Raw genomic sequence first — 72,089 nt, 5'->3', positions numbered from 1 at the left:
ATATCAAATTTTAAATTTTCTTAATTTTCTTGAATAAAAAGCTTTAACATTAAAGTTACTTTAAGCATACGAGCAAGTACGTGCGACCCCAGTCGTGCATTTAATTTATGGAAAGATATTGAATATAAGTTGGAATTTCATACTAAAACAACATTTCAAAGAGAAAAATTTCACACTGAATGTGTTTTTTTTTTTGAAAATAGTTGCAATAATGAAGTTGAATAATGATTTATAATTTTTTTTTTATAATTTTTTTTTTCATTTTTTTATAAAACGTCAAATTATCTTAATTAAAATCATCAGCGAGAGAAATAAAATAAAAATCCCTTAATTTTTGTCATTCTCTGAAATTTAAATAAAATAAAATATTCATTTTCAGGAAGACTTCCAATCCTCATTAAAAAAAAAAAAACATAAAAGTGAAAAACCAAAAAAAAAAAAAAAAAAGAAAAACCAAAAACACTAAGATTGAAATTGTAATGAGAATTCATAATGAAAATGAGCCAAGTTATAGGTTGACAGCGGTTTTATGTTGTAACTGACGTTGACGGCTCTGGCTGCTGACCACCTCAAACTCTTGTTAATATAATATAATAAAAGGTTTTCATTATAAAGCCCTAACATGAATATTATATAAAAATATAAGTGTGTTTGTATGTAGGTATATAATGTGAAAGAATAAAGCTAGTAAGCGGAAGTAAATAGCAGCGGGCGGGTGACTTTCAAAAAAATATACCTATATATAAAAAAAAAACATTATTTTAAACAGAACAGAAATTCTTTTTAAAAACGAGTAGTCACACGCACGCAACCATTGCAAAGATTAATTTTTTTTAGGCCTAAACGACTTTTGTGTAAGAAAAATTGAAAAAAAAATAATGTTGAGGGAAATTATATAAATATTAAGATCAAAATGTCGACATTATAAAGACGCAATAAGATGTGACTTGACGTTAATCGACGTTACTTGACGCGACTAAATGCGACTTTACGCGACTTTACGTGACTTTACTCGACTTTACTCGACTTGACGCGACTTGACGTAACTTGACGAGATTTGACGTGCATTAACGCAACTTGACGCGACTATCAATGAAGCATGGTTGCAAGGCGAACCGGTAACAAGGTGACATGGCGAAAAAACGAGAAAGCTAGAAAAAGAGGTGATATACTAACTTCAAATAATTCCTTGCAACGGTTCAACGCAAAATAAGTTAAGTTAAGTTGTGCTTAAGCTAACAACTAACTTCTCAACTGAATAATTCATATTATTCACTTTTTACTTGCTCTATAGGGCAAGTATTGGTTTCGTGTAGAAAAAAAAATTCGAGGTTTTAATCAAAACCGACATTACGATGATGGAGAAGATCAAAAAAGTGGTTTTCGTCATGCCGTCCGTCGGTCTGTGCGTCTGTGCGTATGTGCGTATGTGCGTCTGTGCGTCTGTGCGTCCATCTGTACATCGAGCTAGGGCCTAAACGGATGGACGGATTTGCTTGAAACTTGGTACACATGATTTTTACGTAATTCCTTAGATCCGTTTTTTTTTATTTTTCTAATATCTAATTTTAAACGCATATCTCCCATATAAAGTTTTCGAGGTATTGCAAATTTCTCGAAAACGGCTCTAACGATTTTGATTAAATTTGGTGTAGGTAATACTCCCATTGATTCTTACAAAACTGCGTTTTTAGTTTTTCTCAAAAAATGTGTAGAACGGAAATATGGCGTTGCCGTTTTTCAAAAATTAACATATTTTTTAAGTTCATATGTGTGGATCAGAATCAAAACCCATTTTATCCACTTTTTTTGATTTCGAGTAAATCGAGAAAAACTTGTATCTCGTAAACGAAACATTTTTTTGTACTTTTTTAAATGCAGGATTGATTCAATTAGGATTCCCTACAATTCAAGTCCAGAAATCGTGATCTGAGGGTTTTAGTTTTAGAGCTATACCCAAAACAAATATGGATATAATGGATTTTGAAAATCACCTCTGAATTTCAGGCCAAAATAAGAAAATATGGCATTCAAAAAAACTCAATTAAAAACGAGAAAACTTTATTTCCTTTTTTTTAACTACGCCTACTTTCTTGAACAAATAAATTCAAACCTAAATGCCGAAATTTTTTTTTCAAAAATCCGTATAAATTTTCGGATATTCCCATCTAATTTCATCCCATAGATAAAATGGTTTTTGAATTTCAAATTTATTTTAGAAATAATATTTTGAATGGATATAATGGATTTTGATGCGAATAAAATTGTTTGGATATAATGGGTTTTGAAACAAAAACTCAAGTGGATAAAATGGGTTTTGAAATTAACCTCTAACTTTGTGGTCTGATTTCTACGCCAAAAAATGTAGTTAGAGACTCAAACTTGGGCGCAACGTATGTATTTGAATACTAGAAACAAAACCTCATACCTAAGTCATTTTTTTTGAAAAGTGGATATAATGGGTTTTGATTCTGATCCACACATATATTTCATCAAAGCAGAAGTTAATTTTATTCAAAATTAACAGACATAATTTTGAAGTGTCAAAAATAAAAAAAAAAAAAATTAAAAAAGTTTTTGAAAAAAAATTTTTTTTAAAGTTTTTGAAAAAAAAAAATTAATTTTAATTTTTTTAACTTGCAATTTTTTTTTATTTTTTTTTCTCGACACTAAACAAAATCTTAAATTTCCAATAACTATTTAAGATAACTATACTTTGAACTACAAGAGCAAGTACGTGCTACCCCAGTCGTGCATTTTATTTTTTTTGCTTGAATTAAAGTTGAGCTAATCTAACAAGAACCCTTGAAGCATACACAAAACAAAACAAAACACTCATGAATCCTTTTATATATTTATAAATTAAGAAAAACAAATTATTCTCGTGGAACAAATTGCTTTGTGAAAACATGAATTTAAGAAATTAATTGTTTTATATAACTTCCTCGCAACCCTCCCAACCAATCTCCTCTTTTTAATTCCAGTTCCTACATAGAGTCCTGCGAGGAGTTCCCTTTATATTTTTTTAAGCAAATTCTAACCATTCGAGAAAAAATAATATATTTTGTTCGCGTATATTTTTCATGCCTTATAATTTTCACGATCCATAAAACTCAATTAACAGCTCCTTTGTACCAACACAAACTCAATTCTTATTTGTTTTAAGAGAGAGCAGGACAAAAAATGTTCAAACATAAGGACACAACACTCTTACCATTCAAAAAATTTCGTATTATAAAAATAAAATATCCTAAAAATAAAATAAAGTGAATGAACAAAACATGATAAACATTTTCTTATACAAAAATGAAGAACGAACAAATGAACGAAAAAAAAAACATAAAATAATAAAGCGTGCGTCCAAGCTAAAATAAGCAAAAATGAAAAAGCAGTTAACGCTCGCTGAGTGTCCATCCTTGTTCAGCGTCAAAGTCCTTTAAGGTCCTAGGAGAAAAAAAAAATTACGAAAACGAAAAAAAAAATCAAACAAACCATAAATAGAAAGTAAAAGACTAAACGATAAAGATGAGGAGGTGATTTTTTTGTAATGGTCATGTAATTTACTCATAAGATTAATGCGAGGACATTCAGCTGAGCATACAACGAGAAAGTTTTCTCTTCTTTTCTTTTCACTGCTCCTGCTGGTAAAATACTAGTACCGCTAGTATATAAATTCTATTCCTTTTCGTGTTTAATGGACAGACTTAAATTTCCATTTGCAGATTTGTTTTTTTTTTTTTTGTAGAATTCATATTATAAAAAAAAACTCAAAAAAATGTCATCAGCGGGACAAAATTAAAAGCAAAGACTATACAAAATAAACAAAAAAAAATCCTTGAAACAATTCAACTATATATAAAGCAGTTTCTACTCTAAGTTATTTTGTTGTTCGTATATCTGATGGAAATCTAGAATCATTGCATTTGATAAAAGCTTGAATTTTTAAAATAAAATTGACGACAGGTGGTGCAATTGTAAATGCAATTCCTTTATGCAGGAAGGTTTAATTGTGCTCTAATGTCCTTTTTAATGTTTTTTTTTTTATTTCTTCTCTCATGCTTTATTAATGCAAATGTCAATGCAAGTCTTTCTCTAATCTTATACATTTTACTGTTACTGATGAAAATAGAAAACTTTTAATAAATGAAATTTAATATATTATTCAAAAGGAGTCAGTCTACTGAGAAAAGGCTGAAGGAAATAGTCCATCCGGAAACTTTGAATTAGTAACATCTGTTTTGTAGCATATCTTTTAGTTGTTTTTTGATGAAACGAAAATATTTTAATTATTTTAAGACTCATTACATAAAAACGAAAAAATGGATTTCATGTTTTTTTTTTCTTTGCAGAAGTTTATTTTTGATGCACCCGCAGTGTTTTTGTACCTAAATTTTTGAATTGTTTTAGAATATTTTAGCTGCCTATAAATCATATTTATTGGATAGGCCAAAATTTGAGGGGAAGAAGTGATTGATTTATAAAATAAAATGCACGACTGGGTCGCACGTACTTGCTCTTGTAGTTCAAAGTATTCTTATCTTAAATATCTATTGGAAATTTAAGATTTTGTTTAGTGTCGGGAAAAATACTAAAAAAAATTGAAAGTTAAAAAAAATTACATTAAAATTTTTTTTTTTTCAAAAACCTTTTAAAAAATTTTTTTCAAAAACTTCTTTATAATTTTTTTTTACATTCGACAGTTCAAAATGATGTCTATAAATTTTGAATAAAATTGACTTATGCTTTGATGAAATATATGAACTTTAAAAATATGTCAATTTTTTGAAAAACGGCAACGCCATGTTTCCCTTCTCCGCATTTTTTGAGAAAAACTAAAAATGCAGTTTTGTTAGAATCAATAAGAGTATTACGTACACCAAATTTAATCGAAATCGTTAGAGCCGTTTTCGAGAAAATTGCAATACCTCGAAAACGTTATATGGGAGATATGCGTTACAATGGAGATATTAAAAAAATAAAAAAAAATTACCTAGGGAATTACGTAAAAGTTATCTGTACCAAGTTTCAAGCAAATCCATCCATCCATTTAGGCCCTGGCTCGATGTACAGATGGACGCACAGACGCACAGACCGAAGGACGGCATGACGAAAACCACTTTTTTGATCTTCTCCATCATCGTAATGTTGGTTTTGATTAAAACCTCGAATTTTTTTTCTACACGAAACCAATATACTTGCCCTATAGAGCAAGTAAAAATTGTATACAAATTTTGTAAAAGTTGGAAAATTTTGTACATATGCACTTAAAACTTCATTTTGAAAATAAGAAATAGTTCTTAGAAATATTCAAATAAAAAAATAAAAGTTTGATGATGGATCAAAAAACTATTTAGTTAAAACTTCCAGAGCTTCAAGGCTCAAAAATATAACATTTTTTTACTATCATACAATTTTCGATGCAATGGTCCTATATGATAGGTATGTTTTTCAAATATTATTTTTTACTTCAACACTGAGTGTCTAAAACCCTTCCGAAGATAAAATTTCTACATTTTCAAAAAATTATTTTTAATGAACAAATTTAATTTTGAAAACAACGGGAAGACATAAAATTAAAGACCTTACTTATTTTTAAAGCTAAACTCATTATTATTAAAGAATTTTTATAAAAAAAAAGTTAAAAACTTAGTTAAAATAACACTGGTGCACAAAATAATTGTTTTTTTTGTTACAGACACCAAGATATACTTTTCGATAGGTTTTTAGGTTATTGAGCTCGAATCCGAAGTCAGAACAATTCTATCAAATCACGTTTTTGAGATAATTCCGTTAGAGAATCGAGAATTCAGCTTTTTACCAGTTTTCGAGGTTATTTCTTAGCGTTTGGTTATTTGTTATAAATAAATTTGTAATGGTTTCTAAAAGAACTAAATTTCTTTTAGAAACCGTTTTAAATTTATTTAAAACAAATAGCCAAACGCTAAGAAATAATCTCGAAAACTGGTAAAAAGTATCATTTTCGATTTTCTAAAGGGGTTACATATCTCAAAAACGTGGTGTGATAGAATTGTTTTGACTTCGGATTCGAGCTCAGCACCCTCAAAAACTACAGAAAAGTATATCTTGGTAAAAAATTTGTTGACCAGTGTAATATTTTCAAATAAAAATTTTCAGACACTTTTGAAAAAAAAGAAAAAAAATATTATTCGAACCATGAAAACACATTTTCAAAAAACTGATTTTAAGAAAATGACTTAACTTTTCTTTTTCAATCCAAAAATTGTGTTTATTTTTAAAATTTTAATTTTTTTAACAAAACTATAGATTTAAATTTTTTAGTCCGTTTAAAAGTAAGTCAAAAAACCAATAAAATGGTTCTAAGAAAAGAAAAGATAGCATAGATATTGTAGTTCGATATAGAAACAGCAGGCAGAAAGTATTTTTGGGACCCACTTTTTTCGCTTTTTTTAGATAATACCTTTCTGATATTTTTTTCTCAAATTTTTTTTTTTTAAATAATTAATTTTTTCTTAACTAGTTTTTGCAAAAAAAACTGTCCATACCTAAAATAAAAAAACATTATTATAAAAAAGCTTTTGAAATCGTTAAAACTAAACTTGAAGTTTAGAAAATGGTTATTTAAAAATCGGTGATATGGGATATACTCTTAATGGTCTTAGTGATTCTTAAAAAAATGCGTCTTTAGTTGTTCTCAAAAAATTCGAATAACGTAAATATGACGTTTTTCAATTTTTCATTTCATTTATTAAAAGGGTAATGGTAAACCAATCTTATTCAGAACTTACAAACAGTAATTTCTATTTTGGTTTAATTTTTGAAAAATTTTAACAAACAAAAATACCTACATATCTAGTATATTTTAGACTTTTTTGTTTTGTTTTTGATATTAACTAAAAGCTTTAATTTCCAATAGTTATCTACAATTATTGCAGGTAGATATATTCTATTTTATTAATTTTGTTTTTATAAAAAACATTTTGGGAGTGATGTTTTATTTTTTAAGTGTAGGTACGTTAAAAATTATTTGTTTTTGAATTATTTTCTTGATTTTCATACTAAGGTAAATGATTTTTTTTTTAATGTAGGTATTATAAAAATGAATAATTAAAACAAAATTAATTTTCCATTAATTTCAGAATGAAGATAGTTTTCAAAACAAATTTGTGGAAAATTTCCTACCTGTTGTTAATTTGAAAATTTTAACCTTTAGCATTTTCTTCTTTGAACTTGAAGAGCAATTCCAATGTCCATCCATTGTGGTCCATATAACAATATATTTTTTTTGGATATATTTGAAAAAAACTTTAAAAACTTTAGGTAGGTACCTTAAACATTCCCGCAGTAGTATCAAACTAGAATAAGTAGGTATCTGGGTCTTTTGTGTAAAAAGTACCTAAAATCACATTAACAAAGTTAAGGTGTTCTCTTTTACATAATACATTTTATTTCTTGTTCTCTTACTCCTGGACAGTCTAACATTCTCCAAATTTTTTCCTTTTTTTAATACAAAGTTAAAAAATCCAAGTTTTATTTTGAAGAAAATTGCTTTGAAAAGTGAAAGTCAGAGTTCTTCTTGTTTTTTTCTTCATCTCAACAACCAAACAACGACAACCGCATATCTTTGAAGTGGATCTCAGCTCATTCAAAGATGAGAGAGAGAAATAATGTTTCGCTGAACATAAAAACCAAATTTCAATTACACAAATGAGTTTGTGGAAAACTAAATGTTAACAACACTGTCAAAGAAGAAGAATCTTTTAACAAAGTGAATCTTTGCCACCATCATCACTCTCGAACTCTGTTTCAAACCCCAAGTAACAAGAACAACTCTGGTATGTTGTATACAATGATGATGCTTATTAGGCTGGGTCACAAATGTATGGAGAAACTTAGAAAAATGTAGTTTTGTTTTTTTTTTTAATTTCTCAAAAACGACAAAACATTGAGCATTTAATTTTGAAAACTTAAATAGTACTTAATCATTAGGTATATAATAAAACACTTCTTATCCTCGTACAATAGTTGTATTTATTTACAAACGTGTTTTATTATATACCTAATTATAAAACTCGTACAGAAATTCCAAATATAATTCAATACGAATTAATAGATAATTTAGTACTTAATCACATAAAATTAAAAAAAAAAAATTAGTTCGCAAATTTAATAAAATTTTTTTTCAAAATTTTGATTTTGAAAATTAATTAATTTTTCAAAAACTGTTTTATAAAATAGCTTTATTTGAAAGCAAAATAAAAAAGAGATTTTGGGCTTAACAAAAAGGTATAACATGTTGTTGTAGGTATAACCGTTGATTTTTAATAATATTTTTTCCTAATTAAATCATTTTTTTTTTAGAAATTTGCCCCTCCTGACTAAACGGGGGCGAATATTTATCCCCTCCAATACGATTTTTTTCTTGTCTGGACCCAACTTACACGCTTAAGCTTTTTGGCACATGCTCTTGAATTAGATTTTATAAGAAATGAGATAATAATCAATTAAGCAAAGCATGTGTGGTTTTTAGGCAAAAATCAGCTTTTTCAAAAATCCGGAGGCACTTAAAGTTAAAATAATGAAATGAAATTTTACTTATAAGCTAACCGAACCATTTAGCACCTTTTAATCGCTGAGCCTTTTTGAAAATCCAAAAAATTGTATTTTGACCCACCCTAATGCTTATGCCAACCTTTGGCTACCAAAGTTAGCAATATTTCTATAAAACCACTTGAAAACAAAAAAAAGATGAGCTTGAAAGCTTGAAGAGTATCAATTAAATCCTATAATTGATTGAATAAATTTTATACTCCGAAATCATCCTTTGATTTAATTCCCAAAGGCTCTAATGGTAAAGATGTAGGCAAAGAAGACGTAAAACGAAGACAGTTAAAGGCGGAGGCGTATATACCAATACCATCCATAACAAACTAAAGAGTCAAGGCATATTGAATTTTATTCGGAAATTTGGTAAAACGACTTGAAGACTTCTTAATTAAATTATTTCAAAGAGGATATCTTTCATGATTAATATCTTGCCTTTCGTTTTATTTATATTTGTGAAACAAAGATCGTGTACGACGACCGACTACCGACGCCAACGACGACTCTGAATGATGTCGTCAAACGACGAACAAACGAGAACGACGACAACAAATAATGCTTTTCATATATCCCTCATCCCAAAGGAGCCTTTAGGTAACGAACAAGAACAACAATTAAGCTTATGTCCTTAGGGTAAAGGATTTTGGAATAATTGTATTGTTTTGTGCAAAAGTCGTCGTCGTATCTTGTGCGTAGAAAGTTATATTTGCATATTGAATTTGTCAACCCTCTGTTTTGATAAGATTAAAGGATTTGTAAATATACATACAGAACCTTTTTCCAAGGAGAAGAGTAAAGTAGGCAAAGTAGTGTAGTATAATAATAATAACATTTTCAATTTGATTTTAATGGCATACAAAAGCAAAACAACAAAATCTAAAGTGCAGTGTTTTTGGAATCATACAAAATTTAATATTTTCGAGACGATTTCAGTTTCATTTTCATAAAATGAGAGCCTAAAGGTGTTATGATGGGGTTAAGATCTTAAAGATTCATAATAATCGATATAGATATTTTGAGGAAAATTGAAATACAATGGAATCTGGACCGCAATGGAAATGAATGGACATTAAAATTGCTCTTCTCGTTCAAAGAAGAAAATGCCAAAGGTTAGGATTTTAAAGAAAACAACAGGTAGAACATTTTCCAAAAATTCTGTTTTGAAAACTTTCTTTAGAAATTAATATGTTATGGATTTTCTAAAAAGTTAGTAAGAAACTAATAAAAAGAAATCTACATTTTTATTTATTCAGTGAATTTGTTTGTTTAGAAGGGGGGCAGCCTGGGCCGTCGCCCAGGGGCGCAAGAATTGAGGGGCGCCGCAGGCGCCCCGAACTTTTAAAAAAGTTTTATAAATAACGAAGTCTTTCCAATCGATGTTTTATTTTTTTTACATTCACAAAGGCGCCCCAATTTTTTTCTATTTTACATTTTCAACGGCGCTCGTATTGTTTGTCCTAAACTTTTTGAAGAATGAAGGCGCCCCCCAATTTTGGGTTAGTTTATTTGGCTTCCGGAAGGACAATGGTGTCCAAAATCTTCGTTCATCTTTGAAGAACAAGGCGCCCCAATTTCTTTTGAAAGACTAAAGAAATCCTAATATTCCTCCTACCAATTTAATTTTTGCAAAGGTGCCCCTATAATAATGAATAAGGAAAGAGAAGGGAGACGGACAGAATCCCGAAATTAAAAATCCAGAAAGCCCAAAATCCAGAAAACCCTAAATTCCGAAAACCCAAAAACACAAAATCCCGAAAACCCACAATCCCAAAATCCCGAAAACCCAAAATCCAGAAATGCCAAAAATTGACAGCTTCTCCATTTCTCATAAAAACTACGTTTGTGTGTGAGAATAAAAAAATAGGTCTGTTCGTTGTTCCCCCCTCCAGGGCACTCTAAGTCATTTCAATTAACTGTGAAAAAAATCTGAGTTTCTCGGGTTTTCTTTTTACATCGAACACCTCAGAGCTTTAGTTTCATCAGCGAACATTAAATTTTAGAATTGGGTGGAAGCGATTCAAAGTTTTTTTATTGGATTTCAGAATTAGTGAATCATTGAGTGATTCCAATCGAAAACGACATTAATGTACCTAGTTGAAAAAGTTTTTGAAAAAATATTGTTCAAATAAAACCAGCTGTACCTAATCTTTAAATGTGTTTAAACAAAAAAGTCAGAGATAAAGGTAGTCTTGTCAATTGAGCCTAAATGACATGAATAATTAATTTTTTTTTTTAAGTTAACCTTTTTAAGTTAATACACTGCACATTTTTAATGAATGCATTAACAAGTATATGAGAGGTAAGACATAATCTGCTATTGCTTTTTTTCGTGATTTTAAAAAATTGTTTTTAGATGAATTTTTTTTTAGAGGCGCCACTTGCAATCTTGCCCAGGGGCGCCGGTAGTGCTTAAACCGGCACTGCAAATAATAAACAACAATTTTTGTTTGGATATGTAATGTATATAATTTTTTAAACCCACACATATTTTTAATTAAATGAGTGAAAATTTGTTCTAGTTTTTCAATGTATTCATATGTACTTATTCATAATAATGATACTTCTGAAAGAAAAAAAAAATGCATGACTGAGTCCAGCTTGCTTCAATGTTAAAGTTCTTCAATTTCTTTTATTAAATGCATTTGGAAATAAATTGCACGACTGGGGTCGCACGTAATTGCTCTTATGGTAAAAGTTACTATAATGTTAAAGATTTTCATTGAACAAAATAAGGGAAAATTTAAAATTTGATATTTTCACGGAATTTCGTTAGTGGTGCAAAAAAAAAATAAAATCTGTTTTTATAAATAATTAAATGCCGTTTTAAATGATCTTTTACAAAAAACTAAGTATGCCATTTTATTTCTAGTATAAAAAGGAATTTTTAGAAAAAAATTTTCGAAAATCGTTAGAGCCGTTTTTTAAAAAAATAATTTTTTCTATATCAAAATTTTCTAAAATTTTTCAAAAAAAAAGTTGATATGCAATTTTGAATAAATAATTTATTTACACATAAAAACAAAATTTCAAAATTTTTCACTAACTCGTTTCCAAAAAATTGATTTTTCAAAAAAAAATTTTGAAGTATTCTTTAAAGATCCAAAAATGTGTTTTTTTTTTAAATAATGATTGCTTAAACGTTTCTGTATTAAAAATTTGGTCGAAATCTGTTTTGTCGTTTTTGAGAAATTCATAAATCCAAAAAACCGTTCTATTGCAGGTACCGTTAATAACGGTACAAAAAATATTTTTTCTATTATCAAAGGAGGTTCTTATTTGTAACACTCAGCAGAAAATTTTTAATCAAAATCGTTGGAGCCGTTTTTGAAATAAATCAACTTTTCTGTTTCCGTTATATGACAGGTACCGTTAGTTTTGGTCCTAAAAAAAAAACTTCAATTTCTCCTCTAGGGAATCACCAAAAACTGTTAACTGTCAAGTTTGAAGAAAATCGCTTCAGTAGTTTAGGCTGTAGCTCGAGGTTCTTACAGACAGACAGACAGACAGAATTGCCGCACCCACTTTTTTGGCATTCTCCATCATCGTAATGTCCACCGGCGGATCCAGGGGGGGCACGGGGGCACGTGCCCCCCCCAGAACTGGTTCATACTTAAAGCAAATCAAATTATAAGAGTTGTTAAAATATATGAATAATAACAGAATGAACTTAAGTGAAACTCTTGTCTATTTCTGGCTGAAAATGTGAATTTTATTGTTTGTTGATCCACCTCACAAATAAATAAACTACTATTTGTTGGGTAAACACGAATTTTTTTTCGATTTAAAAAAAAGTGAATTTTCTAAGTGTTTTTTTTTTTTTAACTTCAAAGTGATTTTGGTGAAAAATTTTGATATGGACATTGACAATTAAGGTATGAATTGTATTCTAAAAAAAATTTAATTGTATATGCAACTCTATTTTTATTACCGACTTCCAAAAAGGAGGAGGTATTCAATTCGTCTGTATTTTTTTTTTTTTTTTTTTTTTTTTTTTTTTTTTTTATGTTTGTTACCGCATAACTTTGGACAGGGTCAATCAATTTTGATAATTCTTTTTGTATTGGAAAGCTAGTGGCTGCAGTGTCCCATTTCAATTTCATTCAGTTAAAGCCATAGGAACTATTAAAAAAAAACATAAAACCCCGTTTTGAATCATAGAAGTCGGTTTTGTTTTTTTGATAAAAATGATTATATACGAAGGGGTTGAAATACACACTTAAAAAATTTGCACTTTTTTCGTTATTTTTTTCTTACGTTAGTGTTTTTAAAATAGCGCAACCCGCCACAAATTTCAAAAGAATCGGTGCAGTAGTTTTGAAGTTATAAAGGGCACCGGCTTGAAAACATTAGTTGTGGGGAGAACGATTTAAAGTTTTGAACCCTGGACTAAAACGTTCGTAAGCGAAGTATTAAAATACTCATAACTTGGTCAATTTGGCTCCAATAGACCTACAATTTGAACACAATATTCTTGAGATATAAAAAAATGTATTGCAAATAAAAACAACAAAACTTTTCCCAGAAAAAAAGTACCTACCTATGTTTCAGTTTTTTTTTTTTAATCTTAGGAACTTTAATATTTTTTATTAGAATGAAGTCTCTAGTATTTGACTAAAAACTACGAGGTCATTAAAAAATGGTATAAATATGTCCATAATATTGCAAAATTTTATACAAAATCAATTAAAAAACGAAAACATTTTTTTTCTACATTTCATCTTTAAAACTTAATTTCTCAAAAACTATTTAGGCCCATTTGCTCATACGGGTCATAAATTTGAATCCTAACTACATAGGTCCAACATAGTTCTTAAGTTCTTCTTATTTTATTCTACGTTGCTAAAAAATATTTATATGGAACTCAGCAATGATTTTCTTTCATGATATAAATCGCTGAGAACTTCAAATCCAAATGTCAAATCGATAGAAAAGTCAAAAAATTCGAATTGTTTTTGAGAAAATTAAGCAGTTAGAATGCAACAAATTTGTTGTTAAGAAAAGTGTGTGTCTTTTTATTACAGAAAAAAAAGATTCAACAGTGAAAGTGACCAAAAATATATGTTAAATTTAATTTTGAAAAATATTCATTTGAAAGAATTTAATTTTTAAATGTGTGCGTTTGACAAAACTAAGAATGAAAATTATGATAACAAAAAGTAAACAGTGTTTCAAAAATTTGTGTTGAAAGTTTTTCCATCTGTAGATGGTAAATGCTAATGAAAGTGAAAAAATTTCTATTAAATTGATAATTGATGTAATTTTTGACTACATACATCCATTTCTTAAGCCGCATTCTTTTCTTTTTTATTTAATAAAAATACTTAAGTAGAACGCTAACTGCTTATGTTCTTAAATTTCTTCCCGCTAAGTTATGTTAGTTTTAAATTCGAGCAAACCGTTATGTAAAACTTAGCTCTTTAGGTTTTACTTAACTATTTAAAATAAATAACGAACTTTAAGAAAAGTTATAGTACAGGGTTATACGTGCATTTTATGATTTTTAATATTTTTTTTCTCCCGGCTAATCGGGAGGTAAGTGGGTAAGCACTTAAGTGGCTTTTACTGTACCAAGAAAATGAAAATTTTTCCTTCCGAATATTTTTTTTGTAATTTGGTACCTATTTGATGTGGAAAATGTGCCCAAATATGTTTGGCCAGGTTTTAGACTAAAATACCGCACTGTGCGTCGTTAAAACTCGCTGCTTGTCAGTCAGTCGTATGATACTTCACTTTATTTCTAACTGTTATTGCTGATTTTTTTGCCAATCCGTCCCTTGTGCCCCCCCCCCAGAAAAAAATCCTGGATCCGCCCTTGGTAATGTCATGTAAAATTGTTATCTCCAGTTCGATTTTTTTTACGAATCCTAAACTTGCCCTATAGTACCTATGTATATCGCAAGTAAAAATAATAATTAAGATCGCTAGAGCATAATTTTCTGTAAATATTTTTTTGAAAAAAGAAAAAATTATTTACCTAAAGTTGCATTGCCATAATGAAGTAAATATAAAATAATCAAACCAAAATAAAAAAAAAAATAATATCCTGTTTTCGAAATCCTGATTGTTAAAAAAAAAAAAAACAATTTTTTTCGTCAAAATTGAATTAAATTGTTTGGGAGAAATTTAAACATTAAAATAGCGGTTTATAGCAGGAACCGTTAACAATGACTTTTTGAAAAAAAAAAACTTTTTTCATCAATAGATAAACCTTGTCTAAAATTCGAACACTAATAAGCCAAAACTTAAAAAAAACTTCAGAAAATTGCGTGGTTTTTCGAGTACTATTCTTTAACCATAGGTCTTTGAAGCCTATTTAATTCTGCGTTCTTACTTCATTGGACTTTTAAATTAAAAAAAAGTAGTTTTAAATTATTGACTAGTTTTGAAATTTTTCAATAATATGATTGTAACAAATTCTAGTTTATTTCATTTAACTATTTTTTTCTTTTTAATACGTAGTTTATGATTAATAAACTAAGAACACATAGAATTTTTTTTCGTTAATAGTATGTTCGAATTTTTTAAACGCTCTTGTTAAATTAATGTGAACAATAATCTGTTCATAACTTTAGCGGACTGTATAATAAATTCGTAATTATAAATAAATAAAACACAAGTTTATATTTGCAATAGGACTGGACGTCCTCTTTATTGTGCGATCTTGATATGACTGAGGAGAAGAGAGGGAGGGAAGAATAAGGAAACACACACGATCGTTGGTTGGTGTTGTTGGTTGGCATGTCATGCGTGTGTGTTGGTAGTCTTCCTCTCCGTGGTAGGCACGGATTATTGAACATCCTGCCCACTTTAAACCTTCGGTTTAATATCTTCTGATTGTTATTTTGCTTGAAGTTAAGTTCTGCTTTGGGGCTCCTTCCGAATAGCATTTGCTCAAGGACATTGGGAAAACATTGGCGCCCCTGCGTGTATGTATATGTCAATGAAAAAACCAAGTCGATTCGGGTAATCTGTAATGTTTTTGGTGGCCATAGTGCTCATATAGACCTTGTGACTTGCTGGCTGAAGGTCTGTTGAATCATTTAGAGATTCCGATGTGGTCCACCAATTCTGTTAGATGTTATTAAAGCTGTTTGTGCAGTCGCATCCTACTGTTATTGTTGGTGAAACGGATGGCTGCAAAATTCTTGGAGTGTTTTCAGTGTGTGCTTAACCTTTTGATGAAATTTTTTTTTTTTTTTAATTTGTGTGAGGAAAAACTTGATCGATTTTTGCAAAACTTGTAGATCCTGCTGCATACTTGTGGTTAAAATTGAAGATCTATTGAAAGTTGTTGGTATATTCAGTATTCTGTTGATAGTTTTGATGAATCACTAGCTTATGTTGGTGCTGTGCTGTGGTTCTTGTAGTTCTTGCTGCTGCTTTGGTTGTTATCCTTGGGGTTACTGATGTATGAAGTTATAGCTGCTGTTCTTGTTGCTTCAACTGACCAGATGTCAGCATTTGACGGAATCATTTGCTGCCATTGATATTCTGCATTGTGTGCCTTGTGTTGTGGGTTTGATCTGCCTATGAACAGATGTCCCTGCCCACTTTGATTCTACAGAATCAAGAGAATTGATCAAGCTGTGTCGTGTCTCATATGGCTTTCTTAGCCATTTCTCTATGTTGGAAATGCTCGGAAGAAAAGAAAATAAAGAAGAAAATATTTAGTCATGCTTCCTACTTTAAGGAATATATTTATAAATGTATGTTTGAAAAGTGTATGTTTTGATTTCATTTTTTTTATTACGTTTTATCTCGTGTGCCTCTTGTGGGCTCATACTTCTAATTTATTGTTAAAAGGTTACCCATTGTAGGTAGGTCCTTTTCTTGAACGTCAAAAGGTTACCCATTGTAGGTAGGTCCTTTTCTGCAATGTCAAAAGGTTACCCATTGTAGGTAGGTCCTTTTCTTGAATGTCAAAAGGTTACCCATTGTAGGTAGGTCCTTTTCTGCAATGTCAAAAGCTTACCCATTGTAGGTAAGTCCTTTTCTTGAATGTCAAAAGGTTACCCATTGTAGGTAGGTCCTTTTCTGCAATGTCAAAAGGTTACCCATTGTAGGTAGGTCCTTTTCTTGAACGTCAAAAGGTTACCCATTGTAGGTAGGTCCTTTTCTGCAATGTCAAAAGGTTACCCATTGTAGGTAGGTCCTTTTCTTGAATGTCAAAAGGTTACCCATTGTAGGTAGGTCCTTTTCTGCAATGTCAAAAGCTTACCCATTGTAGGTAAGTCCTTTTCTTGAATGTCAAAAGGTTACCCATTGTAGGTAGGTCCTTTTCTGCAATGTCAAAAGGTTACCCATTGTAGGTAGGTCCTTTTCTTGAACGTCAAAAGGTTACCCATTGTAGGTAGGTCCTTTTCTGCAATGTCAAAAGGTTACCCATTGTAGGTAGGTCCTTTTCTTGAATGTCAAAAGGTTACCCATTGTAGGTAGGTCCTTTTCTGCAATGTCAAAAGGTTACCCATTGTAGGTAAGTCCTTTTCTTGAATGTCAAAAGGTTACCCATTGTAGGTAGGTCCTTTTCTGCAATGTCAAAAGGTTACCCATTGTAGGTAAGTCCTTTTCTTGAATGTCAAAAGGTTACCCATTGTAGGTAGGTCCTTTTCTGCAATGTCAAAAGGTTACCCATTGTAGGTAGGTCCTTTTCTTGAACGTCAAAAGGTTACCCATTGTAGGTAGGTCCTTTTCTGCAATGTCAAAAGGTTACCCATTGTAGGTAAGTCCTTTTCTTGAATGTCAAAAGGTTACCCATTGTAGGTAGGTCCTTTTCTGCAATGTCAAAAGGTTACCCATTGTAGGTAGGTCCTTTTCTTGAACGTCAAAAGGTTACCCATTGTAGGTAGGTCCTTTTCTGCAATGTCAAAAGGTTACCCATTGTAGGTAGGTCCTTTTCTTGAACGTCAAAAGGTTACCCATTGTAGGTAGGTCCTTTTCTGCAATGTCAAAAGGTTACCCATTGTAGGTAGGTCCTTTTCTTGAACGTCAAAAGGTTACCTATTGTAGGTAGGTCCTTTTCTGCAATGTCAAAAGGTTACCCATTGTAGGTAGGTCCTTTTCTTGTATGTCAAAAGGTTACCCATTGTAGGTAGGTCCTTTTCTGCAATGTCAAAAGGTTACCCATTGTAGGTAAGTCCTTTTCTTGAATGTCAAAAGGTTACCCATTGTAGGTAGGTCCTTTTCTGCAATGTCAAAAGGTTACCCATTGTAGGTAGATCCTTTTCTGCAAGAATGTGCGCGTTGTAAGGACGCACACTCTTAGTCCAACCCAATGTCAAAAGGTTACCCATTGTAGGTAGATCCTTTTCTGCAAGAATGTGCACCTCGTGTGGATGCACACTCCTAGTCCAACCCAAAGTCAAAAGGCTACCCATTGTAGGTAGATCCTTTTCTGCAAGAATGTACGCGTTGTAAGGACGCACACTCTTAGTCCAACCCAAAGTCAAAAGGTTACCCATTGTAGGTAGATCCTTTTCTGCAAGAATGTGCGCGTTGTAAGGACGCACACTCTTATTGCCAGTTTGTTCACAGTCGATTATATTTTAATCAAGGATTGTTCCATAGAAAAATCCTTGATTAGAAGATAATCGAGGGTGAACAAACCAGCCCTTAGTCCAACCCAAAGTCAAAAGGTTACCCATTGTAGGTGATCCTTTTCTGCAAGAATGTGCGCGTTGTAAGGATGCACACTCTTAGTCCAACCCAATGTCAACCCAACGTCAATCAAGAAAAAGGTGGAAATCAAACAATTTCTCTTTGAAGTGAGGAAACAACTTAAGATACGTTATGAGAGACGCTAGTAGCCCCTTTAAGAAAATTGTATTCATTAAATCATATTTACGTCAAACCCCGAACACCAACCTTGTGTGCCTTATTTTGTATATTATGTGATGTGATGTAAATAAATACTTGAATTTGTTTAATATTTGGCGAATACAAAAATTAAAATGTGTTGTTGTTTTTTTTTTTTTTTTTTTTTTTAATGTATTTATTGCTCTTGCGCAATAGACCTATCATATTACATATAGATACATATGTACATAGATGTTAATGTACTAGCATTTTTGTTCTGCATGATAGTCTTTGAATTTTTTTTTTTTTATGATTTGATTTGCTTGGTTTGCTGAATTTTGTTAATTGAGCTTGCTTTATGACTCTGCTTCCAATGATTTAATTCCTATGTTAATTTGTGTTATTTGAAAATAACTAATTAAACAGGTCTCTTGCATAGGTGTGAATGAAGAACTTTTGTTTATTCTTATAAATTTAGTATTTTTCAATTTCTAAACCCTTTTTAATGAATGCGATCGATCTGATGTAGCTGCCTTTTCTTGAGCAGTTTTAATGGATACTGATTTTTTTTTTGGTCTGAATTTAGTCTCTTTAACAAGTGCTTTATCTTGTTTTCATGTTAGAATGTACGCCGAGATGAATTTTGTCTCCTGAACAAATGATTCACCCTGCGAACGCACACTCAAAATCGAATTGTAAAAAGGACACCCTATATAGGCGATCTGCTTTTTTTGCAAGAATGTACGCTGGGATGAATTTTGTCTCATGGACAAATGATTCACCCTGCGAACGTACACTCCAAGTGAAAATATAAGAAATAAAAGGTTATCCTTTGCAACAACTTGTCTGCAAGACAAAATGTTAAATTCACCCTTGTAGGTAACAATTTTTTTTTTTTTTTTTTTGGAAGAATGTGCATTTTGTAAAAACGCACACTCAATATGAAATATCGAAAGTTTACCCTTTCTGGGCAACAACTTTCCTTCAAGAATGAGTGTTTTCACATTATGCAGGCAAATCCTCTTGTTATTATGTTATTATGTTTCAAATCTTCGTCTTTTTTTACAAAAATGTGAGTTTTTTTTTTCAAATAAAAAATTAATTGAATTGAGTTCAATTGTGTTTAAGTGCATAAGTGTGGAACAAACCTTTAGTTAGGTCAAGAAACGTTTTTAAATGGTGAAATATGGCAGTTGTCATTAACTCTATATGTAGCTTAAAGCTCGACGTACAATTCGATGTACCTAACCTATTATCTGTGTAATATTTGGAGAGACAACTCAAAATATTTGTGAGGTAATTTGTCTCAAATTGTAAATGTGAATAGGTTACCCTTTGTGGGTAACTGCTTACCGGAAGAATGTATGCTGGGATGAATTTTGTCTCAAGAACAAACGATTCATCCTGCGAACGTACACTCAAAATCGACTGAGAAAAGGACAAAAGTATAAAGTCAAATAAAATCCCTGATAGACAAATTAACACATGAAATGTATTCTTAGAAAACAAATGAAACAAAAGAGTGAAATGTAATTGAAATTTTTAGTTTGGATGGGAGTGAACTTTAAATGCACCTGTATTTGTTTTGTTGGTTTAATATGTATGTTTTGTTACCTTAATGTAAATTGGCCTATATTATTTTGCATTGTTATATTGTTTATTTAGTCGCTCATCATGAATTAATATGTTTTAAAAGTGCATTATTTGTGTTTTTTTTTTTTGAAAAAATGCTTTGTATTGATCTTGCGTTTCTATAATTCAGCTTCCACTGACTCTTTTTCATAGTTTGTATGATTTTGCTTATAATTAGTATATAAACGCCTACGTTTTGTATATATAACAATAAATGGACAATATTAATATGTATTGTATAAATGTTAAGAGCCTTAAAATGACAAATATTATGCTTTTCCTATAAAATGGAAAGCGCTATTACTTTGTTTTCCATTTTTCTCATTCTGAGCTATGAGGATTAAAAAAGTTACCCAAATTGACTTTGTGACTTGTGAAAAGGTGTCACTCCTACCCAAACAAGTAGGAAGATAATTATCCTACCAACGCCTTGAGAAAACAAAACAATTCAATTCAACCCAGGCTCACCGCGCAAAAGGACTACCTTTAGGTAGTTTCGAAACAAAAGCAGCGCGAAAAATAAAACTCAAAGATCCTAATTGTCTCAGCGATCTACGATTATGATTCCCTCGTAAAAGAATTTTGCACAACGATACCAACCTACCTGCCCTGCAAAACACAAATCCCCAATCTCAAACAACAAATAAAAAGGGTTTTGAACCAACTGTGTACCTACGTGACCAAAAATGTAGGTAGGTATACTTTCTTGATCATGGAAAGCGAAGTTCTTTACTACGCACAAAAGGACTATGAACATGAAGAGGACCTAACGGGATTTTCTTTCTTAACAGCTGCACCCTGCACGATATATGACGTATTCCGCAACAACAAATCGATGCAAATTGATTTTGATATTTTCGAAGATTAAAGGTGTACATAACTATCACCCATGTAGGTCTCGGAACCTGCATACAAAAAGTTCGGTGGTTGATATATCTTTTTATTTCTAACGAGCAATTTAAGTTATGTAATTTTTCTGTCGAGTTAGGTAGGTATTTTTGTTTTGTTTTTTTTTTTATGTAGGTATTTTTTTTTTCTCCCTTCCGAGTGCACAAGCTTACGCCAAAAAGAAATTCAACTTGATGAAAATTGGCTTCTTGTTCTTTTTATTTCAATTTCATCCTGAATAGTTACCTATGTATACTACATGCACTATATGTGTATGTATGAGCATGTGCAAAGTAATATGTGTATGTATAAATGTAGGTACACGAATCTTAACCCATACTTTCGTTCATCATGTTTTTTTTTTTTTATAAGATCGGTAGGTAGATCTTAGATAGGTCCGTAACGTACCTTCTACAAAACGAATTTCCATTTCTTTATGTACCTCTCGACTGTCTCCTTTTAAAAGACAATTACAATCATGCGTCCGCTTAATCATAATAAAATTTAGCATTGCTTTATAGGCACAGGGACCCAAATTAAGAGATACCCATCAGAATCATCAGTCATCACAAATAAAAACTTGGAAGTATAGTCACCCAAAAGAAAAAAAAAACAATACCTACAAATATCAGACACTTAAACGTCGCGAGATTATATATAGGTACCTAATAGAAAACAACATTATCTAGACTTCAAAAAAGAAATCCTAACAATCCTGTGCGCCTCGCCTGCGCTGGATGGGATGGATCACAAAGCTACCTGCGGCATAAAAACAATTCTCCATTCGAACGAACAACAACAAAAAGGCTAATGTGTAGTGGTGACACGCGACACAAATAATGTATCTCTAAATGACTGACGAAAACAAAATTCTCACTACACACATAAAAAAGGGCTATGAAGATGACCTAACGGGGTTTTCTTTTCCAACAGCTGCACCACCAAGTTGGTCGCATAAAAAATAGGAAAGGAGAAGATGGGATAGATTTTCAAGCAAAATAGATCGTTTGCGTACCTATGTACATAGTGCAAAATACACTACCATCTACCTACATAGAATTATACATTTCGGTGGTTGATGCATGTATACGCGACCGCGACACCATAGAGCGATGTCTCTTGTGTTGTCAGTTCTGAGGTTGAATTATATTTTAAATGTATAATCGAATTTTAAAATCTTTGCTTTTCCTTATTGGAAATCTTATTGGGAAAATCTGTCATGGTTGTTAATTATTTGAACGCAGAAATTGGTTCAGTGTTTATAATACAAATTTTAATCTCATGCCCGCATGCGGATATATGAAACGGAAATATGATTTAGGTACATTACATAAATGCAAGGTTTGTTATGTAAATACATATATGATTTTAGGTGCGCATGTAGCTATTTATTTACTATTGGCTTGACATGAAATGATCCTGTAATTATACGTGGATGTGTAGGTATATTGAAAAGTAAAATAATTGATTTTGATAGACATAAACTTTCGAGAGGCATGACCTATTAATGCATCAGGTATCTGCTTTATGTGTGTAGGTACCTACCTATTGCCAAATGAATTTCTTACTTATTTCTTGTATATTTTCATCTTTTTATAAGTCTTGATGTATTTTAAATTTATCTATATGTGGGAATTTATATGCATAGGTGAAAATGTATTTTGTTTTTTTTTTTTTTTTTTAACTTGATGAAATTTGTCTTCACCAAAAATGAAATCCTAACAATCCTGTGCGCCTAGCCTGTGATTGATGGATGGATCACAAAGCTACCTGCGCCATTAAAACAATTCTCTATCTCAAAGAACAACAACAAAAAGGGGTAATGTGTAGTGACACGCGACACAAACAACGTAACCCTAAAGGATTGACGAAAACGAAATTCTTGCTATGAAAAAGGAAAACATAAAAAAGGGAAATGAAGATGACCTAACGGGATTTTTTTATTCCAACATCTGCACCAAAACAGACCATCAGGATAACAACAACAAACCTTTAGTCGCGCAACAAATGACAAAATATACCTACAATCATAATTCCCGAAGAAGATTATTGCTCATGTAAATAGGTACATACCTACTTCTACATGCATCATTTGCGTGCAGTTATAAATATTTTGAATTTCAACTAGGTATTCAAATGATATTCATAACAAGCAGGTAGCAGAAAACTGATCACTTTTGCCTTTTTTTTTGCTTCAGAAAACCAAAAATAAATTTGAAAACTACCTACTACTGTCTGATGTGGGAGATGAATGAAAATTGTTTTTGGTTTTTGCTCTTGTTTTGTGATCGAATTGAATATGAGAAATGAGACACATTATAAAAATTATTTGTTTGTACCTATATATATTTTTTTATTTTTGTGCCTGTGTAGTATGTTTATTAACTACCAGAAATTGTAATTACTATTCACGAATTTGGATACATGAAAATGGAGAGGGATACAATAGTAGGTATCTCTACTATAATTTGGCATTTTGTAATAAAATACTAACATACATAAAATACCTATGCATTATAAAATGTGTTGATAGGAAAACTATTTCTTGTCTGTATGTATGTTTGTTAGAAAATAATGATATTTATAATGTTTATTTTTGTTTGTCATGAATGATAGGTATTTTGATAAAATAAAACCAATAAACTTGCAATTGTGTTAGCAGTTTTTAAACATGTTTGTATGTAGGTAGTTAAATATGTATGATGTACATATGTGAGTATGGAATGTTAAGTAGGTAGGTATATTGTTATTTGAAAGTTTTTTTTTTTTTTATTTATTTGTTAAATCATGACAGATGTTACTTACATTTGTTTCATCGCATATGAATGTATGTGAAATGTATTCAAAGAATTCTGTCTTGTTGAAACATGCTAGATCAGCTCGTTGATTTTTCCTTATTTCTCATCATTTACTTCGACATCCATGATCCATGAAATCCAAGCATTTGTTCATTGTCAGTTCGTATTGGAATAGAAAACTTTGATTGTATTCATCTAAAATGCGTATTGTATCTAGCCGATATCACCGAAATTATCTCCTCCACACAATTATTTTCTTTTTCTTGTTTTTCTGTTTGTATATTTTTTTTATTTTGTATTGTATGTACATATTTTGTTTACAATTAATTTTTCGCACTCTCACTGGTTGATTTGTTTTTTTTTTTTATTTTGAAATATATTTTTTATTTTTAATGGCACTGCATTATACTAATGAATGTACCTTTAAGAGGTGCATAGCTCAATATTGGGCTACGAAGGACCGTGAACAATAATCTGTTCATAACTTTAGCGGACTGTATAATAAATTCGTAATTATAAATAAATAAAACACAAGTTTATATTTGCAATAGGACTGGACGTCCTCTTTATTGTGCGATCTTGATATGACTGAGGAGAAGAGAGGGAGGGAAGAATAAGGAAACACACACGATCGTTGGTTGGTGTTGTTGGTTGGCATGTCATGCGTGTGTGTTGGTAGTCTTCCTCTCCGTGGTAGGCACGGATTATTGAACATAATGTTAGGGCTGTAAGTTTATAACTGACTTACATTTTTTTTTTTTTTTTTTGCTATTTTGGACAAAATCATAATTTTGTCCAAAATAGCAAATAAAGTTGTAAGATCTCAGGAAAAAAATTAAAAACCATTGCTTTATCTTTCCGTTAGTTTCTCTTTTTTTATTTTTTTCCATAAGATTGCCGTATAATCTCCCGGATATTCTGCCCACATCTATGTCCAAATGAAACAGCACAAACCAGAGTTCTATTTCAAACCAAAGTCCACCAGAATCACCTTGGCAAGCGTCCTTGCCGCCAATAGTTGCTCCCGCACAAATCATATTCTTAGTGATTTTAATTCTTTTCCTATCCCTAAGCTTATTTGCTGAATTTTCTGATGACTCACACGTCACACGTCACACCCCAGCCCGTAACCTGACAACTCGTTCCAGCTGCTGGCTAATAATCGGAACCAATTCAGACAAGAGTGATGAATTGGTTCAATATCAGAGGCGCACGTAATTTCATTATTGCTATATCATTGTTGCTTGTTTTGGCATTGTATTCAGAATTAAGAATTATTCGTGATATTTTCCTTATTTAACCTCCGCTGTCATGTCTCGAAGAACCAGCACGAACTGAGAGTGTGCCGATTGGGGTATCCATTACACAAGATTAAGCATTTGCTAATCACAGATCCTCCACAACCGAATTCATTATCGTACAATATGGCAAACTTGCCAAAAAGCTTTTGTGATTTCAATTGGTTGACCTCCTATTATGCGTGTGTTATTATTTGGCTGTCGTAAAATTACTTTAACTGCTTCCGTTTTAACTGAGGAAGAAATTACGAGAAGAAGAACGATTACAAGATAAAACATCTCAGTGAAGGTTATATTTTATATTATGATGATGGGCCACTTATGAGTCATGACCGACTCAAAACACATAAAAAGCTTTCAAGCTCTTTTATATCAAAAAAGAAACCTTTAACCATAAAACATACCTATATTCGCATTATACTGAAAATGAGCCTCAGGTCGTAATAAAACCAATAAAAATGTACAATTCCAGATTCCTTTTTATTTAAATTTGTTTTTTTTTTTTTGTTAACTACTTTTTTTGCTAACTTTTTATTATTGGTATTTTTGTACTTTCAATCAAAACAGAAATCAACAAAGAAAACACGAAAAATTATCATAATTTATGGGAACGTCCAGGGAATATATTTTATGTTTACATCTTTATTAAAGTTCAAGTTATTAGTTAAATTTGATAAGTAGGTAATGTAAAAATTAATAAAATCTGTTAACATATAGGTAAACACCGTTTTAAATAACCGTTTTAAGTAAAAATGAAATTTCGAAAATCGTTAGAGCCATTTTTTAAAAATATTTTTTTGTAAATAAAAATGTTCTTATATTTTTCATAAAAAAGTTGGTATGCCACTTTTAAGAAACTATTATTCAACACATAAAAACGAAATTTCGATAAAATTCTTAAAAGTTTTGAAAAAATTGGTTTAAAAAAAAAAATTCAACAATTTTTTTAAAAATCCAAGAGTGTGTTTTTTGAAAATTTCAAAAAAATTGTATATAACGTTTAATTTAATGTTTATGTATGTATAAAAAATTTGGATAATACAAACGTTGTATAACGGTACAAAAAATATTTTTTTTTATTTCACTACACTAGGTACACACAAAATACTTGGAGCCGTTTAAAAAAAAAAAAATTATATTTTAATTTCCCTTATATGACAGGTACCGTTAGTTTTGGTCTTAAAAAAAAAATTCAAATTTTCTCGAGTCCGATTTTATTTTTTAATCCTAAAGTTGCCTTATAGTTACGGTGACCATCCGTCCCGGTTTACCTAGGACTGTCCCGTATTTCTATAGCTTGTCCCGGGTTTTTATTGAAGAAACCCGGGACGTATTTTTGTAATTTGTCCAATGATTTTCCCGTATTTGCACATTCTCGGATAGTTTTAATCAAAATTTTAAATACTTTAAAAAACAGTGGTTGAAAAATAAAAGTTTTTCTAATTTTACGGATAAAAACATAAGTTTATTAAAATTTTTCGTCAGTTATTCAGTTCCAGCCAGGTTGAAAAGCTACACCAGACAAAGTTTTTTTTTTCGAATAATGAGCAACATTTGTGGAAGAGTAACGAACTCAGCTAAATTTCATAACTTTTAAGGACATGTTAAATATTGAATTAAACATTAGACAGTTTCAAAATCATTTAAAATAAAATTAAAATTAAAAAAAAAAAAAACAGCTCTCCCGATTTTGATTAAAAAAAATACTTTTTTTAACAGTTTCTGACTTCATCGTAAACTACTTAAATGATTTCAACGAAAATGTTACCATAAAATCATTTTAAAAATCTTGATATCAAAATTAAGGAAAAATTAAAACTCATTTTAAAAAATTTAATTATTTTTTTTTTTTTTGAAAAATTGATATTTTCAGAACGATTCAACAAATTTTTTTTCTGTCCCGGGTTTCGTTCCTAGAAATATGGTCAACGTACTTATAGTAGATACATACATACTAGCCGACCCAGCCCTCGAAATTCGAGTGCCAATTTCTTTATTTTTTTTTTTATTTGCAACAATTTTGAACACAATAATACCAAAATAGTTTCTTTATTTTTTATAGTATTTGTTGTTGTTTTCTTACGATTAACTACACTTTTTACACAGGAATATATAATAGGTGTGTTTTTTTGTTTATCTATATAGATTTTGTGCAAAAAAACGACATCGGGATTTTTGAAATCCATGCAAACATTTGGCACCACTGTACATATACTTTGGCAGCTGTCGGTCAAAAATGTTGCTTTTGTTTTTTTTTATTTTAACTCCGAAGTGGGAAGGCCATTACATCCATGTTGGATGCAAACAAAAATTTTGATATGGCCATGGCATCCATGTTGGATTCAAAAAATTTTTTTTTCACAAAAAACCAAAAATTATCTGTATATTCTTAGCTACATTTTAAGACCATGACCATTAACATTAGTTGCGTCGTTCTTGTGTTATAAGCGTTTGAAGGTAGCCATATTGAATTTTTTTTTTCGATTTTTTAAAAATCAAATGTGAAAACTTTTTTATTTTTATTTCTAATTTTTCGAAAAAACTTTGGTAATTTTATATACATATCTGTTTAACAATCTTATCAGGATCCATTTAAGACTTTTATCTGAAAAGTGCATTGCTTATATCTCGAGATATTAACATTTCAATGCAACCATGTCAAACAAATTTTTGATTATTTTTTTCTATGAGAGTTTTTTTCAAACCTCGTTTTCTCCGCTTTTTTTTTTGTTAATATTTTCAGATATTTCTGTATGAACACAACAATTAAACTACCTTGGCACTACTGTTTTTATCGAGAGAAAGTAAAATCTGGATAATTATCTGGATTTTTCAAAAATCTATACAGATAAAGTTTTTGTTGTTTTTAACACGTAAATTGTTTTTTGTAGATAAACAAAAAAACACACCTAATATACCTACTTTTTGATATATTTTAAGCCTGATTTAGATATTGTTGAACTACGTTTTAACTACGCTCAACTACGTAAAAAAAGTATCGAAAAAGAAAATGCAAAGTGTAATCTCCTTAAGGGCATTGTGTTTGCACCTTGCATTTCAATTCAATTCAACCTGTTTCATGTTCCATTCGTTCAAATTCCATCCGTCAATCATTCAACCTCCACCAACTTCACTCAAATTTGTCATTCACAACATTTTTTTTTTTTCATTTACCTTGTAGGAACATGAAAACAGACCGAGTTCTTTTTGCGATTGTGTGTGTCCTTTGACAACAATTTTAACACGTACGTCAATCTGAAATCAAAACAACTTCTGCAAAATAAAACCAGAGATTCCTTTGATCAATAATTTTGTTTATTTTCTTCGGTAATATAAATTCAACTAAATCAAAATCAATAGGAAATTGCAGATATTATTAAGATCTGAGTGAAGATGAAGTAGAAAGTTAATTATTTTGGCCGTATGCCGTCGTTTTACAGAGACAAAATATCCTGAAGACAATCACGGGAAGAAAAGTCACAGTAATTTGACTTTTTCACAATAACTATGCCAGGAAAAAATATATTTTGATCGCAAATGGTTTTTTTATTTATTTATTTTATATTTTTCCGCAATAAAAAAACGATATTCAATTAGAATTTACTCTTTATTTGAAGTTGGTGTTCTCAAATTAACAATACGAAGAAAACTTTCAGCTTGACGTTTGAGAAATGTCAAATCTTCCAGGAAAATTTTAATGAATGCGTTCAGACACTTAATAATGATTAAAGATATGTTCACATTTATTAAAGGTATGTTCAGGTGTAGATCTTCATAATATACAGTAGTAAAAAGGTAATCCGTGGTACTATGTGGTGAGAAGCGACATTTTTTAATCAAACAAATCAATTCTTAAGGCATTACCACGACAACTGCGTCGCACAACAACGTTTTTTTTATTTTTTTATGTTAAAACCATAACTACAATGACCTAAAAAGTAAAAAAGTGGGAAATTTACAAAATTAAATTTTTTTTTTATTTCTTTCTAGCAATATTTGTTTTTTTTTTTTTTAATTTTTGGAAAAAACTACCAAACATTTTTTTTGAAACCAAAAAATAAGCTTTTTGCATCATTATTTTGTCGTCGTAAAAACTGTCATAAACTGAGTTTGAATCTATCACTTTTTGACTTTTTGCAAAAAGTTGCCGTTGTAGTTATACTTTTAAAGCCTTGAGGCTTAACTACAATGACCTAAAAAGTGAAAAAGTGGGAAATTTACAAAAGTAAAAAAAATTTATTTCTTTTCAAGCTCCATTTGTTTTTGGAAAAAAATTGTTTTTCAAACCCAAAAATAAGCTTTCTGCATCATTATTTTTAATTTTTTGGTCGAAAAAACTATCACAAAATGAGTTTGAAAATGTTGACTTATTGACTTTTTGCATTAAGTGGCCTACATTGGCTCAAAAAGTGAAAAAGTACAAAAGTGACAATTTTCAAACGCATTTTTGTATGGTTCTTCGGGCTAGAAAAAACAAAAAATGCGAAAACCATATTTTTTTTGTATAAAAACAATTTGTTAAAGGCATAACTACAATGGCCTAAAAAGTGAAAAAGTGGGAAATTTACAAAATTAAAAAATTTTTATTTCTTTCTAGCGCTATTTTTTTTTAGAAAAAACTACAAAAATTGTTTTTTTAAACCAAAAAATAAGCTTTCTGCATCAATATTTTTAATTTTGTGATGGGAAAAACTGTCACAAAATAAGTTTGAAAATGTTCACCTTTTGACTTTTTGCAGAAAGTGGCCGTTGTAGTTATACCTTAACTCTTTTTTACAAAATTTTCAAATTCATTTTTTGACAGTTTTTCTTACCTTAAAATCAAAAATAATGATGCAAAAAGCTTATTTTTTGCTTGAATAAACAAAAACAAATAGCGCTAGAAAGGAATAAAAAAATTTAATTTTGTAAATTTCCCTTTTTTTCACTTTTTAGGTTATTGTAGATAAGGAACAAAAAAGACGTTTTTGTTAGTTTTCCCTGAACCTCATAAGAAAAAAATGCAAAAATGTAAACGTCTAAAAGTGAAAACTTGGTAAAATGGTAAAGGAACTGTCAAAGTCAGCTATTACATGAAGCCTCAAGAGGCTTGACTCTTTTTTCGAAATTTCTTTTGATAACACACCCACAAAAAAAAAAATTCTGACCTGGGGTTGCGACTAAGTTTTTCATATAGTTTTTAGGTCGCTGAAACCGAATCTGGAGTCCGTTTTGCCCCATCACGTCAGGTTTTCGAGATAACCTAAAAAAATATCACGATACAAAAAAAATTTTTCACTGATCTGGATATGCGAATATGTAAATCATATAGTTTTTGGATCACTGAATCCAGATTCGAAGTCAATTTTGCCCTATCACGTCAGGTTTCTGAGAAATCCTCAAAAAATGTCAAAACCAAAAAAACTAAATTTCTTATTTGGGGTTGCGTCTAAGTTTTTCATATAGTTTTTGGGTTGCTTAAACCGAATTCGAACTCTATTTTTCCGTATCATGTCAGGTTTTTGAGATATCCTCAAAAAATGTCAGATAAGAACTTTTTTTTTGAGTTTAGACATTTTTTGAGGATATTTCAAAAACCTGACGTGATACGCCAAAATAGACTTCGGTTTCAGCGACCCAAAAACTATATGAAAAATTTAGTCGCAACCCCAGGTAAAAACTTTTGTTTTTTTGGTTTTGACATTTTTTTGAGGATATCCCAGAAACCTGACGTGATAGGGCGAAATTGACTTCGAATCTGGATTCAGTGATCCAAAAACTATATGATTAACATATTCGCACATCCAGAGCAGAGAAACAAATTTTTTGTTTTCGTGACATTTTATGAGGTTATCTCGAAAACCTGACGTGATGGAGCAAAACGGAATTCGGATTCGGTTTCAGCGACCCAAAAACTATATGAAAAATTTAGTCGCAGTCCCAGGTCAGAACTTTTATATTTTTTTGTGTGGCTGCAGCTTTATAGAACCAAAATTGTTTGTCGGGATGTGTAATCATTCTGTGAGGCGCGTACTATTACACGATGCCTCTTGAGTCAAGGACTCAAATTTGACATTTATCTTTTGAATTAAAATTTGTTGTTGTTGTATTGCACCAAGAAGCAAAAAGAAATGTGAGGGAATGTTGAAAAAAGAAAAAGTGGAAAAAGAAACGTCAAAAAAGAGTCTCGGACTCACGACCCACGACTCTCCGGTCGGATAATTTTTTCTTTCATCTTTTTTCTCTTTTGCACTCATTATGTTTAAAAAGAGTCGCGCCTCTTGAGGCTTCATGTAATTGCTGACAAATTCTTATGTTCTTTCAAGAGAGAAAAGGACGAAAATAGATTTAATTGGTATCAAAAGTGTTTACAAAAGTAATAGACTTGATTTTAATAGAATTCGGTTTTAACAAAAAAATTCATGGTAATAAAACAAACATCTTACTTTCTAAACTTAGATAACTAAAAACAATGAAAGTTAACCATAGTTTACGTGCGATCTTAAAACAACGCACCAATGTGAACCCACCTTAATGTTTTTTGATTTTCGCTGAATGCTTTCATTCATTCATTCAGTCATGAATGACATTTCATTCCAGTCGATTGGAAATTTTCCAATAGAATTCCAGTTGTTTTTGTTTTGTTTGTTTTTTTTTTTTATTTTGTATCGAATTTTAATTTGTTTAATTTCGTTATTTCGGTTAATAAAAAGTAAAAAAAAATGTGATTCTGCACATCTACGCGTCATTCTCTTTCGTTCCGTGTATAATTTATGCCCCTTCGGTTTTTGGGGGCCCGGTAATTTGTACCACAAAAACTATGCTCGCCGTTTAATTATATGATATATATCAAGTAAAAAATAATATAAAAGTTAGGTCTAAAAATAAAACACAAAAATCGCAATAGATCTGTTTTGTTGTAGTTTTTTATATCTAATTTTAATATTATTGATTTAATGTTGATTGTTGTTGATTTTTACAATACATATAAATTTAACCGTTCCATTCGTGGACTTCAGACACCATGAGGGAAAGTACTATGTTTCTTGACTCTATATTTTGATTCAATATTGCAATTCAACCATATCTTGAAAAATTTACATTCAAATGACAAAACGAATGAAGTACGAGTCACTGTGGTGTATGAGTAACATTTTTTTTCCAATCGAAAAGTCTTTATATTCACATTTCCATCTTCAACAATACATAAGTCATCATCATAATACTATTAGTGACTAAGACCTCAAAAAAATTTGTTTACATCAAAAAATAATATAAATAGGTTATTGATCATGCAGTTAAGTAAAGACAAAATATCTTAAAACTTAAAAAAAAAATTGTTGGCTTAGCATAATATCTAAACGCACATCAATTTTTTATACAAGTCCATAACCTTCCCCAACAATGAAAACAAAGAAAAAAAAAAATCAGTTCTTTAATCATAAATTCCAGTTGAGCATCCGAATGAGTTAAAGTCAAATTCAACCTTAACCTCACTTCTTTGGTTTCACACAAACAAACACAATATATCCACCCAACACGCTACCCACAACACATAGATAAAACTTTCTAGGATTAGATTTTTTTTTTATTGTTTTTTTTTTTGCCAGAAAATGTAATTAATCTGAATTGTATTTCATTTCAGTGTGCAAATGCAACTGCAACGGCAAGATTTCTACTCTTCTATTTCTCGTTCTTCCTTCATTCTGCGACCATCAGTGAATGTTTAGGTTATAGATAGTTTTTCTCCACTCTCCTATGAGTCGGTTGTGCCCTTTTTACTCGGACTATGTTTGCGGTTTTTTTGTTTGCCAGAACTTGCCGCAGCTGCAGCAGATTTCTTCCTGCCATTTCTCAGGATACTCTTTCCCTTATTGACGGAATTGTTTGGCGGTGGTTTTGGTTTTGGTGGTTTCAGTTCAACTCTCACAAACAAATCATAATTGAAATCCATGCATGTGCGTCCTGTTGAAAGCAGAGCAAACCAGACAACAACAACAAAAAAATTAGAATGAAATATTTAAAATTTTTTGAACATCACACAGAAATGTTGTCTAACATTCATAACAATTTTTTTCTTCCATCACAAATGCAAATTACAAAAAAAAAAAAAATGTGTTTCAAAAAAAAAGTTCAAAATGATACAAACCATAGCACAACTCCTCGCCACATTCAGTACATGTCAGCAGTCTAGTCTCGATGACCCCGGATTTGTTTTTTATTTTTTTGATGCCATTGTTAAGGGTGAATTCTCTCTTGTCACGTGTTTCCGTTTTAAGCTGAAGCTTGCCCATTTCCACCAAACGACTAAAGTACTCCTCCTCGAGTTTGGATTTTGGCCGCAGTGTGGTCAGCATTTTCCAATCAATGGGAACAGCACAAAGTTCCATTAGTACAACGTCGCGCATTTCGCTAGGAGTTGGATTTGTGTATGTGTACAAGGGTTCTCGTTCGCCATTGTGCTTAAGTAATTTTCGCACTTCTTTTCGGGGAGCCTTGAATGAAAAATCCTTATCTTTGATTTTTATTTCTTCGGAACGAACTTTAATAGGTCGCATTTTATAGTCGGGCACTTTTTCCATCAAGCGTTTTATTTCTTCTTTAGATTGGATGATATTTTTGCTAAGATCCAAAACTGGAACAATGGTTTTCTTTTTTCCAAGAATGTCCTCGAGTTTGTTCATTTTTCTAGAGGGATGTGGTGTATAGAAAAGAAGTTGATTAATTAAGGAAAGCGAATTGTATAAAGGAAATAGAAGTAGGTACTCTCTCTGAATGAAAAAAAGCTGAAATTTATACAATTGAAGGAAGTAGTGTGCACTACATTTATTGATTAAATATATGGAATAGGGTATTCGTTGCTAAGAAACTGTTTTGAAGCCAAAAATACCATGAGTGTTTCTTGGTTTCCTCCAGATATTTGTTAAGCTTTAAGTAGGTACCTCATTACTTGAAAAAAGTAATGTAGTTATGAACGGTTTTCTAAATCGAAAAATACAAAAGACCTTCAACAAAGTTGTTATTATAGATAGGGAAAATTTTTCTCTCTACAATTTGAAGTTGTGAGGAGCTTTTTGTCATAGGCTGGGGTATACTCGTCGGATCCAGGGTTTAACTAAAGAAGCAACAAACTTTAGCTTTTGAGGTTCACTTTATTTGTTTCCTTTTATATTCAGTGTTTTACAATGTTTTTACAAAGGTTTTATGTTTTACAATATTTATGTTTTACAATATTTCATTTTAGAATCTTAACATTATACAATTTTTTTAATACAATTTTAATCCATATACATTATATAATTCAAGTTCATAAACTGAATCCTAGTTTTGACTGAGGTAGCAGTGTCCACTATAAATTACAGTCTGAGATAGCAGACGTCACTATAAACTACAATCTGAGATAGCAGACGTCACTATAAACTACAGTCTGAGATAGCAGACGTCACTATAAATTACAATCTGAGATAGCAGACGTCACTATAAATTACAATCTGAGATAGCAGACGTCACTATAGATTACAATCTGAGATAGCAGACGTCACTATAAATTACAATCTGAGATAGCAGACGTCACTATAGATTACAATCTGAGATAGCAGACGTCACTATAGATTACAATCTGAGATAGCAGACGTCACTATAAACTACAGTCTGAGATAGCAGACGTCACTAATTTTAGAACCTGGTAATCCACTTCTGGAACCTAGTTCTTTCAAAAAGCGGAGAAGCACTCTGTACACCTGATTGGTACTTTTCCAACTCAAGCACGACTCGATTTGTACTGGATTTTATCCGGTGTCTTATGTTTATTTTTGTAGTAACATGATGTGAATTGTAAGACACAGAAAAAATCCACCACAATGTTTTGTTATGCTGTTGGTCTTTTGTTATCTGTATACTGTTGTTGTAATGCGATCGTCCACATCACACAGGCTTATCTGCATGACTCACGTGATGTATGGAGTATGTGGTGTAGGCTTATGTAATGTCTCATTACAAAGTAAAGATGCCATTGGAAAGAAAATAAAAAATTTAGGAGTCTAGTACCTACAATTTTTTTTAAGGCTCCAGATTTTGAAATATGATTTTTTGAAAAAACACATACATACCTACTTCTTAAGTGTTTTCTCTTGCTGCTCTATTTTTTTTTTTTTTTTCAAAACACCCAAAAATTTTAACTTATATACTGATGCGCATGCGTGTACAAAAAATTGAATTTCTAAAATGCTATTTAACGAAATAACGACAAAAACAATTTTTTGCTCTAAGTTTTTGACAATTTTTAACAGTTATGTATTAATGGGCAGGTTCAGAAACGTTAGGCACTAAATATTTAGGTAATTTATCGGTCTCTGATTGGTCAGCTGTCAAAAAAAATCTTTCCAATTTAGGTAATTTTATTGGAAAGCTAACTGGAAAGTTAGGCAAGAAAATTTTCCCTAAAAATTTTGTCAACATGACAGCAGATTGTTTTGAATTAAGGAATTAATGTAGCAAAATTAAATTTATTTGTGTGAAAAACGAGTAAAAAGTGCATTATCGGTTATAATTAATATTATTTATTCATTAAAGTTAAGTGAAATTTGGTGTCTTCGCCATGCGATCGGTAAAATAATTAAGTAAATTTTGAAATTTGACAATAGCATCATATCCAAACTAATTTAGTCAATTTCCTCAAATTTCCGTTCAGAAAATGACGTTGCCTAAATATCTAGTCCCTAACATTTCCTGAACGTGCCCAATATCTTTTTATTTTGATAGATTGATAAATAAATTTATAAATGTGATACAAATGGCTATATTTTGAACAAAATTTCAAATATTTTCAAAATCCGAAGTCAAAGATGATAAGGTAAAAAGTTGATATTTTTTGACATCTTTTAACTTAAAACACTTAAAAATTTGATTTAACTTTATTCATGCCGACAATATAATCAATCATTTGATATACATATGTACCTACCACAGTTTTAATTTTGACTTGGTTGACTTTAAAAAATTGTAGCTTGTTTTGTGGGCGTCACGACACGTCCTGAGGTAGGTTGTCATATAAAACAATGGATAAAGTCGTGGTGGAAGAAAAAAAGTTTGATTTTTTGTTTTTTGGTAGAGATTTATTGCCTTTCAAAACATTGTAGCTCTTTTTGTAGAGTCGAACATACATGCTTGAGGTGAATATTCTGAGCTGAAATAAAAAGTTTTCGGATGGTAAAAAATTTGTAGTAGGTTTTTATACAAAAACATTGACAAAATGTTGTTAAATAAAAAAAAAATGCTAGTTTTTTTCATGAAGAATGTGTATAATTTCAAAAAATAATTTTTACACTTTTTAAACAACGTAGATTTGAATATGGTTTTATTCTTTAGAAAAGCTATAAGTTTTTTGATGATATACTTTTTTTGAAAGTTTTAAACTGACTGAATGAGAAAAGAAAATTTTATCATTTCTTTGTACAATACCATTAGTTTAAGAAAAATTATTACTTTTTTTTCTAAAAAACCTATAGATAAAAATAAAGTTTCAATTTTTAAATAAAATATCATGCTATGACACTTATTATTAGGTATTTTATAAATTTTCATACAAAAAAAAAAAGTCGAAAAAGTTAACCAAATTTTAAAAGTATTTTTTTTTCGGTTTTTTCTACAAGTACGTTTGGATTCAAAAAATTACTTTCATTGTATTCACTGTTAAGAAAAACAAAAAATAAAAATTTATAATTAATATTAAGCTCTTATTTATTATAATATGATCAAGGTTGTAAAAAATCAAATTTTTTGTTACATTTGTTTTCAATTACAAATTTATTGCAACTAAAAATTTTTGCAAAAAAATTCAATGCAAAATGTGTATATTAAATATTTTTTTTTTAATATTCGTCGGATTTCTTAATGTTGACTATTTCGCATTACATAAACTATTCAACTATATATTGAACCGAATGGAAGGCCAAATAGTCAAAATTGTAAGAAATTCAAGGAAAACATATTAAAAAAAAGTTATATTTATTGCACACACTTTGCATTGAATTTTTTTAAATGCAAAAATTTTGAATTGCAATTAAATTTTATTTTAGTGGAAAATATTTTTATTTTCAATCAAAATTATATTTTCAATGCAAATATTTTTCAGTTGCAATAATATTTTTTGAATGGAAATCATTTTTTTTTTTCAGTTGCAATAAATACGAGTATTTTATTTTTAATGCAATTTTTTTTTTATTTACAACCCTGATTTAAGATAAGAGTATGTTATTTCGGCTCAGTTATTGGGACACATAATAAATACAATGTTTCAATGAAAAACGAAAATTAATTAATAATCACAACGTTAAATAATTTTTAAGTGTTGACTTCTTAATTTTTCCCCAATGCCATCATGGTTGGTAGTAATTCTGTTCTATTATTTACATTTTTCATTCGCCTTGAGGGAACTCAAAATAATTTTCCACCATGGAATGTTAAAATGGTAACTGTGCATTGACATTCGCCGTATAATTAAATGAAAATACTTTACGGACATTACGTTTTCGCGTGCAGTTAATTTTTTTTCAACATTTTTAATTTTTTTTTTTATTTTTGGCTTTTAATCAACTCAACAATTAAATCAAAGCACAATGAGAGAATACAAAAAAATATATATATATTTTTCACTTATTTCCACCTGCACAATAATTTTTAAGCTCGACTAATTAGACTTAATGAATTTTCGAAAATGGTGGTATATTGCATATTTACATATATAGGTACGTTGTAGGTAGGGTAGATAGTAGGTAAACTCTCAGGTCGGTGCTCGCATCACGCAATCAACGTCACATTCGCCCTTATTTGTTTTAATTAACCCCACACAAATGGCGGTAAAAGGAGGTAAACATTTTAAAATGTAATGGCAATAAAATGTTTTAATTGGTCCTGCCTCAGTGGTAAGTTAATAAGACTGCGGCAATTAGTTATTTTGACATGATAATACATATACATCAAAAAATAATATATGGGAAAAATATACACAAACACATGCTGTGTATGTTTTTTTTTTTTTTTTTCTAGTATGTTAGTATAGGACCTACACAGCTGGCTCAAAATCCGTTATGTGTCCGTTATTTCCCAAAGTGACGTTTTCGGGGGTGACACCCCCCAGATCGAAAGTTTAGGCCCTAAATACCGGGAGTTTAGCAAAAAAAAAATTTTTGGGGGTCATTAACCCGTGCCTCTAAGGTCATACTTTCCCCATACAAATTTGTATGGGAAATTTTTAACTCATACATACAATTTTTTTTCTCTCGAGTTAAATCATCTATTTTTAAAATGTTTGTTGATTCTGGTTGGAAAATAGTTCCTTTAAAAGATTACATTCAAAATTTCCCGTTAAAAAATTTTTTTACATTTTATTTCGGTTTTTGAAATTATTAGCTGTTTTCGTAGTTTTTGCTTTCACCTATCACATAATTTTAAATGCAGTTTTATTGGTTTTTAATTCTTTTCAAATATTGCATTCAAAAATTTGTGTATAAATCAAAAATTTTAATTTTTTTAAATTTTTTTTTTGAAATTTTTGCCGTTTTTATACCTTTAAATTTATTTTTTTTTTTCGAACAACAAAAGATATGTTTACAATATTTTTATTGAATTTTGTTTAAAAATTATTCACCTAAAAAATGACATCAAAAAAGTTGCAAACAAGAAAGGGTAAAGTATTTAATAATATTTATTTAATATAAAAACGGCAAAAATTTCAAAAAAAAATTTTAAAAAATTAAAAATTTTGTTTTATACACAAATTTTTGAATGCAATATTTGAAAAGAATTAAAAACCAATAAAACTGCATTTAAAATTATGTGATAGGTGAAAGCAAAACTACGAAAACAGCTAATAATTTCAAAAACCGAAATAAAATGTAAAAAAATTTTTTAACGGAAAATTTTGAATGTAATCTTTTAAAGGAACTATTTTCCAACCAGAATCAACAAACATTTTAAAAATAGATGATTTAACTCGAGAGAAAAAAATTTTATGTATGAGTTAAAAATTTCCCATACAAATTTTTATCGGGAAAGTATGACCTTAGAGGCACGGGTTAATGACCCCCAAAAAATTTTTTTTTGTTAAATTCCCCGTATTTAGGCCCTAAACTTTTGATTGGGGGGGTGTCACCGCCGAAAACATCACTTTGGGAAATAACGGACACCCTAATGGTCAGATTGGTACAAAATTTTAAATATTTAAACATCACTCAAAATGAGTACCTGTCAATATGTTTATATGCTATGGGAATAGTTTTATAATAAATTTGGTTTAAAATAACCAAATGTGTTTTTCACTCATTAAAACAGAGGTTCATCCAATTTGACCTTTAAAACATTTACAAAAAAAAAAAAAACACAAATGTCATTATTACACTGGTCGGCAAAAAAACAAAAAAAGTAGGGAGCAAGAACTCTGTAAGGTGATTTTAATAAACTTGAGTGTGCTGAATTCAAAACAGTTTACAGATTTTTTCCATCACGTCTAGTTTTAAGCTCTGCTCATCAAAATTTTAGCTATAAAGTCCCAAAAACTAACTTTAAATGAAATTTTTTTTGACATTTGATCGAAAAATATTATTTTTCCATAATATTTTGCTATTTTTTCAACCGAATCAGCAGTCGAAAACTGAAATTTACTCCAAATCTGCTTCAAAAACCATAAGTAACCTTAACCACCAAGATTTTGAGATATCATACCTTTCTATACCAAATATCTTTTAGAAAAAATAATTTTGAAAATAAAAATAAACGTATTTAAGACGATAAAATAAGGCTTTTGAATATTGCATAATATGTAGTTTTGCGAAAAAAATTTTTACGGTGATGACATTCAACGCCAAAAGTACCACAAAAACGCGTTTTTGACCTGTTAATATTTAAATATTTCGAAAACTTGACGTGCCAGTGAAATTTTGACTTCAGATTCGGAATCAGCACACAAAAGTCCTTTAGAAAAGTATGATTTGGTTCAAGCTCCATTTTCATTGCCGACCAGTGTTATTATTTCTCACTTTTCTACCAGTTTCGAGAAATAATAATTACGCAAAATTATAGCAGTGCTTTAACTATCATTCCTTGAATGTGAGGCAAAAGATATTCTTTGATAAATTACACTGGTACAGCCAAATGGACACTCAATCCCACTATTTTTTTTTACGTACTTTTACCTCATAGACTCGGAAATTACTTTAAAAAAAAATTGACGACTATTGGAAATTTATGATTTTGTTAAGTTTCTGTAAAAAAAATAAAAAAAAAATATAAAGTTACAATTTACATTTAAAAATGATAAGAAATACCTGTCTGTAAATTTTGAATAAAATTGGCTTATGCTTTGATGAAATATAAGAACCTTAACAATATGTCGATTTTTGCAAAAAACGGCAACGCCATATTTCCGGTCTCGGCATTTTTTGAGAATATGTTTTGTTATAATTAATAAGACTATTACGTCCACCAAATTTAATCAAAATCGTTACAGCCGTTTTCAAGAAAATTGCAATACTTCGAAAACGTTATATTGGAAGAAATATTTGAATAACTTTTCTGCGTGGTGCGTTCTGTGTGCAATGTATCAAAATTTTTTTTAAAAAATCGACTTTTTAAACGAATTTATTATGGTCAAACAAATTTAATTCAGCTAATTTGGACCTTCAAAATCTACTGTTTTTGGTCTTTTTGAGACATTTTGCAAGGGGATAACCTTGATTTATTCTCAAAAATCAGAAATAAAATAAATTTGTATTTTTTTCACCGAAATCTATAACCTTTTTACTATGAACTCATATCTGTTAAATAAAACTTGTTTCGAAACTTTGGTCAGAAGATATTGGCTTCGGGAAAAAAAATTCAAAAAAAAAATCGAAAGTTGAAAAAAAAATCCAAAATTAAAAAAAAAAAATTTTCAAAATTTTTTTATTTTTTTTTTTGCATTTTACACTTCAAAATGATGTCTTAAAATTTTGAATGAAATTTACTTGTGCTTTGATCAAATATATGAACTTAAAAAATATTTTAATTTTTGAAAAACGGCAACGCCATATTTCCCTTCTCCGGATTTTTTTGCGAAAAACTAAAAACGCAGTTTTGTTAGAATCAATAAGAGTATAACGTACACCAAATTTATCGTTAGAGCCGTTTTCGAGAAAATGGCAATACCTCGAAAACTGTATATGGGAGGTATGCTTTAAAAAAGAGATATTGAAAAACTAAAAAAAACCTACCTAGGGTATTATCATCTATACCAAGTTTCAATTAAATCCATCCATCCGTTTAGGCCCTAGCTCGATGTACAGATGGACGCACAGACCGACGGACGGCATGACGAAAACCACTTTTTTGATCTTCTCCATCATCGTAATGTTGGTTTTGATTAAAACCTCGAATTTTTTTTCTACACGAAACCAATACTTGCCCTATAGATACGGTGACCATCCGTCCCGGTTTACCCGGGACTGTCCCGTATTTCTATAGCTTGTCCCGGGTTTTTATTTAAGAAACCCGGGACGTATAAGTGTCCCGTATTTTGCAATCTGTCCCGTTTTTGTCCCGTATTTGCACATTCTCTGATTTTTGTATTATTTAATATTTTAAATACTTTGTATAGAGATCAAGAAAACAGTGGTTGGGAAAAAAAAGTTTCCTTAATTTTTCAGATAAAAGCAATAGTCTTAAAAACTTTCTTCAATTACCCAGTTTCAGCTTATTTTGGTTAAGTTGTAAAGCTACACCAGAAAAAGGTTTTAATAATGAACAATACTAATAAAGGAACCATCTTCTTATAAGAGCTTTCAAAGGATTTATTAAAATTTAAGGCTTCATAATTTCAAAATCATATAAAATAAAAGCTAAATAACAGCTCTCGCGATTTTGTTTGAAAAAAAATTCTTTTTAACAGCAGAACAGTTTTTTGATTTCTGACTTTTTTGTAACCGACTTAAATGATTTCAACGAAACGTTTTCCTTGATATAAAAACTAGGAAGAATTAAGAAAATTCATTAAAAAAAAATTAATTTTTTTATTGAAAAATCAAATTTTTTTAGTTGGCACTAACATTTTTTTTAAGAACATCATAACAACTTCTTTTTTTAAACCTCTATGTATAATGCTCATGGGTAAATATTAAAAAAAGCTTTTTATTTAGTAACCAGCTCCAATGGTTTTAATTTTTATTTTTAAATGAGAAAAATTAAATGGCGTAGGTATTTCATTTGAATGTCAAATTCATGTTTTTATGATTTTAAAAAACTATTTCTACAATTTTTGACCATTTCTTATAAAATAAGAATGAAATTATTTGTGTATGCATTATTTCATTAAAGGCTTAAATACTCCCAGCAACCTTAACCATGCGATCCAATCGAGCATTTTGTTTTCTTTCGTTTTGAGTTTTTTAACGTTGTTGATTTTTTGATATTTTTTTCTTGTTTAATAATATAAGATTTTATAAAACTAATTTTTTGTCCCGGGTTTAGCTATCAGAAATATGGTCACCGTACCTGTAGAGTAAGTAAAAATATGTTTTATTGAAAATATTTCAGAAACTAGACTTCCAAGATTTTTTATTTAATTTTTTTTGTTCTTTTTTCATTATATAAATTTTTGTATACGAAAAGCTTGCACAAAAATTACAAGATTTAAAAGTTTAAAATTTCTTCTAAAGAATAAAGCCATACTTTAATTTGTACAATGCGTAAAAGGTATAAAAATGATTTATTGAAAACAATTATTTTTCATGAAAAAAGTTCAATTATCAAATTTTTTTTCTTCTAACACCATTAAGCCCTGATTTTTCAATCTTCAGTTAGACTATCAGAAGAACAAAAAATACCAAATGTCAATATAAAAAAAACTTTTATTCCTAGGAATAAGCTCTAACTGAGGTTTATCTGAGTATTGAAAAATTGGCCCTAAATCAATTTGTTGATATTACAATTTTATACCATCTGAAAGCCTATTAATTCAGCTCAAAATACTTTCATCAACCATGTCTGTATGACATCTACAAAAAGAGTTTGAATTTTTTGAACTCAATCAATTTTCATCAAAAAAAGCAAAAAATCTTTATTATCTTCTTACACCATTAAATCCATTTCTTTATATGACAATCTATAATAATAATATTATATCATCTGAAAGCTTATTATTTCACCTTTTATATGACGCTTCAATCATGTTTCTACGATGACTACAAAAAAAGTTAGAACTTTTGAAGTGAAAACTTCTTTAGTATCGTAGTGATTTGAAACAAGATGAAACGAAAACGCGACACGACTTCAACTTGTTATAACTTTTTTGTTTTAATAGATAGATGAATGAAATTTGTACTGTAGATAGGTTATTAAATATATTATAATTGTACAAAATTTCAATTAATTTCATATTCAAAATTCGGAGATAACGGTAAAAAGATGTTCTTTTCCAACACACGTTATATCTTTTGATCTAGTGCTTATACAAATTTGATTTAACTTTAATACGCATGCTGATAACATAACCTTTTATTTGATATATCACACATAACGTTACGTGCTCTACAAGTTACACAATCTTAAATTGAAAAAAAATTTTAAAATACCTCAAAACACCTGTGGAGATCTATTGGCGATGACCAGCTACTAGTGTAGGAAGTACCGTAATCTCAGTCTGGAAATTCGACATGGTTGACTTTAAAAAACTCTGACTTCTCTTGAAGACATCTTTGAAATAAGATTTATGCATCATTATACAAGGTGAAACAATAAGCTTTTACATGGTATAAAATTTTGTATAGGTTGTCAACCAAAAAAATTGAATTAATAGCATGAGAACATACAAATAAATGTTTTTTTTTGCTTTTTTTGATGAAATTTCATCGAGTTTAAAAAATTCTAGCTCTTTTTTGTAGATGTCTCATAGACCTGATCGATATACATATATGTTTTGAGCTTGGACAATAAGCTTTCAGATGGTATACAATTTTTTATAGGTTGTTAGGGAAAAAATGCATTTAATAGCGTGAGAAGACAAAAATACGTGTATTTTTCGCTTTTTTTGATGGAAATTGATTGAGTTCAAAAAAATCTAGCTCTTTTTGTAGATGCCTCATAGACCTAATCGATATATATATTTTGAGCTTTGACAATAAGATGATGATATAAAATTTATATAGGTTGTCATATAAAAAACATGGATTTGAAGGTGATAGAATAAAAATAGGTAGATTTTTTCTATTTTTTTTTGGCAAGAAAAATGATTTTACCTATAAGGTTTCACTTCTACCACGTGTGAATTGCACACATGATTTTTTTTTATATGTGGTCTAGATAGATCATTTTTTTGAATATTGAATTTGTTTGGCAATATATTTTTGAAAAAAAAAAAAAAAATCAATTTTTTTTTATAAATTTTTTATTTTTGATTTTTTGTTCAAAAAATCTTTCTTTCTTCTTTCATCGGAATGTTTTTAATAACTTAAACTAATTTCCTACAATCAGTATGTATTTTTTCAGTTTTTGGAAAGTTTGATAATTTTCAATGAATCAGGGTTTCAAAATTGCTCTTAATTAATCCCTGAATAATTCTTAAAAATACATGCAATCCAATAACACTTAGAAAAATATCCTTAAAAATGCCACAAAAAGACTTACATCAAAAACTTCTTGAAACTGATTACATTTGCATCAACACAAAACACAACACGAACGGAATTTCATTCGCATATAACGATTATGTAGTCAATATATTACATATCTCTTCCAATCTCTCTCCTTTTAGATCTGTGCGCACCTATACTCTTGTGTTGTATCTCCTCTCGGAATTAATGCATTTTTAACATTCTTAAGGATTTCAAGTCATTCATATGGTAATGACTCAATACAACCAACAACCCCAACCAAAAAAAAAAAAAAAAAAATACTAAACTTTCGAATTTCATCGCTTGTCATCACTTGTGAAAATTTGCAGTAGGCAAATACAAAGATAGTAATAGAGTAGAGAGCGACGACGGCGTTGTAGAGAAAGGAAGGATATGTTGTGGATCTGGATATGGATTTTAGATAGGGTGGGTGTGTAATTCTGGGTGCTTTTTGAAATGCGGACAAAGGGATTTGCAAATGTTCATGACACCCAAAAAATAAAATAGTAAAGTCGTCGTCGACGTTGTAGTCGTCGGTAATGTCTAGTGGGGATATGTGTGAATAAGTTGTTGAAATACCGGGTAAAGTAGATTTGCATTTTGTCCTTTTTATGGGTGATGTTTTGCATCTATACCGAAACCAAACGAAACGTAACGAAACTTTGCGCAAACTTGCTGTGTAAAGGTATACGACGAGAATGTATGAACACAATATAGTTTTTCGAAAACCACTAGCACCAACCCAAATATACGAGTGTACTCGTACAATTTTCTGGAGGGTTTCTGAATTCTCGTTTTCATATGTAAATCATGCCCTTTGGCATATATTATCATTTTTTTTTACAAAAAAAAAAAAAAATGTGTCGTTTTTTCATAGATTTTTCTTTTGTTGGCATTTTTTGTACTCAATTTTCTGAAGTGTTTAGGCGGATAAAATAGTTGAGCATTCGAATATAATTTATTTTTTTTCTGTGTTGTTTTGTTTCTGTGTGCAATTCCATACTGATGGGAATTACTATTATTCGGTATTGGATTTCCTCTTTCAATTCAACATGACATCAAAAAGTACAAAACAATTTCAAGTTTTTTTGTTTTTTTGCGACGATTAAATGACACGCAAACCAAAAGGATATAAAAATGAGTTTTTTGTTTTTTTGTTTTTTTTTTTTTTCAAAATTGTAATGAGATTGAACTCAATGTCCGTGACTTATTTAAATTACTTTTCACATGTTAGAAAGTGAATTGTTAGTGTAGATAGAGCTAAGCTTATAAAAGATCTAAATTGTGAATTGAAATTGCCATCAATGTTGATTATATGGTTTTTTTTTCAATGTGACAAAGTTATTCACCACTTCAAACGAAACGTAGTTTAATTATATGTATGTTTTTCTGGAATAGGAAAATTGAAACGAAAATTCAAATGATTTTATGAGAATGATACAGAAATACTTTCGAAATTAAATTTGCGAAATAAAAAAAAAATTAAATACATGGTCGGACGAATGTGCTTTTAGATCTAAAGTTGCTTAGATTTAGCGTCTTTAACCGCATTGGTAGCAACAGAATTTCACTTTTGGCCTCTAATTATTCTTTAGTTCGGTACAAAGTTGCTGGAGTTGAAGGCCTTCCTTTAAACCTAACTTAACTAGTACACAAAACCAAGTATGCTAATTGATATCTTGTATAAATAAAATGCACGACTGGGGTCGCACGTACTTGCTCTTGCAGTTCAAAGTACTTTTATGTTAGTCTACTTGTAGATTTTAAAAGCTGGCTCTAAATTAAAAATTAAAATTTGGCAAAATTTTGTGAAATGAAAAATTTTTTTTTGTTATTTGACTTTTTTGAGAAAAAATAAAAATGCAGTTTTATTGCCACTGCTTTAAATATTACGTATACAAAGTTTAATCAAAATCGTTAGAGCCGTTTTCGAGAAATTCGCAATATCGTATTTTTTTGTATGGGAGGTATACGTTCTAAACGAGATATAAAAAGAACAAAAAAAAAAAAAAAACTTTCAGAATTCCATAAAAATCATCTGTACCTACCAAATTTGAAGAAAATCCGTCCCCCGTTTAGACTGTGGAAATGTGTACAGATGGACGCACAGACGGACGGACGGAATTGCGAGACCCACTTTTTCGGAATTCTCCGTCATCGTAATGTTAGTTTTGATTAAAACCTCAATTTTTTTTTCGACACGAAACCAATACTTGCCCTATACACAGCAAGTAAAAAGAATTTAAGAAAAAGAAGAGCATTTTATTTATACAAATTTTCCAACATTTTACAAAAAAAAAAGTTTGTACCTATGCCACTTTAAAGAAAATATTATTCAACATATAAAAATGAAATTTCGGCCAAATTCATCGACCAGTTTTCAAAAAATTGAATTTCTCAAAACAAAAAATTCAAATATTTTTAAAAAATCGAAAAACGTGTTTTTGAAAATTTTGTGAAATTTTTATACAACGCGTTGCCTTAAAGTTTTTGTATTAAAATTATTGTTTTTGAAATCGGGTTGGTCTTTTATGAGAAATTCATAAATCAAAAAACCGTTCTATGGTAGGTACCGTTAATACAGTACAAAAAATATTTTTTTTATTTCATAAGTTTGCTCTTGTGTAATACTATACACACAAAAATTTTAATAAAAATCGTTAGAGCCATTATTTTCTATTTTATTTAAGTAATAAGTACCGTTAATTTTGGTCCTACAAACAAATTTCAAATTCTCCTCAAGGGAATCATACAAAACTGTTAACTACCCAAGTTTGAAAATCGCTATAGGAAGTAGTTTAGTAACGAAGAAAAAAATAACAAAAATAATAAAAAAAAAAACTGATGAGCCCACTGTCGTACCTGGGCGAAACGCTTTATACATTTTTGGAGTTGAGGTCACTTGAACTTATATGGAAGTAGTTTAGGCTGTAGCTCGAGGTACATACAGAGAGACAGACAGAATTGCCAGATCCACTTTTTTTGGCATTCTCCATCATCGTAATGTCATGTAAAATTGTTATCTCGAGTTCCATTTTTTTTAACACTCAAATCTTCCCTATAAATAGTTAAATTTCCAACTAACAATTAATTTCATGAAAGCTTTACAGGAGCTTCTATTCATTCTGTACACCCATGTGTTTTTTTTTTTTTCTTTATATATACAAATGACTTAATGCAATCAAAACTTCTCAGCCCACAAGAATCCAAATCAATGAATTTTAAATTGTTGAAAAGTAAAATTTTCCGTAAAATTAAATATCCATCAGGAGTCGAAATTAATATGGAAAATGTGCTGTTTTTACACCTAGAAAGTACAATTTTAGAATATATACCTGCTATTAATACGAGTATTCATGTATTTCTAGAATTCTATTAACCTTGTGTATTTTGGAAAATTCTGATAGTCAATAGTTTTTTTTTTTTCTGAAAAGAACATTTTATTTGAAAAAAGTTACCAGTCATGAATTTACTTTCCCCAAGTTTTGTTGCCCCCGTTGCAGTTCTTGCTGCTCAATTTTTAATAACAGAAGCCAAATTCAACTCAATTTTTTTGAAATTCATCAAAGATGTTAACAAAGTTGAAAAATTTGAAAGTGTTTTTCTTCTTTTGCGATCATCGAACAAAGAAACTTCTTTTGATAATGAATTTATACGCAATCTTACAACTCCAGTGATATTATCAACTAACACTTTATCATCATTTTACTTGAAAAAGGACTTCAATGAAAACATTCTTACCATTGTTGAATTTGATTCAAGTGAGTTATTACTTCAGAAGCTTTCTGAATACCTTCAACACCTTCGATTTTGTAAAACAATTTTCGTGCTGAAAAATTCTTCAAGAAATGATATTGAAAATATTTTCCATTCCTGCTGGAAACATAGAATAATTAATGTAATAGTAGTTTATCAAGATTTTTGGAATACTTCGGTTTTCTATAGCTACACAAATTTTGGAGAACTTAAAATTGAAGAATTCATTTGGAGCAAAAAGGAAATGGTTTATTTTCCAGATCGAATGCTCAACCTTCAAGGCATACGATTTCCAGTCTTGTTTGGTGCAGAAGAACCGGGAGTGATTATCTCAAAAAACGTTAATCGTTTTGGTGGTTATGTGGGACATATTTTTAGTTCTCTTGCGAAGAGAAAGAATGCAAAATTGGACATTTTGAATGTGAACAGTTCTCTTTTAACTTATAGTCTTGAAAATTGTGTCCTCAATGGAACACTTGAGGATGACAGGTAATAAAGTGATATCCTCACAAAACTTCATTAAATGGTACTCATATCCTACTGTAATATTTGATTGGTGTGTTATGCTGCCTATAGAGCCTAATATTCCTATTTATAAAGTTTTTGCATTTGTTTTCAATTGGCAAGCTTTTGCAATATCAATCGTGGTTTTCATTCTGTTGTCTTTATCGCTTGCCGCCGCTACTAGATTCTCAGGATCAAGTTGGAACTTTATCTTCAACATTGATTGTTTTCGTGGAGTCCTTGGGCAGTCTTTCTCTCAATTACAAGAAGCCTCTTTCAGTGCAAAATTCATATATTTGCTGATATTTTTACTCGGAATCATGATGGTTACTTCGTACGATGCATTTCTTCAGTCCCTCATGACCCAGCCACCAAAAGAAAAAATAATAAAATCATTCGATGACTTGAAATCATCTGGTTTGAAAATATATGTACATATCGTCGAAATGGAAACATTTTTGAAAATAACACCAAATCTAATGGAAAAGTATTCAAATTTATTCCAAGTTGAAACAAATAATTATGTGGCCTTAAAAGAACTACGAAACAGTCTAAATACCAATTATGCATTTACAGTAACTGGAATAAGTTGGAAAAATTATGAAAATCAGCAAAAACATTTTAATCAAAAATTATTTCGCTGGTCTGACCAATTGTGCTTCATGAAAAGTGCACTAACTGCAATTTTAATAAATGAAAATTCAATTTATAAGGAAATATTGAATTTTCATATCTTAGAAACACAATCAAGTGGATTGTTAGATTTTTGGATGAGGAATACTTTTTTCGAATTACTTCGTGTTGGTAAGGGTAAAATGTTAAAATTTGCATTGGACTCGAAATTGAAAGCATTGAAAGTTGAAGATTTGAAATGGATTTGGAGATCAATGGGAATAGCATTGATGGTTGCTTTTTTGTGTTTTATTGGAGAAATTTGTATTTTTAAATGGAAAAATAGGAGAAATTAGTTTTTTGGCTTGGTTTTAATTTTTGAAGAAAAAAATCATTAAATGTAAATAATCTAGATGACTTTGAACAAAATAAAAACAAAACAAAAATTTATAATACATTAAAGAAAATTAGTTTAATTTAGATGTGCAAGGTAGTAAAAAAGCAATGGATGTTTGGACATCTCTTGAAGAAAATTGTATACTTTGAAAGATATTAGTAAACTGTTTTTGGGATTATACTGCGTTTAATAAAAAAATTTTCTAAAGTTTTCTGAAACTATCTAAAAAATTTAAATTGAAAATAAAATTTTTGTTGCAAATAAAAATATTTGGCATTAAAAAAAATGTAACTGAAAAGAAACAAAAATTCTGCATTGAGAAAAAAAAATATATATATTTTTTTTTTTAATATTCGCCAAATTTCTTACAACTTACTATTTGGCCTTACATTAGGTTTAGATAATATTGTGGTGAAATAGCTTACGTTTATTCAAATAGGCAAAATTGTAAGAAATTCGAATTGCAAATATTTTTCAGTTGCAATAAATTTTTTTTTAATGCAAATATTTTTCATTTGGAATTAAATTTTTTTTTTTGATTTGCAACAAATAATTTTTTTTTGAGTTCGAAATAGAAATAAAACATGACATTACAATGATCGAGAATGCAAAGAAGCAAGAAGTAACTTTTCTTAAAAAAAAATTCTAATATTCTTGATTGAAATTTGTATGTCTACCTACTACCGGAAAAAAGTCCAACTTTAAAAAAAATATTTACTAGACGTTACTAACAGATTACAAACAAAATTTTTATTCAAAAGTGTTTTATAAAACCTAAAATTTTATTAAAAAAATAAATTATTTTTTTGAAAACCAGCCGATGATTTTTTTTTTTTTTTTGAAAATTTTGGTTGAAAAAGGTTTAAAATTTGTTTTCATATGAAAAATATTTTTTTAAAAAGAGCTCCACTATAATGATTGATAATGGGCATAACAATAACAGATCTATCAGATTTTAAGCACACAATTCCACTACTCTACAAAATCGGCAAGATTAATGGGTCATGGACTATTGTTTGCTCTTTTAAAAACAAAACTTAAGAATAAGGCCAATTCATTTTGTCTTAAAATTCTCATGGTCTTCCTTGAATTAAAGTCCTTATAACTCCATGCATTATTTACGCTAATTTATTAACTAGTATCCTTATTTTTTTTTAATTCCATTGCGGTCATTTAAATTTTAATTTGCGGTAAAACCTTGCCCTGATAAAATTGCATAATGCATAAGCATAAGGTTTTACTACCAACAACACATGTTTTCTTTTTTTTTAAACAAAACATGCGTATTATTATAATAATTACGCTCGTAACCAAAACCCGAGATTACATTTTTATTTTATGTTTGTAATAGGTATTTTTTTTTTTTTTTTTTTAATTTTTAACCAACTTCGTCTTATGTTCTTTTATTAATGAGTACGATGAATAAAGCTTATTGAAACGTTGTTGTTGGGTAAAAAAAATCCGAAACAACACAATGAAATATTTTTTCTCATTTCCAAGTTTTTTTACTTTGTTTTTTCTTCTTTTTTGTTTTTGTATTTTTTGTTGTATTTTGTTTTCCACCTTCATTACGTAGTAGTTTGCTGATGATGGATTCCGGCTTTACTAGAGCGCAAAAACTCATCTAAAGAAAATTATATTCTCCGGGTAAATAAAAATGGCAACTTTAATTAAAAACTGTAAAAGCAACCAATTGCACATACCTAGTATAAAGGTGGAGTTAGGAGACGACAAGGACGAAGGACGAGGGGGAGACATAAGTAGAGAACTGTACCACAATTGAATGTTCTGTTCTGATGCAGACCCATAGGATATGCTCTATACTCTCTTCTCCAGAACTATCTTGATGCTCCAGGAATGATCTGTTGAATACCGGTGAAGTAATTAGTTCCTTTGGTGAATGCAAAATAGCTCATTGTGTTATAGAGAGCTGTTGCCTTGCCTGAGTAAGGATATTACTCGCCCATTTTGCCCAACCCATATTTTACTCCGTATTCTATCCTGATTGAATATGTATCTATGCAAGATTGTAATATATCTAGGACTTTTTTTATACTTTCTTATGCCATTGACTAATGAATACCAAAATGTTATGTAAACTTCCACTTAAAACAGAGAAGTCGGAGTTCTTCAGGATACAGAACCCAGAGAACATTTTATTCAAAACCTTTTACTCTTGCACTTTGGAAAAATAAGAAGATAAAAAAAGTGAATTCGAAAAAATACCTACAACCATTTTCATGGAAAAGATTCGAAAGGACGAAAGGAATATAAGGAAAAGCCTGTCTGATGCTATCATTTCAATGCTTGTTCTGTTTTCGGTTTTGTTATTGTATTTTTTTTAAACTTTTATTCTCTTCTCCGAGTGAAAATGGTACCAAGGAAATTCTTTGTATTTTTTTTTTGACAAACAAAAAAAGTAACAAGACGAAAAGGTTGTAATATTTTTTATTTAATTCATAAAGACCAGACCAATTTGAATGACATTTTTTTTTATTTTGACGAAGTAAAAAATGACGTCTTCTGGCCCTTGAAAATGGAAAAGAGTATTATTTACACTAGACATACCCTATTTTATTAAAGAATTACGAGAGGGAAACATAAATTCTATTGTTCCAAAGTTGTCAATGGCAATGCTGCAGCGACGTTAAAAAAATTTCAGTTACAACTGTCAAATGGCTTTAGGTATACATACAAATGCCATGTAAATATTTGAATGTCACCTTATAATAATTATGAAGTTGTGATTTTCTTCCTCTCTGTTTTGTACTTTTTCATGGTTAATTTTAGAATATAAAAAAATTCTTTTCTTTATTTAAAAAGACTTGAAATGTATCCACATATTTTAATTTAAAAATAGAACTTTTGGAGTTCTGGTTCATGATCAATTTTTTTTTTTGCTGACGATTATTTGATTTAATACCGCTAAATTAACTTGAAGAATCAGAATAAAAATAAAATTCTACTGAACCATCACCGAAGTATCGCCTCAAAATTCCTAACTTTTGAACCCTTGAAGATATTTTTATAATCGTATTTATTATTTTTAAACGTTAAACACACAGCTATGAATTTGATGAGTAAGTTTCAAGAGAATTGGACGATTAAAAAACAAATTAATATCCACAAAAATAGTGTTTTTGGAAAATTCGATATCTCAAAAACTTTGCACGTTAGAGCAATTCTGATACCATATTCGAATTTAGAAGGTCAAAAACCATCAGTTAAGAGTACCTATAATTTGGTTTTTATGGCAGAATCTGACTTGTCAATATTACTGTCTGTTACGGAAAAACAAAAATGTATTTTTTCTACATAGGTATTCTTAAATAAATGGTTTTAGTCTAAAACACGGCATCCCGAACTTTTTAAAAATGAACAAAAATCCGATAACTTTTTTTATTGAAAAATATGTTTTTTTTTTTTAAATTGCAAAGTAGGTAAAAATATAGAAAAGTAAGTTTTAACCAAGTTTTGTGAAAATTCAAATATTTTTCGTAAAATATAAAAATAAAAAAAACAAAAAACGTATTTTTGCATTTTTCTCACAATTTTTGAGCTGTAGATCTTTTAATATTGAAATTGTAAAAAACCACTATTTTTGACACCCACGCCAATTTTTTTAATTTATTGTCAATTATCTAGTATAGCCCAGTCATTTTGACATTTTTAAGCCCAATCTGCGGAAAAATTCCTACTGGGCTGAATTTTGGTATACAGCTTAATGACGGCTTTGTTATGAAGATGTGAAAAATCGACATTGATATCGTGTCCGCGTTAAGAGTTATAGGGGTCAAAAGGTCACAAAAACTGGTTTTTCACGATTTTCAGCAAAACGGTAAGTCTAATCAAAAAATTTTCAATGCAAGAATTGTAGACCAGATTATTATATATAAAAAGTGTCATGACACTTTTTATCCTAAGACCCACCGTTTCTTAGGTATAACGATTCAAAAAGTTGAAGTTTAGTTGTAATCGTCATAATCCTATTCCTGAAAAAAAAACTCCTAACTGAAAAGTTCCTGAAATTTCATTATTTTTTTAGCTTGAATTTCGTTCCTCAACTGTTAATAATATGGGGAAACCAAAAAAAAATGGAAATTTTCGCCATTTTTCCGATTGGGGCCCTTTTCCCGAAACCATTTCCCTGGGAATTTTTGTTTAGAATATGTCTGAAAATATACAGGGTGTGCAATAGAGAATGGACAACCCTAAACCGGCTTATAGCTACACTTATGATTGTTCTAAAAACAGATAGAAAAAAGTTCTATCGCAACCAGTTCATAAAATATGGACTTTTTTTCGTTCAGTGTATTTTAAATTTATCATCTTATGTTTTCGTTCACTACAACCACGAATGAATGAATTTTATTTATTTCTTTTTTTTATAATTTTCTACAATAATTGGATGAGTACATAAACACTTTAAAAATTTCATAGCTATTGCACATTTTCGTAAAAAAAATTTTGAAATCTGTTTTTTGATGCAAAATGTAAAAAAAGTATTTTATGAAAAATTTTAAACACCTGTGGTATAAAATAAATCTATAGAAACCTAGGTGGCCAACTTTCTTAAAAATATTCTGGTATAAGGAGAATATTTTTAAGAAAGATGGCCATTCAGCCCAGTAGGAATTTTTCCGCAGATAAAACCTAAAATTACTGGACTAAGTAGTGAAAAATAAAAAAATTACAATTCTAAATAATATTTTTACCACAGTCAAGAAAAAAAAAAACTCTCAAACTTCAGAGCTAACTGAATAAAAATAACTTTTCCTAAAAAAAAATCTCTCTTAAACTCAAAAAGGCAAAAACTGACAGCTGATTTAAGTCAATGTTTCAGAAAAAGTTGAAAATCAAATTTCTATTGAGTTTATTGCGTAGACTTTTGTAACTCAACTTAAAGTAAAAAAATAGAGTCAAAAACAATCTTTCGAAAATCTTCAAATTTTGCAACTTTAAAAAAACATTTTTATTACCTCCAAGTAATACAAAAAAATTGAAACACAATTTATTTAGTTTATGTGTGTGTTCATACTGCATGGACAACGCGTTTCAGACGCGTTTCGGACGCGTTTTGGACGCGTTTTGGTCGCGTTTTAGACGCGTTTCGGACGTGTTTTGGACGCGTTTTGGTCGCGTTTTAGACGAGTTTTGGACGCGTTTTGGAATCGTTTCAGACGCCTTTTGGACACGTTTTGGATTCGTTTTGAGCGCGTATTTGGCGCGTTTCAGACGCGTTCTTCACGCGTTTCAGACGCATTCTGGAAGCGTTTTGGACGCATTTTAGACGCGATTAAGCCGCATTTTGGTCGCGTTTTGGACGCGTTTCGGTAACGCGTCTTAATTGTTTAACACTAAATGCATTTAAAAATATGTACAGTCTTCTGCAGACAAGCCTCATAGGCTTTGCAGATACTAAATGTAAATTTATTGGAATAAATAAAAGTACGCGTTTCGGACGCGTTTTTGACGCGTTTCGGACGCGTTTTTGACGCGTTTTGGAGGCGTTTCGGACGCGTTTTGGTCGCGTTTTTGGTGACCACATTATAGTGACGTAAGCCCTACTATTTGGGAGAGTCCAGGTTAAAGGTGATTACGATGACGATGATTTTATGAAAGACAACTTGGAACAAAATTGAGGAGAAAAATAACATGAGATAAAACTGTCAAAAAGATATCAATAGTGACGCAATAATGACGCAATAATGACGCATAAATCAAGCCTTATGATATGATAGAAATCTGAAATTAAATTCCAAAAGCTCAAATTTAAAACCTTTAAATTTTTACAGTTTTCTTTATATTCAGTAGATTTAAAAGGAGCTTAGCTAGTTTTCAACAAACAATATTTTAATTTATTTTAATTTTCATTGAAGCCGACATAAAACAAAATAACTTGCAAAGCTGTAAAATTGTGTTTGTCCAAAACCCATCATCACCTCTCATAATTATGGTTTAACAAAGCAACCATAATATGCCAGTGGCATGATGATGATGATGATGACGACGACTACAATGACGACGACGATGCGACCAAAAGTATACCGTGACAACATTGCATCACATGCATGCACAAGCACATGTTGACATATTGTAGTAGAACGAACGAACCTATGCTTTATATGCTCGCAGCATTTACTCAATGCAAAGTTACGTTACACTCTATCTCTCTCTCTCTCTCTTTCTCGGCTGTGCTAAATATTGTATTCACACTTAACGTTTGCTCTGGGCATTTTACATTCATACTTTATAATGTGTAACACAAGTTTGACATGTGGTCATGACCCGTCAAAAATTTACAAAACCCAGGTGACATGACCACCACCTTACGAGACCAAAAACCAAACCACCGCATGATGGTATTAAAGTTATTTCACAAAATGCCACCCTCCACATGTGTGTTTTGTAGTTTGAAGAGAGTTTTTTTTTCCATATGTTGCCATATTGTTTGTTTGTACATGTAGAAAAATCTTACATATTCGTCAACAAAAAAAAAAACCAACAAATTGAAAACTTGTAAGCACAGTTTATCCGGTTGATAACAGTTCTATTTCCCAATCCTCACATATTACATGTTCATAGTTTGGTTCTTTTACCACCAGGTACGGTTACATGTACCTTCGCCAGAGGAAGTTGGAACTTTCCCTAATGTCCTCCAGTCTCATAGATATTATATTAAATTTTTAAGAAGGTACAAAAATTTTTATTGGAGAGATTCCTAAGCCGAATTTCTGTGCATTACATGAAATATGCATAATACACATCGACAAAGTAAGAAAAACCCAAAAAAAACAACATGGCGATATGACGGTATGTTTCATGCAAGAGTGAGAGAGAGCAATAAGAAGAGAGAGATTTTGATGAGGATCTCAATCTGTTGGCAAAGTTTTTTTTTTAAGCATATTTTTTTCTATATTTTTTTGGAAAGTCGCAATTTCAAATTCAATTTTATTTTAATGGAGATATGAGATGTTGCTAGGAAAATTCCAGGATGTTTGCCTCATGAGAATTCTTGGGAGAAGAAAAATATTTCTGGATGTGTAACAATATTACTCCTGTGTGTTGTGTGATGTGGAATCGGGAAGCATGGCTATGAGCGCATAACAAATGTGCCAGAATATGAGTTTAAATTAGATTGCATTTGTTTCGTTTCCTTTTTTTTCAAAGTTTTTTTTTTTGATTTTTTTTCTCTACGAAATTTTCGTTTTGGGAGATTTTTTCATTGCGAATTGTAACTGAGAGGATTACAGTTAAGCCGATTTGGTTTTTCGTTTTCCTGTTTTTTTTTGCTTTTTGTTTTTTTGGGAAATAAAATGCAATTTCAGTTTTGGTTTCCTCAACTGAGAAATTGCTCGGGGGCTGCAGTTTTACATATAATCTTCTTTATGACTTTGGGTGATATATCCAATTTGCCTATTTTAGGGCAGGTGGGGTTATACTCTCTCTCTTCTTTCTATTCGTTTATTCACTGTATTCTGTCTGATAAAAAATGTATGTTTAATGAGGATGTACCTTTACGTCTGACAGTTTGAATTTTATTTCATGTTCAATGCCCCCCTTTTGCAATTTTTAACCAATTTGAGGAGGAGTAATTTGTTGCTACTAATGTATTTAAAACAATGTGCTTAGCTTGTGTTAGTGAGTGGGAGAGAATTTTGTTCTGCTATTCTATACACATCGTACATCCTTGATTTATTACATCCGGCCATGTTGTTAATTGTATGAGAGAGAAAGATAAAATAGGTTTTAAACCAAGGATGTGAATGTGAATTAAAATGAAAATGGTGAGCAATTTAAATTTAACGTTTTAAATAGAAGCTGCAATTATATAAAATCAAATCTCAATTAAAATTGTAAAAAAAAATGTTGGAAAAATTGCTTTTAATTTAGATTTTGTAAAGATAATAATGCTAAACTAGAATGGAAACATTTTTATTAAACATACCTATGTAGTAACAATGAGACTTTGAAGGAAGGCTGGTTGGAGGATTTGGTTCAGAGTTCGATTACCTAACGATAAAAAACAAAAAGAAGAGGAAAGTCGACATTGTAAGTCTAAGCGGACTGGCGGACATGAAGACATTCAGACATGTTAACATGCAGATATGTTGACATGCAGACATGTTGACATGTGGATACGGTCATGTGGAGATGCGAATATGCGGACATGAGAAAATGCCAGAAAATGGACATACGACCAAGCGAAAATGTAAATAGTTTTGAGGATGAGGATATGCTGATATACGAACAAGTGGACAAATGGACATTATTAGGAAATTAGAGAATCGCGGACATGCAGAAATGTAAACATGCGAATATGCGGACGTACGGATATCTGGACATGCTGACATGTGAAATGCGGACAATCAGACATGGGGACTTGCGGACATAGAAATTTAGTTTCCAAAAAAAAAAAATACACTCATTCACCTAAATCAAAATTTCAGGCTTGGTTCTTATGACAAACACAATGTTCAGATATACCTAACTAAGTTATTAATAGAACTTCATAGAGCAGTGCAAATAATAAATTGATCAACAAAATGAGTTCTGAGGAAATTTGGTGTTGAAAACAGGATTTTTAACGCTTTCTGAATAAAGTAGAGCGATTTATTCAAACTTTTTAGTTAAAAGTTTTATAAAATTTCTTGGGGTCAAAATTGAAATTTTATATTTGGGACCAAATTTAACGGAACTTGCCATATTATGACCTCAAAAACGGTTTAAGCAATATTTTTTGGAGCGTTATAAACAGTATCTGCCCTATGACAGTTTTTTTTTGTGCAAAATTTATGTGCAAAAACATTTTAGTAACTTTTATTTAAAAATTAAAAAAAAAAAATAAAAAGTCAATTTTGGATTTTTTATTAAATATTTCAACACGTTTTGTGTGAATATGTGAAAAAATAATTTCTTCAAAATTTCATATACCTAATTTTTTTTAAATTTTCGAAAAATTTTTTAAAATTACTTTTTTTTTGGTTTCTGTTTTTATATTAAAGAAAAATCTCTAGTTCAATTTTGATAAAATTTTGTAAAAATGTACTTTTTCATATTTCAATATTAAATTTTGTGTGAATCAAAATATTAATTTTTAGATTTCTAACGATATTTTTTTTCAAAGAAATAGCCTAAATTTTAAAGAAATACTATGCACAAGGGCTAAGTCACTGCTGATATGATAAAACTTGCTAAGGATATCATAGCTTTAAATAAAACTAAAAAATATTTTTAATTTAATTTTATAAGTTTAAATTAAAATTAAAATAATCATTTTTATCGAAAAACAAAACAGACTTCCATGGATCATGGGGTTTTGTAATAGTTTCTATGGCCAGAACTGAAAGAAATTGAAATTGGACCACACGGCAGCCACCAGCTTTTCAATACAAAAAGTATTATCAAAAATGGTTCACTCAGTCCAAAGTTATGAAGTTATGAGGTAATAAACATTTAAAAAAAATACAGACGAATTGAATACCTCCTCTTTTTTGGAAGTCTGTACAAATGTTATAAAAAACTTGTTTTAAAACTAAAAAAACATTTTTTTTAATCATTTTGACCTCCAAACGAAACATTCTATTAATTTATGCAAACATTTTTATAAAAAAGGAGGTATACCTACATTTTCAATAAAAAAATCAAAAATAAATTTACTAGCTACGCCATTGAAAATAAAATGTATTTTATGAGACATAATAACAAAGTTAGTTTCAAAAAATTCATTTTTTAGAAAAAAAAAAAAATTCTTTTAAAAAAATTCAAAAATTTTTGTTTGGTTAAATTTTTTTTAAATTTGTTGAATTCGGATCAATCGTGACATAAGTGGAAAGTGCATGTTCATCAGTGGCATCATATCTTCTAAGCAGTATATTGTAATTTTTTATATAAGGTATCGTTGAAAGCGTCTTGTTTGTCCAGTGTTTGTTTGTTTGTTTAGTGTTCGATGTTCGAATTCATCCTCTTAAAGCAGAAAAAAAATTATATTTAAAAATAGATAAAATATCTAATTCCTGTGAACTTTTCATTCCACAAGCCAAGCATTTTTCGTATAATAAAAAACAAGTCGAAACAAAAAAAAAAATACTGCAAAACAAAAAACAAAAAAACAAAAATTAAAGAGCAATTTAACTAAATTGTATTGATGTCGAAAAATAAAGCTAAGTTAACATGACAGAAAGGTAAAATTGGGGGCGATAGAAAACAGAAGAGAAATAAAATTGGGTTTTTCCTTGAATGAAACAAGGAATCACGTTCCTAATTGATTTGATGTCGTTACCACTCTACCACCGCCACCAAACCAAAACCAAACCAGCAGCTAAACCAGCCAAAGTCAGTCGACAAACCCCATAATATAACCCAGCCAGCCAAGGCCAGTAGATTGTAGTTGTTGTTACAGAGAAAGAGAGTGAGAGGACAAGAAGAACTTTGGTCCTTTGTGAATTTGTGGAGATTTGCCACAAATATCTCTCAAATTGAGGTCAATTTCTTCATTGATGACAGGCAGTAACTCACGTTCATTCGATTTAGATAATAACCGCAAGGGTTTGCAATAATACACGAATAAAGTCTCTGTATTCTTCTTCTTCTTTGGTTGGTCGGTGTTCTCATGCTGGCTAGTTTATTGTGTGATATAGTACTATACTCTTGTACATTTATCGGAGCTATTGAAATTTATAAAAGATGTATAGGAATTTTATACGAATAAGAATATTAGTCAGGAAAAGTAATGTAATAACTTGACAGCTTCATTAATAACTACACAGAAGATAATAACTGTTCATGATGGTTCATAAATATGAAAAAGTAAATCAGACCCATAATTATTCAACTCTTGTTCAGGTTTAGTTACCTACCTTTTTCTTGTTCATGTTTTTAATGGAATAATTTCATAATTTGGACTTTGGATAAATAATTTCAAACTACACAACTTTTTTAATGTAAGTGGTAGAGTGACAGAAATAATTAAGAAGTAAATGTCATAGTTTAAGGGAAATAATGTTATACTGCTATTCCAGTAGCTATTGACATTTTCAAAGCAAATTTCAACGAATTTTTTGCAACCAGGGTTGTTAAAAATCTTTTTTTTTTTCAAGCGTTTGTTTTCCATTAAAAATAAAAAAAAAAAAATTGTTATTGCAGTTAAAAAACATTTGCAAACAAAAAAAAGTTTTTGCATTGAAAAAAAAATCAATGCAAAATGTGTGCATTAAATATTTTATATTTTTTAAATATTCATCGAATTTCTTACAATTCTGGCTGTACATAAGGTTCAATATCATAGTTGAAATAGTAAATGTAATGTCGAAATGCCCAAATTGCAAAAAATTTGACAATATTAAAAAAAACAAAAATATTTAATGCACACATTTTGCATTGATTTTTTTTTCAATGCAGAAATTTTTTTATTTGCAATACATTTTTTTTTATTGCGAAATATTTTTATTTGCAATAAAAATTTTATTTTCAACGCAAATATCTTTCACTTGCAATAACATTTTTTTTTAATGCAATTTTTATTTGTAATAAATATTTTTTTTTAATTTCAGATGCATTTTTTTCAATTGGTAGTTTTACATTGTTGGGATTAAAATCCCGAAAACTGAAAACCCGAAAACCCAAAACACGGAAAATCCAAAATCACGAAAAACCAAAATCCAGAATCTCGAAAACCCAGAATCTCGAAAATACAAAATACCGAAAACCCAAAATCCCATACGGGGTCCCGAAATCCTGAAAAATTATATAAAATGAAAAATTTGCTCAAATTAATAAGGGTATTCACGTAACGAGATAATTTTCTACTTTGCAGAAAAATAGAAAATTCCGCAAAAGGTTTAAATGAACACCCCAGCAGGAAATAATTGCGTAAACAAGGGAAACAAACAGCTGTTTGTTAAACGTCAAATTGAACTTGTTTAGTTAAAAATAATATGTCAAGCTAATTTTGCAAATACTATGCAACAGTAAAAAAAATGTAATTTGCTCAAATAAAATGATATTTTCTTTTCAATATTAACATATTTTATCTGTGGTTATCTGAATAATAAGACATAAATCGCGTTCAAAAAGATATTCCAGATACGGGGATCCCAGATAGCCTATCCGACAGGTGATTGAACACACCCAAAGTTTATCTGATTTTTTTTCTACGGTTTCCGTTTCAAATTTGTGAGATAAAATTCTATGATTTGCGGAGTATTTTCCGCGTTTACGTGAATACCCCTAATAATTTTTTCGGGATCACTTAAAATTTCAGTGATCGCAGACAATTTTGAAGAGCTTTTTACTTTTTCTGTTTGATTTTCGGGACTTTGGCTTTTCTGAATTTTGGGTTTTCTGAAATCAAAATTACTTGATTATGTCCGTCTCCCAATTTTACAATCCTGCTTGCAACTCACTTTTGCATTAAATTTTCTGTTCAATGGATTTCAATTCCTTAATCAAACAAAAATATATCCATTTCATTTCAAGAATTTATTAACCAAAAACTTTTAAGGATAATTACTATAATTGCAATTTTCAATTTAATCATTTTCAATTATACTATCTAATCAAAAAACACTAAAAACCATGCAAACCATCTTCTCAAATTCCCCAAAAAACAATGCAAACTAACTATCGACTTTTTTGTGTAATGTATTTTGCCAGAGAAAGAAGAGAGCTCACAGATTTTTCTCGTATTGTAGACTTTTGAATTTTCAATAGTAAATATTTCACTTTTCTAACTTCAAATCATTTTTCAATTAAAAATTGAAATGAAAAACTCAATTGAAATAAACCCATAAGCTAAATTAGAATTCCCATACACACAGAGCAACAGCAGAAGAACTATGCAAGAAGATAGAACGAATTTTTACAAAAATGGAAGAATAAAAAAAAACTAAACAACTATGGCTGATGTTGAAGGATATAAAAGATGATAACAGAAAATTTGTCTGCAAGAGGGCACTTGAGCTCAACTTGCATCTCTATTAACTTGTTAACGGCGGTTATGTCTGAGGTATAAGGTCTGTATATGTTGTAGAGGTTTGCCTTGATGGTTTAGGTCGTCGTAGGTAAGCAAGGATAGTTTATACGGACTGGCTCTTCGGAGACCTGCCCATATTCCTGAATATTCTCCATTTATATGAAAGTTAGCGGAATAAAGGGTTGATCCCTGGAGAAATTTCTTTTCAAGTGCACTTTGCATTTTTCTTCTTCTTCTTCCATTTCCATCTCCAATAGTCATCGCCGACTTTCGTCGTCGTTGAAGTAAAAATCATCAGCATCGTCGTTGTCGTTCGTTTGGACGAATTTTATACTCGTATTCCTCGAAGAAGAAATGGGTTCACATTTTTGCTGATGGAATTGAAGCCAATTAGAGCTATTTTCAAGTTCCAAGTGCATTTGGAGAAAGAATAAGGCAGTGGAAAGAGGAAAAAGAACCAAAAGCCAGAACCAAGAGCAAGAGGAAGCTTGCTCTAGCTGAGAGTTATTCATTTGTAGAACATTTACATTTTGAACTTTGTTGATTTTATTCAGCTGATTATGCAGTGAATATTATAGTATTCTTCCTTTTTCTCTCTCTCTCTATTTCTATGAATGTACATATATTTAGATTTTTAGGTGAACCTGTACCTAAAAGTATATTAAATTAAGTCTACTCAACCAAATGTATAACTAAAGCTATAAAATATAAAAAGGGTATAGTTAGTTTTGTCGAAATGCTCTGTCAATTGGTTCATTTCATTTGATAGTTATTTCTATGAAATTGAATAACAAATAAATAATATAGAGCGCTAGGAAAATTAAAAATACCCATGGAGTTCTGTAACTGAAAGGGAGCTAGTGGCTGAAATTCGGTGAATGGAGTTTTAAATTGAGGCAATTATTGTTGTTTTTCTAAGTAATGTTCAAATTTTGAATTTAACTTTTATTGTAAAACTTTCCATAAGGTTTTCCTAAATTATAAAAAAAATGAGAAGTTATTATATAGGCAAGAAGCTTTTCATCAGGGTAGTAAAAAATCAGCATTTGCATTTACAAATTAAATCAAATGCACTGGACTGAATGACAGCCCGCAAAATTGTTTTATTTGTTATAAATTACTTAATGTATTCAAAATCATGAGAGAACATTTTTAATTTAAATAGATTTTACCTACAGCAAAGAGTTTTTAGAATTTTTTTTTTTGAAAATCGTTACAACGGTTATATAAAAAAAAATAAAATAAAAATTTCAAACATTTTCCAAAAAAGGAATTGGTATAGGTATCATTAAATGAAAATATTAATTAGCATATAAAAACAAAGTAAAAAAAATAATTCAAAAAAATAATTATCCAAAAAAATTTTTTTTTTAATCCAAAAATGATTACATTATTTACAATTTTTACTTGCGATATAGGTACTATAGGGCAAGTTTAGGATTCGTAAAAAAAATCGAACTTGAGATAACAATTTTACATGACATTACGATGATGGAGAATGCCAAAAAAGTGGGTCCGGCAATTCTGTCTGTCTGTCTGTCTGTCTGTGTGTCTGTATCTATCTGGAGATGCACCCTAAACGAGTGAAGTGATTTTCTTCAAACTTGGTAGTTAGCAGGTTTTGGTGATTCCCTAGAGGGGAAATTGAAAATTTTTTTTTATGACCAAAACTAACGGTAGGTACCTGCCATATAACGAAAATAGAAAAGTTAATTTTTTTCAAAAACGGCTCTAACGATTTTGATTAAAATTTTTGTGTGTAGTACTACACATAAGAGCCAACTTTTTAAATAAAATGTTAAAAAAATTTTATATATAAAAAAATATTTTTTTAAAAAACGGCTCCTACAATTTTCGAAAATTTTTTTCTAAAAATACCTTTTTATACAAGAAATAAAATGGCATATTTGTTTTTTTTTTTTTTAAGATAATTTAAAACGGAGTTTAATTAATTATAAAAACAGATTTAATTTTTTTTATACTACTTATGAAATTTCTTCAAAATATCAAATTTTAAATTTCTTGAATAAATAGCTTTAACATTATAGTTACTTTAAGCATAAGAGCAAGTACGTGCGACCCCAGTCGTGCAATTTATTTTTTTAAGTCTAACATACCTAAATAAAAAGGTTGCTAAAATGTTTTGTAGCTATTTTTTATCATTTAATATCATACCTGATTGATATCACGAGTTTTATATTGTTAACGAATATTATACTTACCCTATACCTATCCGATTTAGGAAGAAGATAAAAAATTTGGTTTTTTGCATTAGATGCATTATGCATAATTTGTTAAGAATAAAAAATAAATTGAAGTAGGTAGGTGCTTATTTAAATTTAAAACTTAGAAAAATAAACAAAAATATCAAATTTATATTTAAAAAGAAAATTAAATATTTTTTGGAAAATACCTTTTTTTCAATGCAGTGTAGTGAATTTTTTCGAAATTTTATTTAAACATACACCGAAAAAATTAACATTTTTGAGTGACAAAAGTCGTAGAACAATTAAAATATCAATTTTGATATGATTATCATATCATTTTGACATTTTTTAATTTTAGGTGGATAGTGAAAATTTCACTTTGACAATTAAAATATCAATGTTGACTAGATTTTACGTTTCAGTTTATTATAATGATATTTCTTTCTTTTTCTTTTTTATTATTTTAAGTTTTCTTTCTTTTTTTTAAATCAAACAAAACAGTGCTGAAAGTGAATATTCTTTATATACATATATAATTGTTTTGTTATTTTCTCCCAAACTTTGTGAAGTAAAATCTTAGTGCCGATCAAATTTTCTCAGTAAATCATACATTTTACTTCGAAAAAACACAAAGCGCCTTTAAATTATTACACATTAAGAATTTTTTTATTCAATATTTTTCAATAATTTGGAATGAGAAATTGATAATAAAATATAAAAAGAATTTCAAAAACGTCACATTTAAATATCATCCTGATAATAAAAATGCTGTTTTAATATTTCAATTATCATAAAACACATTTTATAGAGCATTTTTTGCTGATATTTAAAAAATGTTAATCTGATATTTAAAAAATGTTTTTTTTCGGTGTATGCTCTATAGTAATTTCTTCAGATTTTTGGGACCAATTTTTAGATATTACTTCGAAATAAAAACACCGCCTTTTACCCAAAATGTTCATAATGAAAATTCTTTATTCTTGCTTTTTACCCCAAATACCTACAACGTTTGAACCAAATTTCATTTAGGGTGGCCCATCGATTTTTTTTTTCACTCAAAATATCACCATGATAATCTTATAGACACTTAATATTTGAATTTCAATATTATAAGTTAGTTAATCCATTAAGCGCACATTTTCTCTTCACCTGAAAAAAAACACCCTTTCACATGAAAAAAATTCATAGACTTATTTTATTAGTAATTCCCATGACAAAGACAACATTATTAATAAAATTTTGTAAGGGTACCTTTCATACCATTGATATTATCGTGGATTTTCCTTATTTCCTTAAAATATTTTTATATAGGTACTTTGAGAATTTACCGTTCGAGATTATAAATGAAATATTTTTAATAATTTTTCATTGGGGCACCATTTTTGTCCTACTAGATATTTGTGGTAGGTACTAACTCTATCAACAAAAAAAAAACATCTTTTTACTCAAATATAATTTTGTAGAATCCGACTTCACCAAGTTTAATAAATTAAAAAAAAAGTGTATGTCAGCTGCTAAGATACCTTTCTCACACATAAATCACCCCTCCAAAAAACACCCTTTCACCAAAAATATTTTAAAGAATTTTATGAACTCTATTTTTTTTTTAAGTATAGCTGGGTCATGTTGGCTTAGAACTTAGATCCTCTGGCCTGCTAAGGCGTGTTTTGTTGATAAGACGTATTGAATCGAAACGTCCACAAAAACAGATTTGAGACTCAGTTTTTGTCTGTAAAGCTAAAAACTAAAATTTTCAAGACGTTATCCGAATACGTCTTATATTTGACATATTTATTTAATTGCTTTGAATCAATTTTTGACTGCCACTAGTTCCTTAACTGTAGGTATGCATATTTTTATGGAATAGATAAGTACTTGACTGAAATTAGTAAATGGAAATCAGTGCGGTATTTTCGATTACATCAATGAGTGTTTGCATTGCCAATGGTTCGAAGAGCACTAAAGTGAATAAAGACTTAAAAAAAATATATATATGTACAACAAGTTTAACGTCAGCAGAGAAAAGTTCAAATATATATAATATTATGCAACTATAACAACAACTAAAGTGAAGTATGTAAAGATAGAAAATACAAGATACAAGTTCACAAACAAGAGTATCTAGATACTTTGATTTTGTTCGAGTATTTTCGTTTGCATAATATGTACATCGTCGCTTTCAAGGCAAAGTGGCATAAGTTGAAATTTGCTAATTTTCAGGAGAGACATTTGAAGTTTTTTGAATCATTAAAAAATGATTTTCGTTGTCAATAAAAAACAAAACTCAAAAGTTGTATACACATTTCTTTTTTGGTATGAGATGGTATACTAAGTTTAATAGAAAATGCAATATTTAAAAAAAATATTTTGGAGTTATGCCGTTTTTCAAAAAAAAAAAAAGAACTATTTTTGACCTTGGTTTTTTCTACCCCTATGGAAAAAAAGTGCAGTTTTGCACAAAAGACAAAACTAAAAATATAAAGATATAATATTATTTTAACTCAATTTAATTTATTTCATAACGAAAAAGATACAAAAAATACGATTTACGGACTTACGAACAGTTTAATACGACAAAAATGCCAAAATGATGGAAAAATCTTACCGGGTTGCTCTTTTTTTATGGGGCATTTTCTTAGTTGTGCAGTTTTCTTCGAAAACACAAAACGAATCCTATCTGCGATAACGGCATAACTAAAGACAGAAAGACAGTAGAAAAATTGCGTTTTTTTTAATCAGTTCTGTACCTACTCAAAAATGACAAATTTGGACTTATGCCACTCTGCCTTGAAGGCGACGATATAAATTCCAAAGTAAATACACTTCTCTTTATTAACACAAACATGGAAATAAAATTTGATTTGCTGATGAACTGCATTTGATAGTTTTCAGAGGCAAACACCAAAACTATAAAATCAATGTAAACAAATCGTTAGTGAAATAGCAGCAACGAAACGATGAAATGCCATTAAGGAGTTTGTTGATTTCATCTCACCTCAGGTTAATAAATACAACTCAGGATGATGCTTTGGCTCTTTAAATGTTGGCAAACATTTTCTTAAGGACCACCAAGATTTCCTTTGAGTTTAAGGATTTTCAAAATAATAAACATGAAGAATATACAGATACACTTTTTTGATTACAAAAGGGTTTTAAGGTCACTATTTCCGAATTTTAATATTGAAATAGTCCTTCAATTTGATAAAATTAATTTCTTAAATTATTTCAAATTAGGTATCTCTCTTGAAAAATATACCTCAATTTATTACTTTCAAGCCCCTCAAACAAAAAGAAGAAAATTATAACTCAGCGCACGTAGTTACCTTTGGTTTGATGACAAATGCCGGTGTGCCAAGGTCATGCAGAGAAAAATAGGGCGCTAACAAAGCAAAGCTCAGTTGGAATTCTTTTTGTCCACACATTGTTTTGTGTTATTTTTTTTTTTTTTTGTATTCTTTTTCCATTTAGAAACAGATAGACAGCATTAACGTTCAAAGGACCTGGCTAAATGGAAATTCAAAAGATATTTTTTTTTTGGGTCTCTTTGCGGTGTGTGTGTGTGTGTTGTTAGTACGTGTACGTGAACATTATAAAGGATAAGCTTGGCATTGCTTTATAATTTCTAAATAAATACGTCAAAACGGAAATAATTATGTGTGTTTAAATTATTTTGTTAGCGGTGATAAGGTTTATAAAAGGAAATTCACGACATAATGGGTACATAAATATAGTCGCTGTTTAAGGTTGACATGGGGTTGAAGATGTTGGGAATGAGGTCATATCAAAAAAAGAGATATTTCCACAAAAGGGTGAAACTTTAATAATTATATTTTAGGTCATTGCAGTGTTTTTGTGAAAACAATTAACACAAACTTCTGTTTTGGACATTTTTTGACTAAAGTTTGAAACTGGATTATTATGCCTGAGAGTTTTAAAGAGTTTTTAAGTGGCTCGAGGTGTCAAAATTAAAAAAAAAAATTGGAAAAGATAGAAAAAAAAATTTTTTAAATGATGTGCTCGGTGGCGTATACGTACTTTTTTTTATTGCAGGTACTTTATGGAATATCAATGTGGCTATGAACCATCTTATATTCAAGTTTTTGATCAAAAATATGCATCGCCACACCACAGAGCGTTTTTGACTCTGTGTTGAGTTTATGTAATTAAATTTTCGGCTAAGATATTTTGACTCAACGGATTAACCACCAACTCGGACCATTTACTTATTGCTGATAAAATAGTCGTATTTTTAGTAAATATTTTATCCTGTATACAACAACAAACGATTACTTTTATTAATTACACTGGATAAAAAAAATTACAATTTTTTTTGTTTTATGAAGTTTTCTAACCAACTGTTGTTTAAAAAAATTGCCATTGTTGCCCTCAGTTTTATTTATAACAGCTCTAATTAAGGTGATACAAGTATTAAGAAAATGCTTAAAGAGTATAGCTAAAAATCGATTATTGAGATTTTATAACGGGAATATCTCGAAAACTCGAGCTGATAGAAAATTTTTGACTTTGCTATTGTGATAAACTTTTATCTGTTAAAAATATACTACTCAAAATATAATAAAGGCAAAGTTGCGATAGGACACAACTCAATGTTAATGTTGGGATTGAGATTTTCGTATTGGAGGCCTTTTACACAAAAGAGGTTAATCAAACGTTATTAGGATTTTATTTAAGATGTGAGTAATGTCTCAACAAAAACATAACTTTTAAAAAAAAGGAGCCAAATTTTTCTATGTTGGAATTAATATTCTCACACAAAAAATTTTGACAGATTTATAAAAAACTTGGTGCGTTCTATGATTTGATTTAAAATTGTAATCGATTGAATTTTGAATATTTTGCTTGGCCTAAGCAAAATATTCAACAAAATAAAACAACTTAGGAAAATATTTTATGTAAAAGTATTTGTATTATTGTAATATAAATCAAAAAAAATATTTTAAAAATATTAATCTTTCGATTTTTAAAGAAATCTTGATTTTTTTTTAAAATTCAAATTGTCGGAAACGGCATAGTGAATTTTTTAAAATTTTGATATTTGGTTCTGATTAATAATTTTAGCAAAATGGCATACCTACTAATTTTTTTTTTTTTTTCTTCAAAAAAATGTTAATGCCTAAATATTAGTTAAAAAAAATCTAAAGATTTTGAAAATATTTTTTTCTGAAAATGCATCTTAAAATTAAATTGCATACCAGTTTTGGAGCTAATTTTTTATTATTTTTGTTATTTTTTTCTTCGTTATTAATTTAATGTGTTTTTTTTATCGTTATTAATTTTATATACCTAAAAAGTGTTAAAAAATTAAGCAGTTTTAACTTAAAGAGCAAGTTCGTGTGTGGCCTGCATTCTTTTTTCTCAATTTAGTTTTTTCTTTATATTTGATTTGGAAGAGTGATTTTTTTTTCAAAATTTAGTTTTAATTAGTAAAAAATTTGGTTTGAAACCACAAAATGTTGAAAATTTCCTTTTTAACTTTCTGGTTTACAAGCAATTTTTGTTTTTTTTTAGGAAAGTTGTCGAAATTTTTCTATTTTATTTTCAAAAAAAGTTTAATAATGTTTACAGAATTTAATTTGAAAAATGTTTTCTTGCAGTCATTGTATGATCAATTGGCAATGACCAAAATTGATTGGGTTTGCGTTTTTTTTTTATGAAAGAATAATAAACTCTTGTAAATTTTAAGAAAATTTGGTATTTTCCATTTGAAACAAAATGCTTTTTTTCTTCTTTCTAACTCAAACTTTCATTTAAAGAAAAAAACGCAAATGAATCCTTCAGCACTACAAAACAATTAATTATGTTATTTTCTAAAAAAGCTCAAGGAATGATCAAATTAACCAAATTGAAAGATTCTCCTCTATTTCAAAGACTTCTTTCCCTTTAATAAAAAATTCAACAATTTAAATCTGAGAAAAAAAGTCTAAGTAAATATTAAACAACTTGAAAAAGTCTAGAAATCATCTCTTGAAAAGCGTTCGTATATTCTTTAGATTTTTTTTATATTCTTATTTTTTACATAGTATTTTTCTATTATTTCTTTGCCTTAACCGCATTTTGCCTTTCCCGAAGAACAAATCAGAGAACAAAGTCGAAGTCATACACAATCCGCTTCCGTATCCGCATCCATGTGTAGTTATATGATGCTGGTAAAAAATCTTTATTCAATTTGAATTTGTGCGAGAGAGAGTATACGTGTTTATCTTTATGTGCGCACATCCGGGTCCATATACTTTGTCTCATCATATAAATAGACTTTGTAGTAGAATGGTTAGATATATATAAATTTCCTTAGACAGAGGAAATCATCATTTTCCTTGCAAGGATTCGGTTCAGGATAGAAATCGGAATCGGGCTCGTGTTGAGTGGGCTGTCGACTTGAGGCTGCAGTAGCAGCCAGCAGCGTTAAGGGTGAAATCATTTCTATCTGAACAATTCGATTACTGCAGAAAATGCACATTTTATCCTTGAATTGTATTCTCAAACAATAAGGAATTTTCCTGCATCATCCCTTTTTTCGCTAGACTTCATTTTGAAGAAGAAAAAGAAGAAAAAGATGCCATATTCTTCTAAGCTGACTATGGTTGGTATATGGAAGAGGTATAGAGTGAAGAGACTAAAAGGACGACGACGTCGAGACTCTATAGGATTGTGATGACTGCAATTTGGTTTGAAATCAGGATTGGTCTTGGGATTGGGATTGAAAATATGAAAGAATAGGATTGCCTAGGAAAAAGTGCTCCTTATTATTTCCGCAAGCTTAAAGACTTTGCATTCAATTCTCTCTCAGAGTTTATTCAAATTTGGAGTTTGGCGTTGCATTAAAACGGAGTTGTTTACTTAACGATGACGATGATGAGATGCGAACTGAAGATGAAGTTGATGCCGGAGAGTGGTTTTTTTTGCATAACTCTTGCGCCGTCATTGCTTGGCATTTGGAGTATTTGCCATTGTTAGTTCGTTATTCGTTAGGAAAAGTCGCGGTGTACTTAACGTACATAATTGATTGGGA

At 29.8% G+C, this 72,089-nt stretch overlaps 1 protein-coding gene across 3 annotated transcripts; it reads right to left on the bottom strand.

The window, feature by feature from the left end:
* Nucleotides 1-32,709: 32,709 nt before the first annotated feature.
* LOC129919932 (uncharacterized) lies at nt 32,710-36,117 on the bottom strand. Of its 3 annotated transcripts, none has more exons than XM_056001043.1 (3): nt 35,934-36,117; nt 33,120-33,658; nt 32,710-32,935 (listed from the first exon to the last, which is right to left on the bottom strand). In XM_056001043.1, exons 2-3 carry the CDS (start codon nt 33,652-33,654, stop codon nt 32,727-32,729), a joined length of 744 nt encoding a protein of 247 aa, XP_055857018.1. In that variant the 5' UTR covers nt 33,655-33,658; nt 35,934-36,117; the 3' UTR covers nt 32,710-32,726. The 3 variants fall into 3 exon arrangements, with proteins under 3 accessions (XP_055857018.1, XP_055857017.1, XP_055857016.1); XM_056001042.1 differs by lacking the exon at nt 35,934-36,117 and adding an exon at nt 33,861-33,970; XM_056001041.1 differs by lacking the exon at nt 35,934-36,117 and having other exon boundaries at nt 33,120-33,758.
* Nucleotides 36,118-72,089: the final 35,972 nt, after the last annotated feature.

The sequence above is a fragment of the Episyrphus balteatus genome, chromosome 4 (assembly GCF_945859705.1).
Source record: "Episyrphus balteatus chromosome 4, idEpiBalt1.1, whole genome shotgun sequence".
Taxonomy (NCBI): domain Eukaryota; kingdom Metazoa; phylum Arthropoda; class Insecta; order Diptera; family Syrphidae; genus Episyrphus; species Episyrphus balteatus.
The sequence above is the reverse complement of the archived record's forward strand: the minus strand, read 5'-3'. Positions and strand labels throughout refer to the sequence as shown.

Coding starts and splice junctions, on each gene's coding strand:
- LOC129919932 (XM_056001043.1), bottom strand. CDS start 33,654: ATGAACAAACTCGAGGACATTCTTGGAAAAAAGAAAACCATTGTTCCA. Junction 32,936..33,119: donor TGGCGAGGAGTTGTGCTATG/GTTTGTATCATT, acceptor TGCTTTCAACAG/GACGCACATGCATGGATTTC.